General features: G+C 38.8%; 14 protein-coding genes and 1 pseudogene across 16 annotated transcripts; 5 read left to right on the top strand and 10 right to left on the bottom strand.

Annotated features, from left to right (window-relative positions):
* Positions 5,982–10,460, bottom strand: LOC18778305 (F-box protein SKIP19). The gene is given in 5 exon segments (XM_020561657.1): positions 5,982–6,724; positions 6,726–6,779; positions 7,845–8,179; positions 9,179–9,392; positions 9,480–10,460. Coding segments are annotated over 5 exon segments (1,428 nt in total). The 5' UTR covers positions 9,851–10,460; the 3' UTR covers positions 5,982–6,270.
* LOC18778451 (F-box protein SKIP19) lies at positions 10,953–13,228 on the bottom strand. Its single transcript, XM_007211442.2, has 2 exons — positions 12,276–13,228; positions 10,953–12,010 (listed from the first exon to the last, which is right to left on the bottom strand). Exons 1-2 carry the CDS (start codon positions 12,638–12,640, stop codon positions 11,320–11,322), a joined length of 1,056 nt encoding a protein of 351 aa, XP_007211504.1. The 5' UTR covers positions 12,641–13,228; the 3' UTR covers positions 10,953–11,319.
* Positions 14,138–15,833, top strand: LOC18780450 (apolipoprotein E). The gene is made up of 2 exons (XM_007211600.2): positions 14,138–14,494; positions 14,745–15,833. Exons 1-2 carry the CDS (start codon positions 14,398–14,400, stop codon positions 15,578–15,580), a joined length of 933 nt encoding a protein of 310 aa, XP_007211662.1. The 5' UTR covers positions 14,138–14,397; the 3' UTR covers positions 15,581–15,833.
* On the bottom strand, positions 16,553–21,821 carry LOC18779400 (protein BREAST CANCER SUSCEPTIBILITY 1 homolog). The gene is made up of 14 exons (XM_007213646.2): positions 21,581–21,821; positions 21,295–21,348; positions 21,113–21,183; positions 20,921–21,034; positions 20,376–20,845; positions 19,945–20,058; positions 18,779–19,828; positions 18,552–18,652; positions 17,941–18,127; positions 17,763–17,860; positions 17,543–17,669; positions 17,269–17,434; positions 17,001–17,119; positions 16,553–16,900 (listed from the first exon to the last, which is right to left on the bottom strand). The coding sequence occupies exons 1-14, from the start codon at positions 21,634–21,636 to the stop codon at positions 16,553–16,555; spliced, it is 3,075 nt and encodes a 1,024-aa protein (XP_007213708.1). The 5' UTR covers positions 21,637–21,821.
* LOC18778671 (pentatricopeptide repeat-containing protein At4g21065) lies at positions 22,430–24,759 on the bottom strand. Its single transcript, XM_007212588.2, has one exon. It carries the CDS (start codon positions 24,577–24,579, stop codon positions 22,708–22,710), a length of 1,872 nt encoding a protein of 623 aa, XP_007212650.2. The 5' UTR covers positions 24,580–24,759; the 3' UTR covers positions 22,430–22,707.
* On the bottom strand, positions 25,076–27,236 carry LOC18781459 (BAG family molecular chaperone regulator 2). The gene is made up of 4 exons (XM_007211827.2): positions 26,880–27,236; positions 26,317–26,573; positions 25,623–25,769; positions 25,076–25,403 (listed from the first exon to the last, which is right to left on the bottom strand). The coding sequence occupies exons 1-4, from the start codon at positions 27,103–27,105 to the stop codon at positions 25,263–25,265; spliced, it is 771 nt and encodes a 256-aa protein (XP_007211889.1). The 5' UTR covers positions 27,106–27,236; the 3' UTR covers positions 25,076–25,262.
* LOC18779424 (probable mediator of RNA polymerase II transcription subunit 19b) lies at positions 29,697–32,632 on the top strand. Of its 3 annotated transcripts, XM_020563275.1 has the most exons (6): positions 29,697–29,826; positions 30,249–30,279; positions 30,827–31,116; positions 31,241–31,444; positions 32,099–32,163; positions 32,340–32,632. In XM_020563275.1, exons 2-6 carry the CDS (start codon positions 30,249–30,251, stop codon positions 32,350–32,352), a joined length of 603 nt encoding a protein of 200 aa, XP_020418864.1. In that variant the 5' UTR covers positions 29,697–29,826; the 3' UTR covers positions 32,353–32,632. The 3 variants fall into 3 exon arrangements, with proteins under 3 accessions (XP_020418864.1, XP_020418865.1, XP_007214732.1); XM_020563276.1 differs by having other exon boundaries at positions 29,697–30,279; XM_007214670.2 differs by lacking the exon at positions 32,340–32,632 and having other exon boundaries at positions 32,099–32,167.
* Positions 34,487–36,298, top strand: LOC18779803 (tyrosine decarboxylase 1). The gene has a single exon (XM_020563274.1). It carries the CDS (start codon positions 34,539–34,541, stop codon positions 36,138–36,140), a length of 1,602 nt encoding a protein of 533 aa, XP_020418863.1. The 5' UTR covers positions 34,487–34,538; the 3' UTR covers positions 36,141–36,298.
* On the top strand, positions 40,879–43,183 carry LOC18779228 (annotated as a pseudogene).
* On the top strand, positions 44,958–45,755 carry LOC18779795 (LOB domain-containing protein 6). Its single transcript, XM_007212416.1, has one exon. The coding sequence runs from the start codon at positions 44,958–44,960 to the stop codon at positions 45,753–45,755; it is 798 nt and encodes a 265-aa protein (XP_007212478.1).
* Positions 47,066–48,598, bottom strand: LOC18781455 (tyrosine decarboxylase 1). The gene has a single exon (XM_007212983.2). It carries the CDS (start codon positions 48,596–48,598, stop codon positions 47,066–47,068), a length of 1,533 nt encoding a protein of 510 aa, XP_007213045.2.
* LOC18779575 (tyrosine decarboxylase 1) lies at positions 50,006–51,592 on the bottom strand. The gene is given in 4 exon segments (XM_020561655.1): positions 50,006–50,199; positions 50,251–50,404; positions 50,406–50,801; positions 50,804–51,592. Coding segments are annotated over 4 exon segments (1,533 nt in total).
* Positions 52,767–54,786, bottom strand: LOC18778220 (phospholipase A1-Igamma1, chloroplastic). The gene has a single exon (XM_007212763.2). The coding sequence runs from the start codon at positions 54,406–54,408 to the stop codon at positions 52,864–52,866; it is 1,545 nt and encodes a 514-aa protein (XP_007212825.2). The 5' UTR covers positions 54,409–54,786; the 3' UTR covers positions 52,767–52,863.
* Positions 55,136–60,115, bottom strand: LOC18778162. Its single transcript, XM_007211355.2, has 4 exons — positions 59,405–60,115; positions 58,389–58,613; positions 56,743–57,123; positions 55,136–56,144 (listed from the first exon to the last, which is right to left on the bottom strand). Exons 1-4 carry the CDS (start codon positions 59,966–59,968, stop codon positions 55,683–55,685), a joined length of 1,632 nt encoding a protein of 543 aa, XP_007211417.1. The 5' UTR covers positions 59,969–60,115; the 3' UTR covers positions 55,136–55,682.
* LOC18779227 (CSC1-like protein ERD4) lies at positions 60,379–64,748 on the bottom strand. The gene is made up of 6 exons (XM_007211296.2): positions 64,120–64,748; positions 63,324–63,472; positions 62,817–63,092; positions 61,635–62,479; positions 61,177–61,432; positions 60,379–61,041 (listed from the first exon to the last, which is right to left on the bottom strand). The coding sequence occupies exons 1-6, from the start codon at positions 64,388–64,390 to the stop codon at positions 60,664–60,666; spliced, it is 2,175 nt and encodes a 724-aa protein (XP_007211358.1). The 5' UTR covers positions 64,391–64,748; the 3' UTR covers positions 60,379–60,663.

The following is a 65,203-nucleotide window of genomic DNA, read 5'->3' as shown; positions in this document are numbered from 1 at the left end:
TTTTGTGAATGTATATTCAAATGTTTATTATTCTGTTTAAGCATCTGGCATTTGTTTCTCTGATGTCACGCATCTCACATTTATTTAATCAATTCATACACCAAATAAACCATAATCAAGCACCCTAAACCTACTACAAAGAGAGAGCATCCCGGACCTACTGTCATCTCAACTTAAATTATAAACATACCATATGCCATATAATAATTTCACTCTAGGATTAGACTTTCAAACCAACCACGACTTCCCACCACCTCCCACTCTAGATCCGGGTCAAGAAAAACTTACGTATCCGAGTGGTGGGACAATTGTGTTTATAGTGAAGAACCATAACTTCTTTTTGCCTTTTATTCTCGTTCACATCTTACATATCATCGAGAAAGTAGATTAGATATATATACAATTGTCCCATCACTCCATTATATGTAAAGTTTATCTCCTCCACAGTTTGAACATACATATGATAACATTATTCCGAATTGGTGGAAAATTTGGTTGAAGTTTACAAAAAGTTATTGTAAACAAGTTTCAATAAACGTTGTGATTGTCCTTAAAAACCAAAAAGAAAAAAGAAAAGGCATATGTGCAAATTAACTAACTAAAGAGAGGCAGCCAGATGCGCCGCGTCGACACTAGACAGCGGACAATAAGCGTGGTGTGGGGTCACAACTCGAAAATCAACGGCTCAGATTAGTCTACCCTTCCTTAAATTTTTATTCTTTTTTAATTTGGCTCAAACTTTAAATCAATGGACAAAAATAATTTAGTTGAAATCAATGCTCAAAAAGCGCAAGAGTCTTTGCATTTCCCGATGTTGTAATATTATCGAGGTATATACCAGCCGAGAAATCCACTTTACGGATCAATACACGTGTATTGAATCGGACGGTGTGGATTGCTGCATCAGTACGAACGTACCGATGGAATATTGGACAGAAGTTTTGGTGGGCCTGTGGGGGAGGGAAAGCCCAATAGGCCCAGTAGCCTATTGACAACACATGGGATTTGTCCATGTGACCCCCTGCCAACCAGGCAGCCCTACCAGCTATTAAAAGTTCCTGTCCCTTCCTTGTCCAAAACCAAAACAAACAAATTACTAACCCAAAAAGAAAAAAAAATAAAATAGAAAAGCCAAAACAAAACAAAATATACCCACAGATGCTTCACCTACCCAATGAAACTCTCCCACGTGGCTCGACAACATGCCTGCCACGTGACAAGTCCTCAAATCTCATGCAAGGTTTCTAGTGCATGAGCATGCATGACCCCTCAGTCACACTACGTACCTTTCATGTATCAAAACTCGAAACTAAAACCACATGGCACATAGAAAATGATTTTAAACTTGATTTAATAGAGATTAGGGTTACAATTGAACAAGATATTAAATTAAGTGATTTGGAAAAGTAACCCTAATTTAAAAAAAAAAAAAAAAAAGAGTGATTGGATGGTGATAGCTAGCTAGGTGTGTAGTTTTATGATTTGCTAGAAGATGGATTGTTATGGTTGTCTTTCCATCAAAGGTAATGGGAATTAGGAAGTGACCTCTAATTAACTAGTATTGGAAAGTTAAATTAGTTGGCAAAATAAACGCGCAGACATCTGAATTTTTTCTTTATGATTTTTTTCTCCATTTACAATGACATTAGCACAATAATAACATGCAGATACTCGAATAAGAGAATAACTATATATATAATTTAAATGAAACATCTTGTTTTTTTTTTTTTTTTTTTAAAAGGAGCCGACTGGGTAATGGTCTAGGAATATTAAATAGTTTGACTTATTGGCTTTTTTTTTTTTTAACGAGTAGTATAATCAAACTAATGTCAACATATTATTGTTGCTCATGCAATAATTTATAAATGAAGGGAATTTGTTGGGTTAAGAGCAAAATTTAGGTTTTGTCGACCACTTTAGAGAGAGAGAAGAGAGGGAGAAAATGCCAGTTGAGAGATGATGTTGCGAAAACAAAAATGGCAGCTACATCAGAGCATGTATTTAATGTTATGGGCCAGCTCTGAAGCCTTGAACATCTTCACCGAACATGCAACTAAATTATTGTGCTTATTTTTGGGGAAAAGATTGATGATTCTATTGATTTAAATTTTTTTTAGTACAAGTAATAGTCTAAATTACATGAGAGAGTGATTTTTCTCTCACACATGCTATCATAGTGTTATAAAGGTTCGAAGCTAAGACTACTAGTCTGCAAGTTAATGTCCCTTTCCACCGGACTAGACCCCTTTAGTTGTTGACTATTTCTTCAAAGCGATTATGATGGGATTAATTTCATCACATTATTTTGTCTTATATATAATGCCCTGCCCTTTTCATTTCTTTATGTTTGTAATGAGATGAACCATATGATCAAGGGCATAATTAGAGTACATGAGTCGGCTATCAATTTATTTTTGCCCTTGTTTATATGTAAGTCACTCATTGACGTTTTCTTGGATGCTGCTCGATGGAGTAAATTAATTTTTGCTAAGGTTAGATGGACTAATTTTCACTAATGACATGTTTATTAATTTGTAATTGGATTGAGGAGAATTAAATTCCGGATTCCTATTGAAGTTGTTTACTAAAACCATATGAATTAAGGCCCCGTTTGATTCGTGGGAAATGAGACTTGGGTTATGTGAGGATATATTAGGTAAAAAAAGATGAATTCCTAATGGGTTAGTTCTTTAGGAATTAGAATACCACCTTCCACCCAAGAATTCCTAATGTGAAGTAAACGCAGGAATCCTATATAGGTGAAATTCAATTCCTGATTAGTAGACACACCATAAGTAAAGTGAATTTCCAACAAATTAACCCTAAGTTTCACTATTTCATAAAATTGCATTGGATTGGGATACACCCTACCCTAATCTAAGGATGGTTTCGGCCTTGCATATTGATCACTAAATTTGTAGTAAAATTATTACTGTAAGAAAACTATTTTTAAACATTTTCGAAAGAATTATATTCTTTGTGTGTGGTTACACGTGACCGACATGAAGTACACGTGGAGGCTGGTGAATGGGCGTAAAGAACATGGAGTGTCATGTGAGATCTTTGCCGTACGAATCCAGGTCTAGTAAGTCAATAGGGGGGAGTGTGTATGCGTAAGAAATAGCGTAAGATGAATCAATCAATCAATCAGACGCTTGAGTCTGAGTGGAAGTGGGTCCCACGAACGACTGGTGCTGATATAGAGAAGGAAGAAAGGCAAGGCAACAAATCCCATTGGTGGCTCAGCCTCTGCCCGATACGGCGTCGATCGCTTCACCGCCTGCGTTTTTGAATTGTGGGGAAAGAAAAGAGGGTCACGTGAGGTGAGCATGCACCGTAACTAGTGCCCTCTACGCTCTATGTAAGAGACATTAGTGTTTAGGCTCTCAGCTTGAGCTAATTAAGGCTGTTAAACTCTGTCAGTGGGATACTTTTGATTTCCGAGCAAATTTGTAGGCCTGCCTCTGCGACACATGGTGCTTACGGCCTATGAGCTCTGCTCTCTCTGCTCTGCTGCCATTATTGATTTGAGGTCAAATTAATGAGATCGAGTTGATAGGTTTTTGACTTGGTTTGTGCTGCAGTTGGATTGGATTGGTTGAGGTTTTTTTTTTTCTTTTCGGATTTAACTTGGATTGGATTTGTTGAGAATGACACGTCACACGTACACGTAATGCCTTGGGTTTTGATTCCTTTGGCAAGCAGGTATTATATTTAATTTTCTTCAACAACTATACTTTCTAAAATCTATTTCCTTATTTTTTTTGGGTATTTCATTATTTAATTATTTATATACCTAGTCCACTTAGAAAAACTTTATTGAGTTTCCTGATCTATTTCCCTGTTTGCCTTTCACCCAAACCTTCCTAAGGCAACGAGGTTAACAAAACCACAAACTATATATGCACAGTTATTATTAATGGTTCGTCAGCTAAATATATTTTTTTGTTAACCTAAAGCACCTCTCTATAAGCACACTAACAAGATGAAGAGAAAAGCTTCAGAAGTAACAATGGAGCAGAAAGAAGCGAAGGTGTATAAAAACAGAAGGTATGTGAGCTTCTCAAAGAGGCGCAGCGGCATGTTTAGCAAGGGTAAAGACTTCTGCAAAAAGTTTGAAGCGGAAATTGGCATTGTTGTGCTCTCTGAAGCAGGCAGGCCTTACTGGTCCCCGGACAACCCTTCCCTCGACGCCGTCCTCGACCGCTTCATGCAATCAGACCAGGCACCTACTAACGCCATTGATTTCAAGGTTAGACTGCAGAAGAAGAGGAAGAGAGAGGAACCTGATAATGAGGTTCAGGGACAGCTTGCGGAGGAGGTGAAGTCATGTCGAACCGTTAAGGACATGTTTTCGTTAAGAGACAAATACTTGGTGCTTCTTCAGGACCATACTAACAAGAGGATGAAAGGTTCACATGTTTTGGAGAAGGGTAAGGCAAAATGTGTCTCGACATCTCCATCAAACCTAAGTTTTGAGGATAGTGTTTGGGTGGAACCAATTTCAAGGCATAAAGACATATGTTCTAGTTCAACCCTAAAGCTTGATAGTCAACATGATCACCGTCTTGGGAACAACAATTGTGTCCGAGGCGGCCACGATGACGGGTGGTTTTGGGATGAGATTTTGAAAGATGGTTACACACAAGGTGTTCTGAAACCAATATCAAAGTCCGAAGACGTTTTGTATGATTCAACCATAAATTTCGAGAGTGATCGTAATGTGTTTGATACTCATCATGGTAACATCAATGGGGGAGAGGGATCTTCTTGGTGCAAAGATTGGGAAGATGGTAAAGCGCAATGTGCCTTGATGCAACCAATTTCAAAATCCGAAGAGGTCTTGCATACTTCAACCCAAAATTTGGAGAGTAATCGTAATGTTTTTACTGATCAACGTGGCAACAACAATGGCGATGATGGAACTTTTTCGGATAGAATTTTGGAATATGGTAAGACTCATCAATTAGCAAATTCTGAAGACGTCTTGTTTACTTCAACCCCAAATTTTGAGTGTGATCGTCTTAACAAGAAAAACAACGGTGGCGACAACAACATATCTTTCTGGGACAAAATTTTGGAAGAGGGTAAATCGGAATGTGTCTCTTTCCAACCAATATCAGAATCCGAAGGCTTCTTGTATACTCCAAGCCTAAATTTCGAGAGTGATAATCGTGGGTTTGATCATTATCAAGGTGACAACAATAGTGGTGTGGAACTTTGTTGGAATGAAGAATGGGAACATGGTAAGGTAGAGTGTGTCAAGACACAACCGATATCAAAATCTGAGGACATCTGGGCTAACACAACCCCAAATTTTGAGAACAATCATGATCATGTGATGGATGATCATGTTCATGGTGGTAACAACATTAAGGACGACGAGGGATGTTTGTTGGATAATGATTTGGACAAAACAGGGGAAGTGATTAAGGAAACTAATCATCCTTCGCGGGATCCAATTGAGCACTACTTGGTCTGGCCGGGAGATGATAATACTAATAATTATAATTATGAGGTTGATGGTGTTTCTGCCTTGAGGGGTATGCTTGGGTCGACATTAGATTTCGCACAACAAAATCCCAATCCTAATCCCAACCCGAATCCCAATGACTATTACAGTTACTTAGAAAACCTTTGTAATGAAGATACAACTTTGGATTATTTATTATGAAGTTAGCACTATTTAAATTATTTAGAATTATAAGTTGCTTGTTTTTTTTGTAGTGTTTTTTCTTTTTTGGGGTCACTTTTGTTTTGTAGGATATGAGAAGTAACTTCTAATCGTTTTCCGGAAAGAAAAACTGAAGGAGAAACTTTTCATCACATGATCAATCAGAAAAAAGACAAAGCAAAAAATTGAATAAATTACGTAAATGCACTCCTAAGAACGGTAGATCCCTGATTTCTGCTAACATATATATATATGTATGTATATATACGTGAATCTAGTACAAAGAGAATTACACACAGGGATATACAGATAGGTCCATTAAAATTGATGGAGAGAATTAAAAGTGATGCAGATTTTCCATTAATGCATTTATTTAGAAGGAAAAATAAAAGGGAAGTATCGTTTGTTTCAGTGGGGGTTAAAAAGCACGATGTTTGCTTTATAAGAAAAAACACCCAAAACGTGCGTTTAAGTCACTCAGTTTCCAAAAATCACTTAAGTAAAACGACGTCGTTTCGTTAAAACAAAGCGGCTCTTCTCCGCGCCTCGCCACGCCTCGCTACGCTAAGCGTGCAACAAGCTAAACATCCATACGCCTAAGGAGATTTCCCTCCGCCTCGCTCCGACGCGCGATTAGGCATGCATTTGAAAACACTGTTATAAACCAATTCAGAGTTATCGATGGGATCATCAGGAAGCCGCAACTTTTTAATTCGTTCAGCACATCTTCTTCCCGACTTTCCTCCTAGTTTAAGATTGGAACACCGGCGCAGATCAAGCGACTCGAGATGAGGACAACGATCAAGAATGGCCTGCAATCCATCATTTGTCAGCTTATTCCCAAGCAGCTGGAGGTGGCGTAAATCATGCATCGTTCCTGCTATAGCAAGTGCATCGTCATTAGACTCTTCGTGTGGCCATCTATACCACCGCTTGTTAAATTTGAATGATTTCAAAAGAGGGCAAGAGGCCCCAACCACGTCTATAGGTTCATGTGAGAACGGACAATATGAAATTTCAAGGTCCTCCAGCAACGGAAGTTTCGAAGCTCAGTCCCTCATTTGTTATGTCATAGCAATGGGCAAGTCGGAGCCGTTTGATTCCCCTCAAAATATTGGAAGGTTAAAGATGAATATGTTAGCAGTTACACAGAGAAACAAAATTACACTTCAGGAAATTCTACATCAACATAATAATTCACTGGCATGCATAAATGGAAGTTCCAGCAATCATATGAATATGTACATATGCGTCTGCTTTTGTATTTGTAGTATGAATGAAGTCAGAGAGAACAAAAAGGAGGAAAAGAAGGCATTACTTAAACAAGAGGCAGGATGCCACTAATATGCAAACAAAGAAATACCATCACTTTTCTCGCAAATGATATGCACAACATAGCATGTCTAGTTAGAAAACAATTCAGCCAAGTTGCCAAATGACACCGTGAACAAGGTGATTGGTGTTAGGAAGGCCACAACAATTAGGCCCTATTTGGCTTCCTCTCTGGTAGCTTCCTACCTTACCCGAGAAAGGGCATCGGCGATGTTTCCTTCTATAAATTGTATCTTTTGGCTTAGGTAAATTAGAATTACACAAGAATTCATGTAAGATTGAATCCTAGAGCTCACCCTCTAACACAGTTCTTGAGGGGAACAAGGTGTGCCATTAGGGTCAAAGTGAATAGATGATATTAAATCATTGCCCTTTGGAAAGGGCTCAGGGGAGTTATAATCTCCATCGCCAGAAATCATTACACGAACGTGAAGAGAGTCCAGTCCAAGAGTGTCACCATGATGTAAAATACATCATAGAAAGTTGTGGCACAGAGGAGTCTATTCACCTCAGAATCACTTTCGAGTGGCAACGGTGACATATGGAACATATCTAAGAGTGCCTTACCTTCCTTTAATACTAAGGAAAAGGGAGTTTCTAAGCACTCTAAACTCCGGGCTATGCGGGATTAAAAGATACAAAAACAAGACACCATTTTTAATTGAAACTTCAAATCCCCAAAACCAAACATACATACACGACTAAAATTTGAACTCAACCAAAATATAAATGACAAGCAAATGAAGCAATTATCATTTTGTATGTGTATATATATATATATATATATATATATATATATAAACCAAAACATTTAACAAAAATAATTAAATTGAATTACCTGTCGGTGATGTACTTGAGGAGCTCGTCGGTGCCGAAGTGGTCGACATTGATATCGATCAAATTGCCGGAGCTCCGATCGATAGCGTGGCTGCACATCTTCTCAAAGTCGTAACCAATGTGCCTCTGATCATCAGGATCAACGCGCATGTCGATGGTGCGCCACGTCAGCGGGTCCCTGCAGATGTCGCGCCACATCACGCATACCATCTGAGCGCTCGTCAGGATTTCGATGGCTCCGAGCCGCAAGAGTATCGAGGCCGTGACGTCGTCTGGGAGTTCCGCCCATTTCCGACCCCGGCCTGGAGCGGTTTGGGTTTTTGTTGGAGGAGCTCTCTGTGAAAGAAACAGAGGAAGAAGCAGGGGAGCTGAGGCTGGATATCTAGGTTTCATCAGAGAATTCAGCTTGTATAATTGAGAGCGAATTCGTGCTGATAACGTGTTGTAAACTAAAGAGAATTTGCAGAGGAGAGAATTGAGAGGCAGAGAGTTTTTCTCTCTCAAGTATTATTGATCTGTATTTCTCATTCATATCCGATCGATTCAATTTCTATCTAAGGGAAGTCCAAATATATAGACATTAGGGGAGGGGCATTTTGGGGACTCCAGACTCTACTTTTACAACACTCCCCCTTGGAGACCACAAATGATACAGAATATGTCTTGTTAAAAACCTAATATAATTTATCAAATGGGATTTAAACTTGATTTTAAGGGCCTATTCACAGTCCTAACTTGTCACACCCTACCCAATTTTAATCATATATTTAATTTATTTAATTATGAAATTATAATTTTGTTTTTGGGAGTAGAGTCACTTTAGTCATTTTTTGTTCGGAAAAGAATTTGAGAGATTGAGTTACACCATTGTGTTGGGCTCGTCGAAACGAGTTCGTAGACACGCGGCACACTCAATTCTGAGTTGTAACGAACTTAAGAAAATAAAAGTAGATTTTGCAGTGGAGAATGGGGAAGTAGTGAGAAATAAAAATTTATTGAAGGAGTCATAATGAAGGGATTTAATTTAGTAGTTTATTTAATCGAAGTGCTATTAAAATTCCAATAAATGGGTAGAGGAGACAAGACTATTTTTGCCTTTTTATCTGTCTATTATCATTTTTTTCTTCTTCACCATATTATATTCTGTTTCAGCTCCTTTGTACCCAACAAAATATGAAAACAATACAAAGTTAATCATCATTATAATCCCTCACCACGAGAAACACTTACATGAAAAAAAAATAACATTATTTTATTATTTTTGGCCAATTATGTTATGTGTGATTGACCGCAAAACAATATTATCTCCATTTCATACAAATTTTTCTAAATCACCATGACCTCCGAACAACTTATGAAATATGAAGTTTTGGGCTGCACGAGGACTTCTGGGTCCGGTTGGTGTGGGCATACATTGGGCCATGGACTTGCTCTGTTAGAGAAGCTGTTAAGCTTCTCTAACAGAGCAAGTCTTGAAGCCACTTCATAAAACCTCCCCACTGACGTGAAATAGCAATACACTAACCGGAGCCGTCTGATTCCACTGCACCTATTTTTGACAAATTTATATTACAGACAAGTAGTCTTAGGTTCTAACCCTCATGTCGGTGATATACAAATTCGAAAAAAAAAATACCTGTCGGTGATATACTTAAGGAGATCATCGGTGCAGTTGTGCTCGTTATTGATATCGACCAGATTACCACAGCTACGATCCACTGCGTGGCGGCGCATCTTATCCAAGTCGTAGGCCCCAAAGTCGCAATCACCATTGCTCATGTCCACGGTGCGCCAGATGAGAGGATCTTTGCAGATGTTGCGCCAAACCATGCACACCTTCTGCGCGCTCTCCAAAACATCGATCGCTCTCAGTCGTGAAAGTATTGAAACGGTAACGTCCCGTGGAAGGTCCAGCCAGTTTCGCGTTTCGGTTTCGGTTTCGGGTGGTGCTGGTGGTGGGGTTCTGGATTTGGGTTTGCCCTTTGAGCGGGGGGTTTTCTTGCCCATCAAGTTTTGGTTGTCTGGATTAATTCTGGGATTATGCGGGAAAGTCTCCAAATGGCATGGCGATGAATTCTCTGCAAAATGGTTCTTGGCCTACCTTGATCGGACCGTCGACTTTTTTTGTTTTGTTACACAGGTCGTGGACTTTTTTTAATTGAAGGTTCTTCTCGTTGGTTTTGGCACCAAATAGAAGGTAAACGACAATTTCATCAAATGGTCTCATCACCATTTCATTTTGGTCCCCAGACTATCATATAAATGAATTTAGAAGCACAAATCCTATATATATTTTCCCATAATCTTTGTTATTCAAAACTGAACATCTAATATTCAAAGCAACTTTTTCATTAAAATACACCCCTTTTGAATCTTGTCAATGAAAATCTAGTTTCAACCTTCATCCACTATATTATTTCATAGGGTTTTTATCACAAAATGTCAATGAAGTTCACAAAATTATCAAATTGCTTCCTTTACGTTCTTTTGTGTTATTAGTGGTTCCTAAGATTAGCACCCCTACTCACAAATAGTCCATATCGTTAAATTCTGTCAAGAATTCTGTTAGTTCGCTGTCACGTATGTGGAGATTTTGGAGATGTTATTCAAAGGCTAAGGCTTGAATAGCATCTACTGTTGGGTGATGCTATAAATGCTGAAATTGCAGCTGCCTTTCCCTCCCCCCCCCACCCCCCTTTCTAAAGACTTTATATAATAAGGCTATATGACTTAATTAGATTTTTGGTAGAGCTCCTTCAAATGGGTCTTTGTAATTTTTCTGTATGGAGATGGACCTAATTTTCTACATGGAGCTATAGCCTTTGGAGAGGGAATGACTGAAATTGGTGGAATGGGTTTTTGGAGTTTTCCTCCTACATTTTTTATTTATCAATATTTCATTTTGGTCCCTAGACTTTCATAGCAATGAATTTTTAGAAGCACAAATCCTATATTCTCGCAGAATCGTTGTTATAGACAAACTTTCAAAACTGGATTCCTAACATTCAAAGCAACTTTTTCATTCAAATACACCCCTTTTTGAATGTTGTCAATGAAAATCCAGATTCAACCTTCATCTACTATATTTCATCTCAAGTTGTCTTTTTTGTTTCTTTAAAATTAAAATTAAAATAATTAAACAACAATGATCAGGGACATGATGATAAAAAGCTCTAAACCTAAATATATATAATCAACCAACCTTCCATGATCAAAATAGAAAACTTGACATTGTTCTCATAAAACAGCAGGTTGTAAAGTGTACAAGGACAATCCAAAAAGTTTCTGCGCTCACTCTCCCCTTGGGAGCAAAGTAGCCAGATTCCCTTGCAGATAAAGCAACTCTTTCCTTACACAAAACAGGCAATAACGTTGCAAACCCAGGAATACTCCTTTCTTAGAGACAGTCAAATTTCGGCTCCAAATTCATTACCACTCTCTGTTTCCCAGATTTCAGCTGCTAGACGGTCTCGAATTCAAAAAAGATCAGAGAATCGTATTTTGGTAAAATCATCATAGAAATCACTATCATCCGAGTAGTATCCATTAAAATCATAAGGATAATCATCATCACAGTCAAAGTCCTCAGAATCATTATAAAATCCATAGTCACATGGTGCAGTACAAAATTCATAGTCATCAATGGAATCATTGGGAAGGCGCAACTGTTTAATTCGTTCAGCACATCTTTTTTCCAAAGCTCCCTTCAGATCAAGATTGAAACAATGGCGCAGATCAAGTGACTCAAGATGAGGACAACAATCAAGAATCTTCCTCAAGCCATCATTGGTGAGCCGATTCCCGAAAAGTTGAAGGTGGTGTAAACCATTCATCGTTCCTGCTATAGCAAGTGCTTCATCATCTTTCCCGAAAGAATCAATCACTGAGCCACCATTCTCATCACCATTCTCATCATCAATCCAATCATCAAATCCATCATAGGCACCAAACCCACTGATCCCATAAACCGAAAATTCGGGCCTGTTCAATTTGAATGACTTCAAAAGAGGGCAAGAGCGCCCAACCATTTCTAGAGATGTACGTGAGAGATTGCATACATAGATCTCAAGCTCCTCTAACAGAGTAAGCTTCGACGCCACCTTACCCAACCCCACACGTGATATGCTATAGCAACTCACTAGCCGGAGACGTCTGATCCCACCGCAACTATAGCCATTACACAGAAACAGAAATGCAGCCAAACAAATTCTACATCAACATAATATCATTGGAATTTGGAAGGAGATTCCCAAAAGAACAAAACAAATGATCAAGCAAATCTACATGGGTTACTCTGTCCGTGTGCAATTTTTAATTTCGAATTGAATATAACATCACAAAAAGATTCATTTTTGGGAATCTATTGAGCAAAGTTTAAGAAATTAATAAAATCTTCATACCAAAACAATCTACAAAATAAAATTTTGAATACCTGTCAGTGATATACTTAAGCAGATCGTCGTCGCCGAAGTGCTCGATATTGACATCGACCAGACCGCCACAGCTACGATCCACTGCGTGGCGGCACATCGCATCCAAGTTGTAGAACATGTCGTCGTAATCGGCATCGTTGGTCATGTCGATGGTGCGCCACATGAGAGGGTCCTTGCAGATGATGCGCCAAGCCATGCATACCATCTGCGCGCTCTCCAGAATCTCGACCGCTCTGAGTCGAGAGAGTATCGAAACGGTGACGTCCCGTGGAAGGTCCAGCCAGTTTCGCATTTCGGCTGGGGGGGTTCTGGATTTGGGTTTGGGCCTCCAGACGAGGGTCTTCTTGTTTCTTTTCTTGCCCATGAGGTTTTGGTTGTTTGGATTCTGGGATTGTGCGGGAAAGTTTCGAAATGGGGATTCTCGGGAAAATGGAGGATTAGGGTTTGCCGCTGGAGAGTGGGAAAATCACTGATCAAATATGAAGTTTCGGAACAAATGCGATACAAGCGTTTTGGTTGGTTCTGGGACTACATTCGACCGTGGGTTTTTTTTTTTTAAAGGTTTATATCCGTGGACTTTTTTAAAGCTTGTTATTTTGTGCACCAAAGAATTTTTTTAAAACACCAAACGGGTCTAGTTCAATAAAAAAGAAAGACAAACTGTCAAAAAGACCAACCACATAGAGGGAGTGAACCGAAAAGCTCAAGTTTTGCTCGCAAGCTCCCTAAAATAAAGAGTCTTAATTTACGGACTAATGATCTCAGAATCAAATCTCCACGGCACCTTAGAAGAAAAAAAACTCTCTTATTGATAGTTGGGCCTGACCATGAGTTATAGGTTTGGTTGGTTGTACGCTTGTTCAGGCCCAAGAAGGCACGAAAGAAGAAACAAACCTAAAGGTAAATAGCCAAAAACAATATATTCACCTACCTAACCACAAAATTTGAAACACGTGAAGCTGAACAAAAAACAAAAAACAAAATATACCAGCATGTTGTAGAACATAATAATGTGTGTGCATGATGCTACAGAGGTTTTTTTTTTTTTTTTTTTCTTTTTCTAAATAAGTAATCAAGTGTCTTATAAAATATATATGTGATTAGGTACAAGTGTGTGTGTGTGTGTTTGTGGCAAAAGAAAAGGTACAACTGGGTAATGCTATAGAGCTTGTAATTGTGGCGTTAATGGTGGTCGCTACCACATGCATGGGATGGGATTGGATATATGATTCCATGTCTGGTCAACAAGGAATGACTAGGGAAGAGATATGGTAACATGCTTTTGGGTGAAGTCTTCTGTTTTTATTATTATTATTATTATTATTATTTTGTTTAAACAAAAATAAATATTAGGTAAGAAAAAAGGATCCAACAAAAGTTCTATGGAGCCATTAGTCCATATATATATAAGTTATATTGAAGAACTAGAGAATCTAACAAATGATTTCGTGTGCATAAAAACTCTTAACCGTTTCAATTACAAGTTCCTTACTTCTTTTATATGTTTTGTTCAATCTGTTCGGTTTCTATTTCAAACCAACAATTTTCTAGTTTTTTTAAAAATAAAAAAAAATTATCTGCGAGCAAATTAGGTTAGAGAGAGCTGATTCAGGTTTATGCAAGGGCAACAACTGGAACAAACATGACTGCATGGGAACCACTCCACCCATTTTTTTGGGTGTAAGAAAGTCAAAGCATCCAATGCCAAAGAAAACGTCAAACTGTCACCAATAATTGCGCATGATTGCAACCAAGAACCAACAATTCTCCCAACGAGCCAAAACCATCAAAACATATTCAATCAATATTACACAGCTTGAGGAGGTTTTTAACAACGACACCACCACCAACAAGAGAGAGGAGAGAGAGAGAGTGCAAAAGCAGTTTGCAGTCTCTCTTTTTGGATCTCTCAAATATTATATCGTAGTAAACTAGTGCATGATTTAGAACAAATTAATTATCTAAATTAAATAAGAAAGAAAAGAAAACTACCCTTTAATTACTTGTGTTCGATCTTGATCCACCATTGTATCATAAAATTCATACTTTCATCTTATATAGTCTATCAGCTCCTTTCCCCTGAAGACAGAAGATCCTTTCGATCGTGTTTTCGGGGTGAAAATGAACCGAATTCGAGCTTTTTCATCTCCTGCAGTGTTGCCATTGCCAGCTTCTTCCACAACTCCGAAAGAGCGCCCAGAAGATCATAGTTTTGATGGTAATTAATCTAATTATATGCATTCTGATCTTCATTTCTCAATGCCTGCATTTTTTTCAAGTCATGAAAGTCATTGCAAAATGACATCTCTGTGTGTGGTTTCTAATTGCAACAATTTTGCCTTCATTCAATAATGCCAACATGAATCAAAGGAAGTTTCCTTTCTTGTCAATCACAATAAATTTTGGCCAAAAAGAAACAGGGCATTGCATTACAATAAGTACTGATCTGTGTGAAATTCTTTGTTTAGGCATTGCCACCAATGTCAAGTTATTATTGAAGCTAATCCATGATCACAACGAGGCCTGCACAAAAGAGAATGATGACAGGAAGACGCAAAGGGTGGCTGGAATGATTACCATAATCGACGATGTTAAAACCAGGATTCAAAAATCTCAATCTATTGGCAGGAGGGCAGAGCTGAGGCGTTGCAACACAGATCTTAGGCCAAATGTTCCGAGGGACAAAAGGCCTACGGAGCCAATAATCGATGAGAAAGAGAGGTTGAGAAAGCAGCTTAGCGCGAGCTTGGCAGCGCGAAAGAGCCTAGAAATTATGTGTTCCAGTTTGGGAAAGGAGAAGGAGATTATTGCATCAGAGCTTGCAAGAAAGGTTCAAGAATTTAGTGGAATGGAGGAACACATCAATGATCTTAGAGCGCAAAATGAGAAGTTGTTGGCAAAAGTACAAGCTTGTGCAGCAGAGCACAAAGAGAAGAAGTGTGGTGGGGTAGAGATTCAAGGGAATGTGGCGCTCCAGGAGCGAAACAAGGCGCTTTCGGAGCAACTCCTTAAGTCCCTTGACGGGTGCAGATCCTTAAAGAGAAAGATTAAAGATGCACAGAAGGAAAACAATGGGATGCACTCGGCAATGGAGGAGATGGGGGTCGAAGTTCAAGAAGGCCTTGATCGAATACGAGCCCTCAGGGAAAAGATTACCACAAGTGATAATGAGCAAGCAACAGATGTTGAAGAGGAGATATCAGCATTGGAGCGTCTGTTTGAGTGCTTCAGCACGAGGGTCTCCAAGCACGACCCGAAGAAAGGCGAATTTGCAAAACACAACACTGAAATTGAAGCTACATAAATAGCATCCTGCCACTTGCATGAGAACAAAGGGTGACTAGAAACCAGAAATGCCTGGTCTCTCCACTTTTGCAATTTTGTTGGTTCTGTTTCTTTTTAGTTGCCAGGACAAGACGCAACTATTCCTTCTTGGAATTACATAAATAAAAGAGGGGAAGGCAGTTGTAATGTTTCAGAAGTAGAAGAGAGATTAGTGATGTTGCAAAATGTTGTTGTTCATGTTGCAATTGACTAGTTCAGGTTTCTAGGTTGCATCTACACTGTCCCAATAGGAGTTGTCTAATTCCAAGTTTTCTTCTCGTCCTGGATATCAAAGAGTTGACAAATGAAGAGATGTACAGCACATAAGTGTAGACTCATACGACAATGTGGTAATCGAACCCGTCTTCCTCCTTAGACAATAGTTGCAGGCATACAGTCCCAAGAACAGTGGCCTGACCTGCAATGGAACTCTTTGGAAATCTCAGTTGCTTCCTTACCAATCTCCATTCCGAGGCTCCAAGTTAAGCACAAGCAGATAACTAACACCAGTCTGGCTCTACACAATCAAAACCTCTTACCAGGGGGGAGCTCCCATTGAGAGCAAGCCTGTATTTATTGCCTAATGTCCTATAGGTACCACTTGTGAGTTGTATAACAAAGATTATTTTACATTGTCAAACTCTGACATACAGAAAGATACTGTTTGTCTACAAGATTATTCATCATTCACAAAGTGTCGTGCATCATAGGATTTAGGTTCAAAATTTAATGCCTTGTGCCCTAAGTTTTAACGTTTTTCCTTGTGCAACTCTGGTTCCTATTAGTATACGACTGGCACTTAGTAAAGGATTAGAAGTTACACATTATTGGAAGCCACCAAGGATGACATTATAATTTATGTTTACTGTTAAGAACCACAAAATAAATACATTAAATATGAAACTGGATTGTGGAGAAGTTTTACACATGTACAGGGCTTCTGTAATATATACTATTCAGAAAAACTTTGTAACTTGCAGGCAGCAATGGAGTTCAAAATCCATGAATTGCTTGCTGCCATGGCTCCCGCAGAACTGGCCAAAGCCTTTGCATCAGACTGCCTGCGGTCCAATATCGTACCCTTGCTAGGATGACCCTGCTCGGGTTGCTCAAGGCTGTAAATTATGAAGGTTTGACATTTTGGGGAACTGGCTGAAAAGGCTTTCTGGCCCTCTGGAACAGGCTTTCTATGCAGAATAGTTCCTCCAGCAGCTATTACTAGGTCTTGTAGATAACCCTTATATGACGGTACAAAGTCTCCCATAAAGTAAAACTTGAACCCATCAAAAAGCTTTGGTTGCTGCATGTAAAACAGTTTGTTAGAAAGAAAAAAAAAAAATTATTCCAATCACTGTAAAAGGTACTAAACTTTTGATTATGACACTAAAGGAAAAGCCAACCTTGTTCTGAAGTCTTAGTCTACCAAGTCGAGGACCATCCCTGATTCCATAAATGTCGACGTTAATTTCATAAGGCTCCTCATTAACTAGTTTCATGGCTTCTATGCAAGCATTAATCCCTGTACAAACAAAAAGACAGAAAGAGAGTAGATTATCAGTAACAATGCGCACATGTATACAAATCCCTGTACAAACAAAAAGACATAGAAAGAGAGTAGATTATCTGTTCTTGAGGGAGAACATTCAAAATAGAAACAATAATACTCACATTCCATACTCAGGATCCACCTCCCCTCCAAGATACCCATCAAAACTTTGAGGGTCCTTCTGCATGCTCCATTTTCATCTACTGACGCAATAACATGGGTGACACTAGAATCCCAATTCTTTAAAACTGTAAATCCAGATAATCTTTCAAATCCAGAAACAGATTCCTGCAGTCCAAGCCAACCAGGAATAATGGAATTCTTTAGACCATTTCAATTTCTTAAAGGAAAAGAAAGAAACAAGGAACAAAGCAAACACTCTAAGCAGCTCTTTACCCTCTCTGCATTTGTGAGAGATGAACAACAGAGAACTAATTTCTTGGATGATCCACAAAATTTCCGATCTGGAGGCATGGTGTTGTCTTGTTTAACAGCAGCTTTATAATGTTCAGCATTAGATTGTCTACAAGAGAGAGAGAAAGGCATAAATGAGAATCTTAGAATATCAGAATTTGTTGTGATACACATTAGATCTTCAGGGAAAAGTTGTACATACTTTCTAGGATTGCTCTTCCTCCTCCTTGCTTGAGATTCAGAGCTTTCATTTGGCAATTTAGAAGAGGCGTGAAGGGGGCATAACATAACAAAATTATCCTGATTCAAGACATTTAGAATTAAAATAGAATCGTGAAAAAACATTAAATGAAAATAAAACTTCTTTTCATTATACATACAATATCCCATCGACACTCAGGCATCAACTTTGCACAGGTGACATGAAAGCTCTTACGACAACTCCTCTCATAACACCCAAGAGCTGCACCTTTAATTTCACAGCAAGAACATTTAATTCTACGACTCCTAGTTAACTCAGCTTCAAGATTAACAGCAGTTTCATCTTCAAAATAGACATTGGGAGCCCTGCACGTATTTTTGAGCATTTATAAGTTGTATCTAAAGAATCTCGAGTGGACTTTCACAGTCCATCCAACCCTGTCTCATATTTCAAGGTCACAAATAATAATGTCTGAAATTGGCTAAGAAATTACATCACACCTTCTCCTCATTTGACTGAGGTTCAAAAATGTTAATTTGGAATGCAAATCAATAATCAAAACTAAAAAGAAACACAAAAACAAGAGCCTGAGCTTTTTGTACATACATACATAAACAGCAATGTCTGCATGCATTGACAGTTATGAAAACAAATAAAATTTGAAGGGCTAGAAAAGCAAAGATGCTTGTGTAAATAAATTTATTTCAATCATGAAAACTTGTTAAACAGCAATTTATTTATAAACATAATCTTGTTTTGGCTAAATTGCAGGATTTCTTTTCTTTATACCATTCAGTGCAGATCCTGTGTGCATGAATAACCTTGAGTCCTCCATTGTGATCCACAGCAACAGGCTTGCCATTATAATAGTGGACTATCTCTCCAGACGCCTGTCATTTTGGTTTTGATGGTAATGGATGTCAGCTTTGAATTCTAAAGATAAAATACGCAGATGAGGAAGGAATCTAAGTTATGAGTCACCCAAACAAATATATAGGGAAGGGAGTGAGGAAGACCTCTGATTCTTCTGATGAAAGACAGAAAGCACATTGGATTTTACTAGGAATGGCCTCACATCTCTGCAAGACCAAATTGTTTGTCAATGAAGGAAGCTTCTGCACTGGTGATCGATCAGTTGGGACATCACAATTGCCTTCGATCTTTTCAGTGGGTTGATTTCCATTTTCATTAACATTCCCATGACCCTCTCCAACCCTAACAAAAGTATCATCCTTTGAGTTGCCATCAGAGGAAACTGTCGCCTTTTTATTCTTCAATTCTCGATCACATAACTTGGCTCCCCTCTGAAGTTTTCTGGATTTGTTCCCAAACTCAGAGGCTTTCTTGTTATCAACTGTAGAGAGATTTATAAGAGACAAATCAGTTGTAGTATCCTTATTTGCCTGCTTCTGTACTTCTGATACCTCCTCAAGCATTTTGTTTGGCATAGAGACCATCTTTTGCTTTCTTGACCTTACTGGGCAGTGCATCTGGCTCTTGGCATTTACCTCGTTACAGATTTTTCCAGCCTTCTTACTGGGTGGTGCACTACCACCTTCACTCTTTCCTAATGAAGTTGGTGATTCAGTTATGCCCTTGTCATCACCATTATTTTGAGTTTCAGCTTCTGTTGAGAGGACATGAACATTTTCAGATGTTGGCTTCATTGCAACCACAGATGGATGTTCCTTCTTACTCCTTTTGGAAATCTTGGCCAAAGAACTAGAATTATTCTTACATACTGGTTCTTCATAAAATACTTTAGATCCTTTTGAATTAACATTAACACTAACATCAGCACCTGGATCCGTATGACTTGTAGCGCACTTTCTTTTACTTATATTCCTTGTCTGCCTACCTTGCTTGTTCAATTCATTACTAACAACTTGACTATTGTCTTTTGCTCCAGCAGGGGGAATATCTGGCAGAAAATACATATTTCCACTACTTTGTCTAGAATTTCTAGACCTTGCATTTTTAGCAGAATGTGCATCTAATTTCTTGTTTTGTGAGATTTCTTTCAGTTCCTTCTCTTGAACTCTATCAATATCATCGCTGTCGGGAACCTACATTTCAATATTATTTTAACGAAAGCCATGATTTGCCCGTGCAAAATTGGAGGACTTGACATATTAGAATTTGTAGAAGAGAGAAATTACATGAGGTAAAAATGAGCTGATACCTGCATCTTAGAAGGACTTTGGAAGAGCTCAGGGGAGCATTCTCTTTGTGTCCATTCAAACATCTCACTATCAAATAAATCTGCAACATTTGAAGATTTTCCATGCACTTCGCCCTACATGAGATTATCAATGCTTAAGATAACTTTATGGCATCGCCAAGATGTTTCGATGAAATGTAAAACTTCATAATTGTTCATAGCTTGATCGAGTTAATTTTTTCATTCACAAACTACAGAATTCAATTACATAAACAGAAATGAGCAGTAAGTGGGAAGGGTCAACTAGCTAAAATAAAAAAATCAGATTCATTTCCATTGCAGCACCTAGCTAAAATAAAAAAACCAGCCCAATAATTTTGCATAACTGCCAGGTCAACTAAACAATATTACAAACATTTTCAAAGCTAGTATAAAGCAGGTTATACACTCACCGGTGGGGTCAATCTAGCAGAGTATTCATCTTCTGAGTCTTTGATATCACTGAAAGTAGGAACATTTGGAGGACTATCAGTGAGTTGATCACCATCAGTATGCTGACTCAAATTTTCTTCATCCTTGTCTCTCAACCAAAAGAAAGGTGAAAGCATCGGTTCTCCCACTTCATTTAGAACTGGCCTCCCCTTTAAAGTTGTTGAACTGTGCTTAGACCTTTCATCCATTAGTTTACCAACTGTCTTTTCAGGGCGTGTAGGAGTTTCTGAAAGAGGACACTGTGGAACCTGAACCCTTTTCTTGGTTGGAAATGAAGGTTTAACTGAAAGAGAACCCGAATTTTTCAGGTTGGATTTAGTTTTCCTTGATCCTTTTCCTCTTAAGGATTTCTGTTTCTCATCTCTATCCTGACAATGTTTAGGGATATCTTGCTCATCATGACCATCATCTTGGGCTTGCAGTTTTCCGTCTGTAATAAAGGAATTCGCATGTTAGACTACACTTCATACATAATAACATCTCAAATACATGTACAGGAAGATACCTGATGATTTAGTTGAGGGTGCATTCTGAGTGACAAATATATTAATTCCTGAAGCAACCTCCATGCTTTTGTAAATACTAACCAAATTATCCATGTGTGGAGCAGGACGAATCTCTGCAACAACAAAAGTTACTGATAAGAACAATAGACTGTACAAGAACCTGTTTTAGTCACAAAATAGAAGGATCCTACCTCTGCGCCGATATGGAATTTTACAAACGGGACAATTGGAACCCGATTTCATTGATTTCACAATACAAGAGCTGTAAACAAGAAGCAAACAACAGTGATGGGTTCAAGTATATTCCAAGTTTTCATACAGCTGAAATTAAACCTAAAATTTATATGCAAATAACAAGGAAGGAGGAGATTACTTGCAGAAGACATGATTGCAATTAAGTGAAACCGCAGAATTCAGCAGACTCAAACTGTAAAACAGATAGAGGAAATTGAACCCATTAGCCAAATCAAAATAAATGTCAAAACTTACATACGAATTCTATGCAAAATCAAGTTACGGATCTGTTTGGCTGCCAAGAAAGTTATTATAGCTCCGAACACTAATAGATTTGTAATACAACAACAAAACAAAGCTAATTTGATATACAAAATAATCAGAAATCAGAAATAGTCGGAGTATTTTGGTACAGATAGAGTTACCAAATGGGGCACTTGAGCTCTCTGCCCATTTTCTCGAGGTGGGCCGGAGTCTCCATTTTCTTTTGATCCGAGAGAAAGATTGAACAGAAGGACAGATCGAGAAGAAGAAGAAGAAGACGACGGAGTGTTTTAATTTATCATCTTTTTATTTTTTATATTTTCAAGATGAAGCTTCCTTTCGAAGCCCCAGTTTGAACTTTAGCCCGCCAAAATTTCACGCGTCTCGCTTTCGCCTCTTCGCGGCTTTCGAATTTTTAACTTTGGGGCTTGTTTGGCAATTAACGGGTTGGAATTTGGAATGTGCTATTTCTCATTTCTTTTTTAAGATCATTGCAATTTAATATTATGTTAGAACAAAAAATAATAATAATAATTCGATTTTCTAATAGGTCATTGCATTTTAATATTCTTTGATACTTTTTTAGATCATTGCAATTTACTATTTCAATTAAATATCTTATTTTTATCATATAAATTGTTGTGTCATTATCTAATAGGTTTTTCAATAAATGGGCAATGAAAATTTTAAAAAGCTTAATTGAAACAAAGGTGACAAAATAGGAATAAGAGGGATTAACCCACTAATATCATTCTCCTTTCCAATTTTCGTAAGAAAATAAGGATTCGTACATAATTGATGAAATGCATAAGATGCGCCAACGTTCATCTTGAGCCATTTGGTAAGCTGGTAACCCTCTCTCTCGCACATTTTTGTTAAACCATCTTTGTTCAACTTCTGATTTTGTGCCTCTTCAGTTTTCTAAATATGTCAAATTAGTGGGATGAGTAATGGTGGTATCAAATATCCGCAGAAAGTAATGACCGTTGATATGAGGCAACCCATGCAAATACTTCAAAGCTTTTCAGAAATTGTCCTATTAAGAACTTGGAACACAAAAATGTTTAGAAGATAATGATATGACATTTGGAGATTAATATTTTGTCAAGGATTGCTATCAAAAAGCATAGAAGAGGCCGTAGATTGGCAACAAATGACTGGCCGGTCAAGGCAAAAAATGGCCAAACTTTGCATGTCATATGCAGATCTTCAATGGCAGCTTCATCCCTGCCATGTCATACCTCTTTATCATTTGAGCTCAACTCATAGAAGCAAAGCGCTCCAGATGTTACCAGTAATCTCTACAAGAACAAGAACCATCTCTGAAATGGTGAAATCGACTACGATCCCTCACAACAATCTCCCGGTCATAAACCTTGGATATGAGTTTAATTGCAAGATGACAGTCTGCACAAACTCTCAAATTCTTCCAAATCCTAATTGGGATCCCTGGTGCAGTATTTAGGATCATAAAGGCAATTGCAATTTTTTCACTATGGTAGGACAATGCATATTCTTTTTCCTCCTCCTCTATGTCTGCAAGAACATTTTCTGTATGAGGCACGTACCCTTTCGGTTTCAACAGATTTGTGATCTCTGCTAGCATTGTGTATATCTTTTCACTTTGGGGATGAGATCTATCACCCATCGTAAACTCATAAATACAATTCCTCAACTCAACAATGCTATACCCTGGAGTTTTCCTCACCCCATCACTAAGCATTGTCCTCCTCACCTTTTGCACATCTGACCAACGACGCTCAGATGCATAGAGATTGGAGAGGAGCACATAATCTCCACTATGTCCAGGCTCTAATTCTCGGATGTGGGCTCTTGCAGTCTCTCCGAGAGCCAAGTGCCCGTGTATTGTGCATGCTCCTAACAAGGTCCTCCATATAACAGCATTGGGCTGCATGGGCATGTTGTTAATGTATTCATATGCTTCTTTCACTAAGCCAGCCCTACCTAACAAATCAATCATGCAACCATAATGTTCTATTCTGGGGACAATTCCATACTCCTCTTTCATCATTCTAAAGTAATTGAATCCTTCATCAACCATCCCGCAATGACTACAGGCATACAAGACCCCAACAAAAGTGATCTCAGTAGGCACCAATCCCTCTCTCCTCAATTCCTGGAAATGCTCAAGTGCTTCATTACCAAACCCGTTAACAGCCAACCCAACAACTAAAGCAGTCCACGAAACCACACTCCTTTCGTCCATCGTTTTGAACACCTTTTGTGCCTCTCTGATGTTCCCACACTTTGCATAAAGGTCCAGAAGGGCATTAGTAGCATGTGAATTCCCGGTCAAGCCCACCTTCAGCATATACACATGGATCCTCCTACCCAAAGCCAAAGTTCCAAGCTCAGCACAAGCAGACAACAAGCTAACCATGGTGAACCCATCTGGCTGAACACCCTCCAAACTCATATCCCTGAAAACAGTCAAAGCCTCATTGGGCCTCCCGTTCAAAGCAAACCCATTAATCACAGAATTCCAAGCAACAAGGTCTCTCTCAGAGATTGACTCAAACACCCTGTGTGCACTCTCAACATGGCCACAACATGCATACATGTGAAGCAAAGTGTTCTTAACAAAGACCAATGACTCAAACCCATTTCTCAGAGCAATGGAATGTATCTTCTCACCCTCTCTAACATTCGTCAACTTAGCCACAGCCTTTAGAAGAAAAGGGTAAGTGTGTGTATCAGGTTCCACAGAATTCACATGCATTTGGTGGTAAAGTTGAAGAACAGGAGTTGGGTTCTCACTCTCAGCATATCCTCTAATCATGGTGTTCCATGTGAAGACATTAGGGCTTCTGATTTGGGAAAATATCTGGTGGGCATAGGGCATAGGGGCTTTGAGAGACACAGTGGTGAAAATGAGGTGTTTGCCCATGTCTGGGCTGCTGAGTGGAACACCATGCCTTACAGAGAAGGCATGGATTTGCTGCATCTTCAACTTGGAGGATGCACAGCATTGCAAGAGAGCAATGCACTTTTGGAGAATGTAGTGTATTGGGTTTTGTGGGAAAGTTGGTGAGGGGGCTGAAAGTGAAGAGAAGAGGGTTTTGGGGTTGTGAGTAAAGGTTTTTGCTGAGAATGTATGTGGAAAAGATGGGTGGAGGAGTGAGGGCTGTTTTGGGAGCATCGGATCATGTTTATGTGAGAGAGGGGTTCCAATTGTTAGCTGCAAATATGTATATGTAAGAGTTAATTTGGGCTTTGGGTTTGTTGAGTGGGGCTACTTCAATGTATTTAACATTTTATTTTATTCTTATTATAAAACATTTTATTTTACTTAAAGAATAGATTCTAACCAATTTTAGTTGAAATGTTACAAATATTAAATGTTTAGGTGAAGTTTTTAATTAGAATGTGAATTGAAATTGTTGATTATGGAACATTGTATTAAAATGTGAGTAACATGAAAAGATTTCTAATTTTTTCTTTTTATTTGAAAGTTGAACCGAGAATCTATAATCCCACCCGATGCGTTCCATGTCACTTAAACTGGTCACGTGTCCAAAAAGATCAGTACTTTGAACTTTGATCTTTATAAGTTATAATAGAGCCACATTATCTTCTCTCTGCTTATGGATTAAACAGCATGGCTTCATGAGGAAAGTGTCCACAGAATTCTGTTAAAATAGTAGCAAAGCGCTATGGTAAAACTGCACTGGTCTAACTATATATTATAACCAACATTTATTGGCAAAGTTCATGGAGGAGGAAGAGCTATAAGTACAGGTAGTTCACTGTGCTCCTCTCCAGCTAATTACATAACACGAATGAGCAAAGAAAACCAAAAAAGGCGACCGTGATCATAAAAGATCAATCAAAAAATTCCCAATGGGGTGTGGTTGGAGGGGGGTCAAATGTCTCCCACTTGGTCGTCACAACAACAGGCTTTACATTTGCATTTGATATCTTCAGCACATCCAGACTTTCAACACATTTCTGCACCCTCTTGCCCTGGAAAAAAACCAACTTCCAAAATTAGCCTTCTTATTGCACTAAAATTAGCTCAAAACCTCAATATATATATATACAAAGAAATTCTCCTATACGAACGTCCGGACATTATTACTGCGCGTACCCACTACCCCTCTCTCAATTCCTCTATGTTTGCAATGGGTACGTCTAAATGAGATAATAACTATATATATATATATATATATATATATATATTACCTGCAAAGTTTTTGAAGCAACAGCATCTCCTTCTGCAGAAATGTTGTCCAGCTTGATGGCTTGCCTCATGAGCATCTCAATGAGTGTTGTGATCTGAACTTCTGCTACCTTGACTCCATTTGAGATGGATTTTTCAATTGCAGAGACCTATGAAAAAAAGAGGAAATTAGTAAATAAGTATTATGTGACCAAAAAGAATCAAAAGACAGATAAGTGATGGCTGAAAAAGGACAATGCATCCATATTATTGTTCTAGGCTTGGAATATCTACCAAACATCTCTTTTAATATAGAAAAAAAAATTGAAGAATCAACAACCAATGATTCACTGACAAATTTCAACGGGCTCTCGCAAATTTTTTATTTTTTATTTTTGAAAATAAACTGGGCTTTCATGAAATCACTATGTTGGCCCCCAGGAAGCCCCCAGGTCATGATTAAGTTTTACAGGAAGATGATCCATTGTGCAAAACAAAGTCCTGAGTCAATTCAATCCAAAAGGACCCCACTAAAACCCAGCTTAATGGTCAAGATTCAACATCCCAAGCCCAGCTGTCTCACCCACTTTGGATGCAATCATCACACTCCCAATCCAACGGCTGACCTCACTCCAAATTTTTTTATCCAACTAAAAAACAAGCCAACATAAAATAAACATTGACCCAGTGACAGAGTGAGTTCTGGGGTTTGCTTACCTGCTCCGCGAGCTTATCGACCTCCACGGACACGTCCGATATGGCGCGATGTGCGCTCTGGATCTTAGCATTTCGACGCATCTCATCGGCCCTTCTCTCGATGCTCGCTGGGTCCTGGATCAGTATGACTTTTGACCGGTCTTTGACCCCCCACATGTCCAAATACTCACCGTTTTCTCGCTCTTTTCCTCTGAATAATAGCCTCTGCTCGCCAGGCTGTAACCCAGTCTCTGCCGTCAGAACCTTCTTCAACTCCCCTGTACAGTACATTTTGGTTCCAGTCCAGTCAACTCCCCATTGTAATTTACCATTTTACCATCACATTTCACCACCACTCACTCACTCAACATTGCACTCTCTAATTGGATGACAACATAGACAATTCAATTTTAAAGCAAAAACAGTAATCTAATCTTTTTTCCCCTCCAAATTACTGACAATTACTGGTTTGTTTGGTTACCGAGAAAATGTGATTAATATATTTTCTCGGGAGCCAAACAGAAAGCAAAGAATGACGTGTCAAAATACAGAATGCGAAAGGTTAAATCAAGCAAATTAATTACCGAAGGTGGATTGAGAGGCTGCCGAGATCTCGTACCGCAGAGCACCGAAAGCAATCCGAAGCCGTAAATTCGGAGCCGGAACGTCCGATTTCTCACCTCTTTTCTGAACCAGCATTCCTCCGGGTCTCATTTCCCACGCAACTTCCTCGTCCCTTGACGTCGAAGACGGCGCCGTATTGGAGCTATCCCTGGCTCTGCCGTACGAATTGGACCTTCGCTTCAACATTTTCTTGTTTTTGAATTTCGGCGGAATTTTCCGGGAAAATATCCTGGGGTTTTATGTTTGAATCTGTTTTCTCGGGAAAATATCTCTCGGCGGCATGAATCAATGCGCTGTTTTCTGCCGACACAAACAGGGTGTCATTTTGGGGGGTTTTTATAGTGCGGGTTTGGTTTCGAATACATGAGGGAACTAACAGGGGATATGTTTTGACCACTGGCAGAGTGACACGTGTCGGGGTGCGTCAGGGTTGTGTGGAGTGACAGCTAAGCGGAGAGAGATCGCCGACAGTCGAAGGAAGGAAACATTCAAGCATCCAAAGAGTAATTGGGTTGACACGTGGACAACAGTAATTGGGTTTTACTGTGTGGGGTCCTGCTTGGTTTCGTTTTCATTGGACGAAAATGTTTGCACGTGAAGTTATGTGGCACCTACGAATTGACGCGCGTAGCTTTCAGATGGATAATAAATTGTGGGTGAGGAAAGGGAGGTATTTGGCGTGATGATATCATCAGAGTCGTAGGATGGAGTTTTAGTCATTTGATCCAAGGGTGGAGAGTGATGTATGGATTAATTTCAATATGCCAGAGATTTTTGCTTAGAGTTTTACTAATTTTGTTGTTAAGGGATAATTAAGGCGTAACAACTTATGGTTAGTGTGTGATATAATCAAAAGTGATTAAGCCCTTGACCAAACCTAATGTCTGTTTTTTTGTGATTAGCAATTCGACTACGGTTCAAAAGCATATGATGATGTAGTAGCTGTGTTGTTTGAATTATATGATCAAAACATAATTATTATCATATTATGTTTAATTCTTAATCAAAGTGTCGAGTGTTATTGATTACTCACTTTTAAGTTTATTTCATAGGCCTCGTTAGATGGACTAGTCATGATCGGATTGTGACCGGTGCTAATCCTAATAATTGTCCACTATAGCACTAGTAAGAAAAATCCCACTTTTATTAGTAACACCGAAACATAACAATAGTCTATTTTAATTGAAATAGTCTTTTACAATCGAAACTTACCAAGCCACCCTTATAGACCATGTAACTTCAAAACCCTTCCACCAACAAATGTAACCTTTAAACCCTGTATTCATATAGATCAATAGTGTGGTAAATGATAAATGAATGATTTTTTTGGGGGTTAAATTAAATGAAAGCTGTATTTTTATTAGCAAGAAATGCTTAGGCAGCCGAATGATTGAAATTGCCAGACACTGATGGGTCTATGGGTGGGCATCAATCCAGCCGAATTGATGAAACTGGCTGATTTAAATTGTAATTTGATTAAGAAAAAGTCAAACGGTTTAAAAATCAAACCGGAACGTATATGATTTGATTTTGAGCTTTTATAAATCGACCCAAACTAAACCAAATCAAATTGTTTATGTGTATATTTATTTATTTATATTATAGTTTACATGTATAATACTCTAATTAGGTGAAAACTATATATGAATATTTGAATTGAGTTATATAAGTAATTGAAATTTGAAGTTTTATGGCATGTTGAGCTTTAGGATGGTTTCATACTCTAGAAAATAATTTAAGTATGGAGCAAGTGTGAATTTGTTGGTTGTAATTAGGCTAGCAATGTCAAAAAAATGCAAAAGGGAAGAGAATTATACTTAGGCTCAAACTGGCCGAACCAATTTATTTTAAATTGGTTTGGTTTTGGTTTCTTTTATGACTTTCGTTAAAATTAAACCAAATCAAATTGTTATATTGTAATTTGTTCAACCGTAATTTTGAAGTAAAATCAATCTAATCCGGACCTTATTCACCCCTATATGCGTCACCTTTTCTAGATGAAAAAGACAAACCGGCACCAACTGTTTGAGTTGCTAGAAGTGACATATCGTACCAAACCTCATCAAAGACTTATCTGATCAAACACTGTTGGTGTTGTTGGGGTGGGTTGGAGGAATTGTCTAGACTTTTTTCTTAACTTTTCAATTGGCAAAATTACATATAGACTGTTAATGGTCCCCAAAGACTTCACACTTTCGTAACATTGGTTTTACTTTCTAATTTTTTTTTTACTATAATAATATTATAATTTGAAGACCAAACCAAAAAAGATTTGAAGTTCAAAGACCAGAGTGCCAAGGTCAAATTCATCTTTACAATATTTTAATTTTTGGGCCAGATGAGTTTTGAGCATCCCTTTATGAGACTCAAAAGTAAAGATGAAAGAAAGAAATAAGTTTATATTTGATGGTCATATTATCATATAGCTAAATTCCTTTGTGTATTTAGCATAAGGAAATGCAAGCAAAATGAGTTATCACTTCATCTAAATAATTTTCCATTTTATACCATGAAAAAAACAAGAACGAGCGGTTCTCCCTACACATGAGATTTCGAGTCCCCCTATTTCAATATCGCTTGTATTAAAATTTAAAAAAAAACTATAATTAGAACGGCTCCAATAGCAATTTATTTATTCCATCTATCTAAGCCCAACAAAAGATGATTTGGGGGAAAATTTCATGAACCAAAAGCCCATGTATACCCTGTAGCCCAATATAACTAAAAGCCCATTACAGTCGGTGACTTCTAGTTTTAGGTTCTCCTTGGAACTAAAAACTCAAACCTAAAGTTTCCCTCTATATCCAAAATTAACGATTACCGGCGATTCTGCCGCCAACCGCCAATCTCCGACGTTCAATTATCAATCTACCTCTTCCTATTTTCTCTACGGCGTGTCGTTTTCAGGTCTCTCTCTCTTCTTCTCTCTGCTGGAAAGCTTCGATTTTGGATTGGCGTGGTATTTCACTAGAATATATTCAACTCGAAGCATATTAGATGAACATGGAACGTGGTTTTTTGTTTTGAAGCTTTGATGCATTTGATCCTAGAAATTTTATTCTGTTTTGTTTATCTGTGTTTTTTAATGGGTCTCTGATAATATATGTAATGAGTCATTGGGATGGTGCTCTGGTTGTGCTCTAGTTTCATCTGAGATACTAGGTTTCGGATGTTATTTGGCTTGGCTTTATCTAGTGCATTGGTTTCATGTTTCCTCTAGGCTGAAAAGGCTGCTAAATTTATTATTTGTTATTTAAAATTTATAAAAATTTATTTGAATTCAAATGATAGAGGAAGTTGACTGGGAACTTTAATGTGTCACTAAACAGATGGATCTTGAAGCCAAAAGGTTTGGAAGGGGTAAGTAAGAAGCTTTAGATGATGAGAGGCTTGTTTTGTTTTTTTGCTTTCTCATGTGTTTGATTGCTATTAAAAGTTCATGTAATTGAGGCATGGTATCTCATTTTCAAACAAAGATTCTAGTTTTCTATGCGTATTTTGTAATTCCTTGTAGATAAGTGTTTCTGGATTCACTGTTTATTAGAGCTTCACGTCTGGAGTAGTACGTGAGGATTAAACGCAGTGATATATCAATTAGAGCTTTACTCAACCCTTTTGATCATGAAATGGTCTCTTGGAAGAGTCCTGAGAAGGTTACCACTCAAACATATGAAAACTATATGCTAAATTTTTTCGGAGACTTCTATTTGAGAATTTGTATGCATAGATTTTCTCTCCCGAGCAGGTGAGATATGGATAGGAAATTCAGTAATAAGAAATGACAGTTAACCTTGTTTCGCCTTGTTAATTTTCGTGTGCTGTTATTAATCTATTCTTAGTCTCTCCTTATGCAAAGTGAATCACTGTAACAGTTAAGGTGCTTTCTTGAACCTTAAATTATTATCAGGTCCGAGGGAACTTGGTGGTGCTACTGATCTTATAAATCTATATAAGCTTTGGCCTCACCATGAGTTCTTCTGCAAGAGATCACTGCCTTTGTCAATATCAGAGACTCATTATTTACATAATGTGGTGGGAGATACATTAATCAGGAAAGGGGAAGGGATGGAATTGGATCAGCTCTTTCAAGGCAACCTTTATATGAGAGAAAAAAATGCACACATACATCCCTTTGATTTGGATGTACTTTGTGAAGCTTTTCTAATAAGGGAAACAACTCCTGTTAAACTGCCTTCTGTAAGACATTTTCTACACCTTTGCTTGCTTAGTTTGGTCGGTCCTCCTTTTCGGGGGTGGGTGGAGGGTTTTCTTTGTCTTGTGAATTCTGTGACATAAAGTCATTCTTGTATGGTGTTAACAGGCAGAGAAGGGGATCCGTACCTCAGTGGTGAAGTCAAAGAGTGAATTAGAAAACAAGGAGAGGAAGCATAAGAAGCACAAAGACAAGGATAAAGATCATAAGAAGCACAAAAACCGTCACAAGGACAACAGTGGTGATGCTGTTAAGAATATAAATGTTGATTACGGCTTGAAAACTGAGCAGTTGAAGGAACGACAAGATATGGTAAGAACATGACTCTTTTTATTGCCCATGTAGGGATTGCATGGTTCAATTGTTTACCCTTCTTTAATATGAACATAACTAGGCATAGCAGAATAATAGATTACAGCACCTGATATGGGTGGCCATCTACCAGTACTTTGTGTGTCTCCATTGTTTGAGTGTAGGATGTTTCAGAAACAGTTGACAAATGCTGTGCCACTTGTATTTTTCTGGCTTTGAAAGTACCCTTTAGTTAGTGCTGCTGTAATCAGTCAATTATTGGTAGTGATAAGTGGTAAATGGTGTCACAGTTGATTTAATTTAAATCAAGAGATAGGGAGGGATTGAGTGATCTTCATCTACTCACTCTTGTGATGGCGATGTTTGTCTCAAATGTAAAGGGTTTCTATGGTGTGGGACTCTATGAGAGTGCATTATAACATGACTTTATGCATACTCCAAAGTAAAATAAATTCCTGCCTTTAGGGTTCCGACCTTGTATGAGCTGTGTTAATTTGCCATTTTGAATTTGAGTGGAGTACCCGATTCTGTTTATGTAACATGAAATTGTGCCAATAAAAAAGAAAAAAAAAGAAGGAAAAAATGTAAGATATCGAATTTTACATCTCCTCTGGATCATCATGTGTGATCCCTTTTCTTTTTATCTCTTTACAGTTCATTCAGAAGAGGAGGCTCGATGGTTTTGAAGATCCTTCTGTCTTTGGACATAAAAAAGCCAGGTAATGGAGGCAGAAGTTAGAATGGTCTTTGAGAAGGATATTCTGGGTTTTCATTGTTTTGTTATTTGCTTTTCTACTTTTCTTTTAGCAAGTTTGTGTTTGTGTTTTTTTTTGTTTCTTTTCCTTTCCATTTGCTTAATTCTGACTAGTGTTCCTGCCAATTTTGTCATTATCAGAATCCAAAGATAACTGAGACTGACAGCTAGAGGTGATCGGTTTAAAACACATTGCCTCGGTTTCTCTGGATTTTGTAACTCCCAAAAGTCCTCAGTTAAGCTAGCAGTCAATGCATCAAAAGAAAAGGGACAAGGCAAACTATGAAGTATTTTAGACCATATAAACCTAGGATCCTGTTTATCATTGAACACATGTCACATGGTTTATATGTTAAAATGACAGAAATGTAAAACAATCAGCTTTTGTTTTATTGTTCCAATCTATCTTCTTCCATCTTGCTTTGTGTAATTTCTCATCCATGTTTCTTGATGAATACCTGTTTTTCTTAACGTAGATTGAGGACAGGAGAAATTTGAGGTGGACGGATGAAAATGCCGGTATATGTATCTCTAGAAATATCAGTGTTAGGACTTATGAAATATTGATAGCGTTTTATTAGTAAAAATTATGAAAAGGATAGAAAATCTTCTTGACAACGTAGACACTTTGGATGAAATTTTAAGAGTGCTTCTCTTCTCACCTCTATATTTCAGATCCCATTCTCAGTAAATTTAGGTTTTACCCATAAAAAAACTTTCACTTTTGGAAAAAGCCAAAGCTTTTTGAAAAAAGACAGAATAACCTCTCAACTTTCAAACCAAAGACATGCAAATGTAAAGGATTTCTTAAGAAATCAAAAAATAAATAAGGGCAATTTTGTCCATTTTTGCTTGTTTTAAAAATTTTCTCTCTCCTTGGGGCTTTTCCAAAGTCTCCCCCCATTCTCGCTTCATGAAATTATTAATTACAAATTTCCCCTTTACGAAATTGTTAAATTTAACACGAATGAGTAATTAAAAAAGAAAAGAAAAAGAAGGTGATTGCAGTCGTCAGTGTCCTGCAATCATTGACAACGACACTGATCTTAGGATTGACTATTTAACAAATTGGATTCGAGATATGACCAGCAATGGAAGTTTATAATCCATTTTTCTAAAAGCCTCGGTCTAAAAAATCTAAAATCTTAAAAGTTTAGGACAAAGGAATTTGAACATATGGGTAAAGGGATTTGAACATTGGCCTTTTAAGGTAAATGCAAATGCTTCCTCTCCTAGTAGCTGCATGCCTATGGAATTTTGGCCTTTTAGCATTAGTTTGCCTGAAATCAAGCCCGAGTCTTGTAATTTGGGCACTATGTGGAGGAATTCGTGTGTGTGTCAACGAGAGATATGTGAAGAGAGATAAGAAGGGAGAGACAATGAAATAAATGTCCGATGTGGAGAGTTAGATTTTCCCTAAGAAAATTGGACATCTCAACAACCTAGAAAGCTTAGAGTTAAATACCATTACCAGTTGTGACGGTGGATTTAACTACTGCTTAAGCACATTAGTTGCTGGTCATAATCTTGGTATTTAACTTATCAAACTTCTGAGTTAAATATAGAGTAATGAGCCATCAACGTTTGCATCAATCGTGCAGTTACTGGTTGGTATCCAATTTAATATGACAAAGGACAGAACAAGAAAACAACTGATGATTGGTACGATCCTGTATAAAAAGTGGAATTTGAAGCAAATCCTCAACGTACATCACCATATCGGATCGATTGAAATTTTTAGAGTAGTTGTAAATTTACATCCCTGTTCGAATCTTGCATCAACAGCGAAAAAGGTCATAGACGACCAATTTTCACCGTCCTTTGGATTGAAAATTGAAGGATTCACTATTATGCCAAGACATGGGCTGAAATTATTAAAAAAACTACATGAAATGGACTTTAAAAACATGTCCAAAGCTCATTTACAACATAACAAAGAGGCTTCGAACTTCTTATAAATTATAAAACTGCCATCGATTTCTTAAAATGAGCCCAACTCCAAAACATCATAAAAAAACCCAAAACACTCAACATGTCATCAAAGTAATTTAATAATCAAAATTAAATTCAACAGGACCGGTTGTCAATTTTTAAATTTTTTATATAGAAATTAAATGATATATGATTTATTTATATCGCTAATGTCAAAAAAGAGTATATAACTAAATATATATTGAAGAGTTATGCTACGGACGTAGGCAACCAAACCACCACAGGAATTCCACACAACACTCGTATATAAAACCTCAATTCCAAGTGGAAAACTCAACTCATCAACAACCATTTTGAATTTCAGTACTCTTTTAGTTCCTCTCCTACTTGACTAGTTTCTTCATCCACATGATGGGTAGCGTCGAATTCGAGCATCCACAAGAAAACAATTCTGCCCACATGACCACTAGCCCTCTAGACCCTGAGGAATTCAGAAGGCAAGGCCACATGGTCATAGACTTCATTGCAGATTATTACAAAACAATTGAAAAATACCCAGTTCTTAGCCAAGTCCAACCGGGCTATCTCAAAAAACGCTTGCCAGAATCTGCCCCATACGACCCTGAACCCATTGAAACCATCCTCCAAGATGTGCAGGATCACCTTGTCCCTGGCCTAACACATTGGCTAAGCCCTAACCACTTTGGCTACTTCCCTGCAGCTATCAGCACCGCAGCGTTCCTCGGCGAAATGCTCACCACTGGTTTCAATGTTGTGGGGTTCAATTGGATGGCATCCCCAGCTGCAACTGAGCTTGAAAACATTGTCATGGATTGGCTTGGAGATATGCTCAAACTTCCCAAGTCTTTCCTTTTCTCTGGCAACGGCGGAGGTGTATTGCAAGGCACTACTTGTGAGGCCATTGTTTGTACCATGGCAGCCGCCAGGGATCAAATGCTAAGGCAAATTGGTAGAGAGAATATTGGGAAGCTAGTTGTGTATGGATCAGACCAAACACACAGCGCGCTTCAAAAAGCTTCTCAAATTGTTGGGATTCACCCAAAGAATTTCAGGGCCATAGAGACCACAACATCAACATCATTTGCACTATCACCTGAGGTGCTAAAATCGACTATTTGTTCAGACATAGAAGCTGGGCTTGTCCCATTGTTTCTATGTGCCACAGTGGGAACAACCGCAATAACAGCCGTTGATCCATTGGGGCCACTCTGCGAGGTGGCAAAAGAACATGACATGTGGGTTCATGTGGACGCTGCATATGCTGGAAGTGCTTTCATTTGTCCAGAGTTTCAATACTTTATCGATGGCGTTGAGGGTGCAGATTCATTCAGTCTCAATGCACACAAATGGTTCTTCACAACCCTCGACTGTTGTTGCCTCTGGGTTAAGAATCCAAGTGCTTTGGTGAGCTCACTTTCGACGAATCCGGAGTTTCTGAGGAACAAGGCCACGGATTCGAAGCAAGTGGTGGACTACAAGGACTGGCAAATAGCCTTGAGCAGGAGGTTCAAGGCCATCAAATTATGGCTTGTGCTTAGAAGCTATGGTGTGGGCAACCTTAGGAACTTTCTTAGGAGCCATGTGAAAATGGCCAAGATTTTTGAAGGGCTAGTGGGGATGGACAAAAGGTTTGAGATTGTGGCCCCTAGGCATTTCTCTTTGGTCTGTTTTAGGGTTTCTCCATCAGCAATTAGCAAGGCTAATCCAAGCCTAAGTGATCATGATAATGGTAAGCTTAAGGCACATAATTATGAATTGTTAAATGGTGTAAAATGTGTAGTTAACGAGGTGAATAGCAAGTTGCTGGAGGCGATTAACGGGTCGGGTCTGGTGTACATGAGCCATGCTGTGGTTGGAGGGATGTATGTGTTACGTTGCGCCATTGGAGCAAGTCTCACTGAGGAAAAGCACGTAGCCATGGCTTGGAAGGTGGTGCAAGAGCATGCAGATGCGATCCTTGGAACTAAGATTATTGTGGATCAAACTTAGATAATTTGTCTAGTTTTTAATTGTTTATATATCAGTGCAATTGTCATTTGTGGTTTTTGTTTTCCGAAATATATTGTCCTGGTGTTATGTATTAACTTTGCAGAAGAAATAAATAAATAAAAATCACTACTAAAAAAAAGGACAATATATTGACTACACGTAGAGCCAAGTTCATATCAGACTCTTTCTCCCATCTAACCACATAACAAATCTACATCGGTGTTAATAACTTGGGTTTGTATTCAGCGGAGTTAGTCAGGTCGATGACAAGGTTTGGCTAATCAGTCGGGTCGGTGGCCGTACCTAATCAAGGTGTGGCTGGTTTGGGTTTGGTTCGGGGTCTCGTTATGATACTATGGTAAATTTAGAGAGACGGGTCAGCGGCCCACTACTAGCAACACCGATATTATCCTTAACTTAACCACTTACAAAGCCCAATAGGTGTGAGGTTTTATCACAAAAAGCCTCAGTGATATTACGAGTATAACCACTTATTATAAATTTTAATTTATTTAATCAAGTTTCCGATGTGGGACTTTATATTCTTCAACATGACCCACCGTAAATTTGGCCACAAATTGGTTATGCTGTGGAAAAACACATTGGCAACACCATGTAAGGGACACCATGACAGGATTTGTGGCCAATCCGTGGCCAAAACCCTTTTGGCCACGAGTTGTCTGTGGCTTGCACTAGTATTGGCCATGGTGTATCCGTGGCTAAAGTTGAGCTTTTTCTAGTATTGCAAAGGAAAATGGAAGAAAAAGGGTAGAAACGATATTATCTATTTTACACTATTCTTAGATTGAACTCGAGGTCTGTTGTCGTATATGTTTATATTTGCCATTTGGTTGGGGCCCGAAGCTTGTTGCAGCTTAGGATGATGATGTTTTGGTACGTGGCAGCATACCCATGGTCGAATAGCATGTTGGAAATTTTTTCATGTTCTGGGTATATCAGAAAAGGTTACCACTCAAACATATGAAAACTATATGCTAAATTTTTTCCGGAGACTTCTATTTGAGAATTTGTATGCATAGATTTTCTCTCCCGAGAAGGTGAGATATGGATAGGAAATTCAGTAATAAGAAATGTCAGTTAACCTTGTTTCGCCTTGTTAATTTTCGTGTGCTGTTATTAATCTATTCTTAGTCTCTCCTTATGCAAAGTGAATCACTGTAACAGTTAAGGTGCTTTCTCGAACCTTAAATTATTATCAGGTCCGAGGGAACTTGGTGGTGCTACTGATCTCATAAATCTATATAAGCTTTGGCCTCACCATGAGTTCTTCTGCAAGAGATCACTGCCTTTGTCAATATCAGAGACTCATTATTTACATAATGTGGTGGGAGATACATTAATCAGGAAAGGGGAAGGGATGGAATTGGATCAGCTCTTTCAAAGCAACCTTTATATGAGAGAAAAAAATGCACACATACATCCCTTTGATTTGGATGTACTTTGTGAAGCTTTTCTAATAAGGGAAACAACTCCTGTTAAACTGCCTTCTGTAAGACATTTTCTACACCTTTGCTTGCTTAGTTTGGTCAGTCCTCCTTTTCGGGGGTGGGTGGAGGGTTTTCTTTGTCTTGTGAATTTTGTGACATAAGATAGAACACAAAAATCCTATGAGCACGGTAGTAGATAAGACAGAAGCAAAGGCGAAGGGCAAGGCCACAACAACAATAATGATAATGACCACATCAACGGAAAGCGAAGCAAGCAAAGGCAACGTTAACTGCGGCAGTAGCGGCCATGACAACAACAGTAGCAGAAAACGACAATGACAAATTCTTTCATATCAACTTTAGCTAATTCACACAGACACAACTTCTCTTCACTCTCCGTCTCCCCTTGAAGAGAATGGGTCGTCAGAGCCAAGAAATAAACAATTTCTTCATGGGAATACGTCAAGGTAATGGGGCAAGCAACACATTTGAGAGAGATAAGGTATAGGAAAGAGAAACATATCCTTTTTCACTCTCCCTCCCCCCCTTGAAGAGGAGGGGAGGAGAGCACTTAAATTGCAAGCAGACTGCAAGCACAGGTGACAAGAGAACCTAGGCTCTTATACCATGTCAAACAAAGTATGGCAAATATTCAATTATGCTTATATTTTTGTTCTTCCCCAATTTGAAGGTATTTATACAAGTACAAAGATGTGTGAACCCGAAATAAAATAGGAAATATATCTAAATTATAATAGAAAATAAATCTAATTCCAACAGAAAATAAATCTCTATTATAATGGGACTAGACAAATAGGTAAGTAACTAAAATCTTAACATGGTAAGGAACCAAAATCCTAACTAAATAAGGACTTGCCAACATCTACTACCGTGCTCACAGGATTTCTGTGTTCTATCTTATCTACTGTCCTGCTCATAGGGTTTCTGTGTTATGCTTTTATGTGTTCTGCTATGTGCCTTATTTGTTAGGGTTTTCTCTTGTGTTTCCGCTGCGATCTTTGCTTTGGTTTGCCAGTTGTTCCACTTGTGGTTGACGAAAATACCTTCTCTACAATTTGTTTGTCTCAAGTATGGTGTTCTATGACTTGCTTGTCAAGTTGGGTATGCGAAATATCTTTGCTCCAACTTGAGGGGGAGTGTTGGTGAGTCTTTATTTAGTTAGGATTTTGGTTCCTTACCATGTTAGGATTTTGGTTCCTTACCTATTTGTCTAGTCGTATTATAATAGAGATTTATTTTCTATTGTAATTTAGATTTATTTTCTATTTTAATTTAAATCTATTTCCTATTTTATTTAGGGTTCACACATCTTTCTACTTGTATAAATACCTCCAAATTGGGGAAGAATAAAAATATGAGCATAATTGAATTTTTTGCCATACTTTGTTTGACATTGTGCACTATGTGGAGGAATTCGCGTGCATGTCAACAAGAGACACGTGAGAAGAGAGATAGAAAGGAAGAGACAATGAAATCAGGAGATGAAAGTTATTTCATGTCCGACACAAATAGTTAGGTTTTCTCAAAGAAAATTGGACATCTCAACTCTATAAATCTATGAAAGCTTGGAGTTAAATACCATGAGGACTTGTGATGGTTTATTTAACTACTGCTTAAGCACATTAGTTGCTGGTTATGATCTTGGTATTTAAGTTAAATGATCGAACTTCTGAGTTGAGTGTAGAGTAATGAGCCATCAACGTTTGTAAAAATCATGCATTTACCGGTCGGTATCCATTGGTACGATTTTGCATAATGGCTAGCAGCGAAGCAAAATAATTAGTGCAATTCCATATATTTATGGCTTGTGATATTCAAAAGCAACAGTGAAAAAGTTACAACAAGAAAAGAAAAGGAAAAAGCTGAATCCTTAAAATTGAGGACGAACTTCTATTTTGACATGTGACAAATTTTTGTTGTTGTTGAAACTTTGTCAATGTTCATGGAATTTTACAAGTGTCAAAATTTCATTGGTTATAAAGAGGAGTTCCTCCTTAATTTTAAGGAGCCAAGCATGCTCTTTTAAATAGTCCATGCCAAATCAGTAAGGAAAAAAGCTTGGCTCCTTAAAATTGAGGAGGAGCTCATCCTCAAAACAAATGGAGTTTTGAAACTTATCAATTCCTTAAAATTGGTGCAACAAGCAATGAATGGATGTTTATAACAAATTTTTATCAAAAATAGCCAAAATCCACCTAAATGGACTTAAATGCCCTAAAACCCAAAACCCGCATAAAACTGCTACTATTTGATTTTAGATATTTTTTTCAGGATGAATTCGGTAAACATTAGGAAAAGGAAATCGCACGAGTGGGTTCGATCTTCTAACTTTCCATTCCATTCCTCCCGTCCTCAGTCCCAGATGCAGTCCCCTCCTCCATTTCCATATAGAGCACTAATCACATACAATTAATACACACTTTTATATTCAAGTCAAAGTAGCCAACAGAACAAAACACGTCAAAGTAACTTTTTTGGATCCCACGTCAATCTTTCTAAGTCCAATGAATAATATAAGGGTTGGTTTAGTTTGGAAATGCCTCTCTCACAACAAATTTTTCAAGTCTGTTTAAGTCCAATTGAATAATAAGACTTGCTTGATGTGTCGTACTCCTTTCTACAAGCGTTATAGAGTAGTCAAAATATTTACATATTGCTTTCTTGTCGCTTACTCTGCTAGTTTGGCCAAAAAAAGAGGAGGTTCTTGCGGTGCCTTATCAAGGTGTCATTCATGAGGTATTATGACTTCATATTTGCGTTATGATTTCCCAAGTCCATCTTAGTTGTGGTTTATAGGTTTACGTGGGTTTTAGTTTTAAGGGTATTTAAGTTTTTTTAGATGTATTTTTTGACTATTTATGAAAATATGGGGTAAATTTTGACTATTTTTTTTATTTATAAAAACTCGTTTATAATCCATTTTCAAAAAACCCTTAGCCTTAAAAAAAACTCAAATTTTAAAGTGAAAAAATAATTTTTTGAATACATAGCACAAAAGGAATGGAGAAGGCAGAGGGAAAGATGCCGTAGCTACCATTTCTTTTGTGCCACAGATATTCAAATGCACCAACTAGAGAATTCGTGTACCAGAAACACCAGATTCATTGGAATATATAGTGTCATTTCCAAATATAGAGATTAGAAATTACTCCATCATAACACATACGTTACTCTCAATCAATATAAACATTTCTGCCCAGAACTGCCGCAGCCCATCAACAAACCATTTTCAATTTCAGTACTCTTCCCAGTTAACTAGTTTCATCCAAATGGGAAGCCTCAAATTCGAGCCTCCACAAGAAAACAATTCTGCCGACATGTCTGGCCCTCTGGACCTTGTGGAGTTCAGAAGACAAGGACACATGATGGTAGATTTCATTGCTGATTATTACCAAAAGATAGAGAAACACCCAGTTCTAAGCCAAGTCCAACCTGGCTATCTCAAAGAACGCTTGCCAGAATCTGCTCCATACAACCCTGAACCCATTGAAACCATCCTCCAAGATGTTCAAGATCACATTGTCCCTGGCCTTACACACTGGCAAAGCCCTAACCACTTTGCCTACTTCCCTGCAACTATCAGCACCGCAGGGTTCCTCGGCGAAATGCTCACCACTGGTTTCAATGTTGTGGGGTTCAATTGGATTGCATCCCCTGCTGCAACTGAGCTCGAAACCATTGTCATGGATTGGCTTGGAGATATGCTCAAACTTCCCACCTCTTTCCTCTTCTCTGGCAACGGGGGCGGTGTGTTGCAAGGCACTGCTTGTGAGGCCATTGTTTGTACCATGGCAGCCGCCAGGGATCAAATGCTAAGCCAAATTGGTAGAGAGAATATTGGGAAGCTAGTTGTGTATGGATCAGATCAAACACATAGCACGCTTCAAAAAGCCTCCCAAATTGTTGGGATTCACCCGAAGAATTTCAGGGCCATAGAGACCACAAAATCAACATCATTTGCACTTTCACCTGAGGTGCTAAAGTCGACTGTTTGTTCAGACATAGAAGCTGGGCTTTGTTAGAATTTGGCATAGATATTGTTTCTGGTTTTTACAGTTTTCTCAGTAAAAAACCTTTTCTCTAGCAACGTATGCTGTATTGAATAGAATCCAAAAAGAGAGAGTGTGAATGAAATGTTATCAGTCTGCTGCTATATTGCAGCAGAGCCAACAACAGACACACAAGGCATGACACAAGCTGCCAAAAAACATATCCTAAAAACTAGGACACAAGGACTTATCTCCAGCCAATCACAGGTCATTGGAGGCTCAAATTCTTACCCTAGATAAGAATTTGTTACAACAGAAAATCTAGGACAGCTAAGGGACTTTCCTAAAATAGTAAGAAAACTAGCCGTTAACATAATCTGTAACGGCTATTACTAAAAAAAGGAAAGTTCTTCAGCTCCTTCGATTCCTCATCCTCTTCACTGTCAATCTGCAGGATTAACTTCTGCAGCTTAATTCCAGACTAGTAAGCAGCTTAACTCTCAACAGGCTTGTCCCATTGTTTCTTTGTGCCACAATTGGAACAACTGCAGTAACAGCGTTTGATCCATTGGGGCCACTCTGCGACGTGGCAAAAGAACACGGCATGTGGGTTCATGTCGACGCGGCATATGCTGGAAGTGCCTGCATTTGTCCTGAGTTTCGACCTTTTATCGATGGCGTTGAGGGTGCAGATTCATTCAGCCTCAATCCGCACAAATTGTTGAAGTTTCTATAGAATAGTAGAGGTTCATGCACAGAAAGTGTATGAGACAAAGTTTTAGAGAGAGAGAGAGGGAGAGAATCTGTTTGGCAGATTGTAATCATATACACACGCTGAATTCATTTCTAACAGAACATTCCTTTTGTACAACAGAGAATATGATCTCAGCCATACAATTTAGTGTCAGCAATATGAGCTGCACACTTGGCATGAGCTAGGACCTATGAGACCTACACTCTAGAAACAAATCTAAGCCTTACACCTGTCAACTAACAAACTTAAACCAGTAACAGAATTTACATTTCAACACAAATGGCTCTTCGCAAACCTCGACTGTTGTTGCCTCTGGGTTAAGAATCCAAGTGCTTTGGTAAGCTCACTTTCGACAAATCCGGAGTATCTGAGGAACAAGGCCACGGATTCGAAGCAAGTGGTGGACTACAAGGACTGGCAAATAGCTTTGAGCAGGAGGTTCAGGGCCATCAAACTATGGCTTGTGCTTAGAAGCTATGGGGTGAACAACCTTAGGAACTTCATTAGCTTGTGGAAATGGACAAAAGGTTTGAGGTTGTGGTGCCTAGAAAGTTCTCTTTGGTGTGTTTTCGGGTTTCGCCATCAGCAATTAGTAAGGCTAATTATCCAACTACAAATTATGAAAAATGTGTAAACGAAGTGAATTGCAAGCTGCTAGAGGCGATCAATGGGTCGGGTCGGGTGTTCATGACCCATGCTGTGGTTGGAGGCATCTATGTGTTGCGGTGTGCAATTGGAACAACTCTGACTGAGGAAAAGCACGTATCCATGGCTTGGAAGGTGGTGCAAGAGCATGCAGATGCCGTTCTCCATCCACCATGTATTAATTAATTGATGCCAATTCCATGTCAAGTAATGTCTTTGGCGACAAAATTGGGTTGCAGTTTTGGTTGAAGAGGTTGTTGGAAATGCTCTAACTCTATTTCCAGTTCCATATAGTAACTTTTTAAATAGGAGCATCCTGAACGAGATTGTGGTTCAAACTCAGATTATTTATTAGTTTTTAATTTTTTATGAGTACTATATATTGTCATTTTTCTTGTGGTGGTTTTGATTTTCTGAAATAAATTTTCCTGCTGTTATGTATGAAACAAAATATTCTAGAAATTGAGATTTATTAATTATCTATAGAGGGTTGGTAAAGGTTTCTTTACCCTTATCACGCCGTGCTTGAGAGAAAGGAGAAGGGAGGGTCTGAGATGAGAGAGAAACGAAGGGTTTCTTTAGGGTTTAGAGGGCTTTTCTTTACTTTGACGTATTTAATTTTGTTTAATTAGCCAAGATCATAAATGGATTCGAAATCAAATTACAAATGAATGACAATGATCGAGTTGTTAAGAGTGGTTAAAGTTTTGTTTAATATGTTGTTACGACTGATTAAATTTGTTAATATTTCTGTTAGAGTTTGTTGATTTACGTGTGTGATTTAATAATGAATAGAAGAACACATATCTGACTTATGTGCATTGCGATTATCCGTTAGTATTAATATGCTAAATGCCACTATGTTCCTGTTTGTAAATTGTAATATTCATCCAACAACTTAGAATAATGATAAGTATAAGTACCTTCGGAAACATCCAATAAAATACCAACTGATAATTGTATTCAAATTCATTTCTATCTCTGTGTATATATAATTTATGGAATTTTACATGCTTTAAGTTGCTATTCTTTTTATTGAAATAGTTTCTTATATAGTTATCTCTTTTTCTAGCGAGACATGTAACCTATTCTTGTACTCCAAAACGCATTTTATGAATCGAAAAGAAGAGCGTCCTTTTCATTTATATTCTCCCCACTTTTGAAGTTTTAATAACGCAAACATACTATATAATCTAAGTACTTTTTTCATTAGTGCAATTTTAATCTAAATACTTGAATAAATTCAAAGGGAGAGACGATTTAAACTTAGACTTTCGGTTACCTTATTAAGTATGCTATGAGATTGACTACTTCTCGTCGACTTCGGAATATATGGTATATACGCCTCATATATTAATATACCATACATTGCACACCTACATACTTCCTATATATATATAGACTGAGATAATTAGCCATGTTTATTTTCACAGTGTACAGCATAAAGTAAATAATTAAGTAAATAAAAAACACACACACACTCTCTCTCTCTCTCTCTCTCTCTCTCTCTCTCTCTCGCCTCTCTTCCCCTCTTCACTCTCTTTAAACACTCCCTTCTAATATAATTTCCTGTTATTTTCCTCTCATCCAAAGACCAACCAGACCAACACGGCAAAGCGAGTTTCAAATGGTGGACACACTGACCTTCTGATCGCTTCGCCCATCTATCTATTAGGGTATTTATTAATTCCTCTCTGCTGCTTCATAGCTAGGGTTAGGGTTTTCTCAAATTAACGCTCAGAATTTCTCTTTAGGGCTCTACACTATTTTCATCATTCGGTAAAGAATGACGGATCAAGAAATGGATCAAATTCAGGGTTAATTAGGTTTTGATTAATTCTCTTGCAATTTCCATTTTATCTTATCTGTGGTAAATTCTTGAACAGCGATAACTCATTTTTGTTCCTGTTTTAATTTCTCATGGCAGTTTATCGTGAAAAATTAAGGACCAACAAAAAAAATGTCATCAAACACTCACTCACCTTGTGCTGCGTGCAAGTTTCTACGGCGAAAATGCACGCAAGAATGCGTGTTCGCGCCCTATTTCCCACCCGACCAGCCTCAGAAATTCGCAAACGTCCACCGGGTTTATGGTGCGAGCAACGTCGCCAAGATCCTGAATGAACTCAACGCAGCCCACCGAGAAGACGCGGTGACTTCACTGGCCTATGAGGCAGAGGCCCGCCTCAGGGACCCAGTGTACGGCTGTGTGGGTTTCATCTCAATTCTCCAGGGCAAGCTCAAGCAAATCCAGACTGACCTCTACAATGCCAAGAAGGACTTATCTGCCTACATTGGCCCTCAGGCATTGATGATACCAGTTTTTCACCCTTCCCAACAAACAGACCTAAATGCATCTGTGCCCATGTTGGGGATTTCCAATTGTCCTCCGCCCCAACATGGTTGCGGCGGAGGACAGCTGATGCAACAACAACAACAATTGTTCGAGGCTCATCAGCAAGAGCTTGTGAGGTATAATGTGAATGGGATGGATGCGGCGGCAGCGAATTCAGTTACTGGAAATGGGTTTAATCAGATGCATGCAGCTGCTGGTACTAATGGTGTGGTGTCAGCTGGTTCTTTGGGTTTGGGTGGCGGCTTTGACAACAACCCTTATAACCACCAGATGCAATCACAGCAAGCTGCTGCTGCTGCACATCATCAGCATTCTCTTGACTATCAGCTTCAAGCTCAACTCATGCTCCAGCCACACCAGGCCCAGCAATCACAGCTGAAATCGGAAGGGGAGGAGAGTTGAGCATCTCCTGCCTGCCTTCTTCAATAAAAGAGTTCCCATCCTTGGTATGTAGAACACTAGTTTCTAACTTATTTTATTAATTGAATGTGTGTTTATATTTTCCCTTTTTGATGTTTCTCTTCTGGTTTTGCTAATTGTATTAAGTGATTTGGATTCATGCAGCATTTCTGTATGGATTTTATTGATTGCATGTGTGAAATAAGTTCTTTAAATACCGCTTCTATTTACTTTTCTGAGAGAAGAGTCTCTCTTTCTTGTTATTATTGTGGTCTACAGTTAGTTTCTGAACTCACAAAGTATATTGCTGAATTCTGTGTGTTTGAATTTGTCAATGAATAAAGTTGTAATTGGGTTTTTTCATTTTGTGAATATATAAATTAGCAGTCTCTGATATATGTTATGAACAGGAACACAAAACCAATCATGATAACTTATCAGATCTAATTTGTGTCATGATCTAGATGCTCTCTCAACTTTCTCTCAAACATTCATAATCGGAAAGCCGATACCTCTTGGCCAAGTTTCTCAAACATTCACCACTATTTTGATGTCTATTTATGCTCTTGAACCCTTTTGATGCTGGCCCCCCTTCTTCGACATTAATTAACAGTCTCACTTGTTACTTTTGGTGCATCTAGTTTTATTCTTATGGCATACGCGATTAAAGGAATAATTAAAGAGGAAAAAAAGATGGCCTGTGGGAAAATTGGAGCTCTATGTAACTGATTACATGAGACTATATGAATTTTCTATACAGAACTTAACGCTATCGCAACCAATTTAACGAATTTTTCCTATGTTTCCTCCTTTCTTTGCAGTTTAATTTGTATGTCCAGTACACGGATGAAGATACATAATGAAAGAGAGAAATCCATGTATGAGATTTAATGAAGATGTGAGAGTGTAGGCTTTCGAGTTAAAAAGAAAGACTACTCTATCTCTGGTGATGTGATTGAAAAGTAAAGTTTATGCTAATCGTTGAGCAAACACTTTTCTATTCCTTTTGTATCCTCTTTCATTTTCGTACAGCCTTATTTAAGATTACTCGAGACCTGGGAACTCTTTAGAGCCTTATGTGTCTCAATCGGCTCTTTTTTTCTTTTTCCAAATTATATATTTTCGTTGTTGTTCTAATTTATTTGAATATATTGTGATAGAGCTTTGGCCATCTTCAAACAAAATGTTACAAGGAACGTTATCGCCTGCGAATAATTTGAACCCCATAATTCAAAATCCTTGAAAAGTTTTGAAGGATTTTGAACGTTATCTCCCTCACTATGTACAAATTTCATCCTCTCCCTCAGCATGTATTAATACATGGTAAGGGGGAGGATGGCATCTACATGTTCTTGCACCACCTTCCAAGCCATGGCTACGTGCTTTTCCTTAGTGAGACTTGCTCCAATGGCGCAACGCAACACATACATCCCTCCAACCACAGCATGGGTCATGTACACCCAACCCGACCCATTGATCGCCTCCAGCAACTTGCAATTTACTTCGTTTACACATTTCTCATCACTTGGAGTTGGATTAGCTTTACTAATTGCGGATGGTGAAATCCTAAAACACACCAAAGCAAAAATCCTAGGCACCACAACCTCAAACCTTTCGTCCGTCCTCACAAGCCCTTCAAAACGCTTCGCCATTTTCACATGGCTTCTGAGGAAGTTCCTAAGATTAGCCACCCCGTAGCTCCTGAGCACAAGCCACAGCTTGATGGCCCGGAACCTCCGGGTTAGGGCTATTTGCCAGTCTTTGAAGTCCACCACTCGCTTCGACTCACTGGCCTTGTTCCTCAACACCTCAAGATCCGTTGACATTGATTTTGTCAACGCACTCGGATTCTTAACCCAAAGGCAACAACAGTCGAGAGCTGTAAAGAACCATTTCTGCGCATTGAAGCTGAACGAATTTGCACCCTCAATGCCATCGATATACTGCCGAAACTCGGGGCAAATGCAAGCACTTCCGGCATATGCAGCGTCCACATGTACCCACATGCCGTAATCTTTTGCCACGTCGCAGAGTGGCCCCAGCGGATCGACGGCTGTGGTTGCGGTTGTTCCCACGGTGGCGCATAGATAGAATGGAACCAACCCAGCTTCCATGTCTGAACAAACAGTCAACCGTAGGGTTTCAGGGGACAGTGTAAAGGATGATGATATTGTGGTCTCGATGGCCCGGAAGTTCTTTGATGGGATCCCAACAATTTGGGACACTTTTTGAATCACGCTATGTGTTTGATCAGAGCCGTACACCACAAGTTTCCCTATATTCTCTTCACCAATTCGGCTCAGGATTTGGTCCCTGGCAGCTGCCATGGTGCAAACGACAGACTCATGAGTACTTCCATGCAACACACCGCCGCCGGTGCCGGAGAAGAGGAAAGAGTTGGGAAGTTTGAGCATATCTCCAAGCCAATCCATGACAATGGTTTCGAGTTCAGTTGCAGCTGGGGATGCCATCCAGTTGAACCCCACAACATTGAAGCAAGTGGTGAGCATTTCGCCGAGAAACCCTGCGGTGCTGATAGTTGCAGGGAAGTAGGCAAAGTGGTTAGGGCTTTGCCAATGTGTTAGGCCAGGGACAATATGATCCTGCACGTCTCGGAGGATGGTTTCAATGGGTTCAGGGTTGTATGGGGCAGATTCTGGCAAGCGTTGTTTGAGATAGCCTGGTTGGACTTGGCTAAGAACTGGGTGTTTCTCTATGTTTTGGTAATAATCAGTAATGAAATCTATTATCATGTGGCCTTGTCTTCTCAACTCCACAAGGTCCAGAGGGCCAGACATGTGGGCAGAGTTGTTTTCTTGCGGATGGTCGAAATTTAGGCTACCCATTTGGATGTAATATTGGAAATGAGAAACACACAGCAAGGGCTGGGATTGGAATTTGGAAGAGTGAAATAAGAGTACTATTGAGTTCCTTCCACTTAGTGAAATCAGAATGGTGTTATATATATATATATATATATATATATATAGGGGTTTTGTAGAACATAAAATCCCAGGTGGAGGCTTCTAAGCCTTATATTTAGATTAAAGGAGATCTGCAAGTTTAGGTTGAATGCCCTAACTTTAGCATGGTATCATAACGAACAATTTATCCGCGTGTAGAACCCAGTTTGGCTAAATCCCTTATTGCTAATTGGTTTTGAGTTGAATGTTAGGAGTATCGGGTTTGTCCTTTTGTCTTAGGGTTGGGGTATTTTTCCCAAATTAGTTGTTATGTAGGCCAATTCTCTGAAGGGTCTTAGTGGACATTTGTTTGTTTATAGCACAATTCCCATCCATTCCTTTTAATTGATGCGATCTCACAACAATAATAATCCCACACGAAACAACATTTTAGTTCTTGTATGGCTGCATTAATTTATATATGCCTGCTCTCTATGTTGTGGTTTTGTTGCTTTTGTCCTATTAATTTGGTTTGAAATTGGCAGTTAGGTGATCTTTATCTATTTTAAATTTTAAGTCTAAATAGGTTTTAATTGAGTCTCTTTCTTATGCATTGAATTTTTATTTTTATGCTTGGGGTGGAATCATGAAACAAAAAATTGAAACTCTTTGATTTCATGCATCGATCTTTGCTTTTGCACTGTTATAGTTTTTTTGAGTATCTTTCTATATGAATTTGCAGAGGGTCCAAAAGACCTTCCCAATCATTTAAGCCATGAAAACTATATGAATTTTCTGTACAGAAAGTTTACAACTATGTGTATTGTAATTGAAAATGAAAGAGATTTGATGAAGATGTGAGAGCGTGCGTAGGCTTTCGAGTTAAAGAAAGACTACTCTAAACTCTGGAAATCTGATTGAAAACTAAATTAATCGTCGAGCAAACACTTTTCTATTTGCTTGTATCCTCTTTCATTTTCTTACAGTATCTAAGATTACAAAAGACAAGACCTGGGAACAATTTAGAGCCTTGTGTGTCTCAATAGGTTCCTTTTCCAATTTATTTTCGTTGTTCTTGCGGGGGTTGGCCTTGATATTTATACCTACAGACTACAGTTGTTATTGGTTACTCCCTGGTCCATGTTTATTATTGTAAAATTTAAGAACATGTTCTAATATATTGGAAATATATTGTGGATAGAGCTTTGGCCATCTGCAAAACAAATTGTTCCAAGGAACGTTATTGCCTACTATCTATATGTGTATACTATATAGTTTGAACCCCATGATTCAAATTGCTTTGCCTACAAGTATTCTCATGACCTCAGGCTTGGGGTTTTGTTTGCATCATCAATCCATGGTGGCGAGGATGGCATCTGCATGTTCTTGCACCACATTCCAAGCCATGGCTCTATGCTTTTCCTCAGTGAGACTTGCTCCAATTGCGCAACTTAACACATACATCCCTCCAACCACAGCATGGCCCATGTACACCAGACCCGACCCATTAATCGCCTCCAGCAACTTGCTATTCACCTCGTTAACTACACATTTTACACCATTTAACTACTCATAATTATGTGCCTTAAGCTTACCATTATCATGATCACTTAGGCTTGGATTAGCCTTGCTAATTGCTGATGGAGAAACCCTAAAACAGACCAAAGAGAAATGCCTAGGGGCCACAATCTCAAACCTTTTGTCCATCCCCACAAGCCCTTCAAAAATCTTGGCCATTTTCACATGGCTCCCTAAGAAAGTTCCTAAGGTTACCCACACCATAGCTTCTAAGCACAAGCCATAATTTGATGGCCCTGAACCTCCTGCTCAAGGCTATTTGCCAGTCCTTGTAGTCCACCACTTGCTTCGAATCCGTGGCCTTGTTCCTCAGAAACTCCGGATTCGTCGAAAGTGAGCTCACCGAAGCACTTGGATTCTTAACCCAGAGGCAACAACAGTCGAGGGTTGTGAAGAACCATTTGTGCGCATTGAGACTGAATGAATCTGCACCCTCAACGCCATCGATAAAGTATTGAAACTCTGGACAAATGCAAGCACTTCCAGCATATGCAGCGTCCACATGAACCCACATGCCATGTTCTTTTGCCACCTCGCAGAGTGGCCCCAATGGATCAACGGCTGTTATTGTGCGGTTGTTCCCACTGTGGCACATAGAAACAATGGGACAAGCCCAGCTTCTATGTCTGAACAAATAGTCGATTTTAGCACCTCAGGTGATAGTGCAAATGATGTTGATGTTATGGTCTCTATGGCCCTGAAATTCTTTGGGTGAATCCCAACAATTTGAGAAGCTTTTTGAAGCGTGCTATGTGTTTGGTCTGATCCATACACAACTAGCTTCCCAATATTCTCTCTACCAATTTGGCTTAGCATTTGATCCCTGGCAGCTGCCATGGTACAAACAATGGCCTCACAAGTAGTGCCTTGCAATACACCGCCGCCGTTGCCAGAGAAAAGGAAAGACTTGGGAAGTTTGAGCATGTCTCCAAGCCAATCCATGACAATGGTTTCGAGCTCAGTTGCAGCTGGGGATGCAATCCAATTGAACCCCACAACATTGAAACCAGTGGAGAGCATTTCGCCGAGGAACCCTGCGGTGCTGATAGTTGCAGGGAAGTAGGCAAAGTGGTTAGGGCTTTGCCAATGTGTTAGGCCAGGGATAATGTGGTCCTGAACGTCTTGGAGGATGGTTTCAATAGGTTCAGGGTCGTATGGGGCAGATTCTGGCAAGCGTTTTTTGAGATAGCCCGGTTGGACTTGGGTAAGAACTGGGTATTTTTCAATTGTTTTGTAATAATCTGCAATGAAGTCTATGACCATGTGGCCTTGCCTTCTGAATTCCTCAGGGTCTAGAGGGCTAGTGGTCATGTGGGCAGTACTGTTTTCTTGTGGATGCTCGAATACGAGGCTGGCCATTTGGATGTAATATTGGAAATGAGAAACACACAACGAGGGCTGGGATTGGAAGAGTGAAATAAGAATTGTTATTGAGTACTTGAGTTCCACTTAGTGAAACAGTATGGTTATATATATAAGGGTTTTGGAGAATATAAAATCCCAGGTGGAGAATTCTAAGCCTTATATTTCGATTACAGGAGAGATTCTTCAACTTCTCTATGTATTGCTGACTAATAAGTTTAGGTTGAATGCCCTAATATTAGCGTGGCCGGTATCATAGGGGACAATTTATCCGCGTGTAGAACACAGTTTGGTTAAATGCGTTAGGGTTCGGGTACTTCGCATAAATTAGTGTCTGCCATAACAGTTAATCCCAACTCATATCCAGTTGTTATGTAGTCAAATTCTCTCCGGGGTCAGGTTGAAGGCAGATACATAGTACGTAGGCAAATCTATAGAAGGTGTGTGATCTCACAATAATCGATCCCACACAAAACAACAGTTTAATTCCGGTCGCCCCAATTCTTGTATGGCTGCATTTATGCTTAGTTGCACAATGTGCTATGTGTCGTGGTTTTGTTGTTTTTGTCCTATTTCGTTATCGACCAGATGCGTATCTACTTCTTTGGTGGCTGGAAGGTGGTATTTATTTTTTTTCAATTTTAAGTCTAAATAGGTTTTAATTGAGTCTTTCTTATACATTGAATTAATTTTTTATATCCCCATTTTTCTCCTTGAGGCGAATCATTGAAAACGAATTGAAACTCTTTGACTTCATGTATCTTTTTCCCTATTAGTTATGAATGCTATTTGAAAATCTTCATTATTTCTTTATCAAACAGCAAATCTCAACAACAAACTGCGCCTAACTTGGTTTGACAAGGTAGGTCCGCACAAATTAATTTCACTGGGGTATTTCATCAAACACCATGGTGCCACTTTTGCCCAACTAAATTACAACCGACCCACAAGTTGCAATAAGGACATACAATAGTTTTTACTCTAAGACTCTAGGACTGCACCCATTAGTTGATGTATAATTGTGGTTTTAAATTATATGAAACTATGTCTATTTAAAAAATGATCAATTTTGCAAAGATTGCTTTTGGCAGATGTTCTAATTGGCATCAGCAACTTGTGTTTTGGGTGTTTGTTGATGCTCCATGATAAACTTTATAATAAGTTCATCATATTTCTTAAACCTTGTGAGAGATCCATTATGACAGAGCCAAGAAATGGTAACAAAATGTGGAGACATTTCAAGTTTTTAACTGTCAAAGTTTACAATTTTAAAAACTAAGTGCATAGTCTGATTCCATCATCTCTACTTGAAGAGCATGTGCTTGTGCTTGTGCTTCTCTTGTAGGTGAAGGTATGTCTTCAGGGTCTCTTTTGGGCTTTACCCATCTCCCATGAGCATTACAAACTAGCCCTTTATGTGGCAATTGGTACCAACATTGTGGGATTCTAAGATCATCCACCAACATGTCACATCCCTTGTTCACCAAGGCAAAGTCCCTCCTAGCATTTGACCTAAAAGTAGTTTCTGTGCTTAGAAAACCATCCACAAGATGAAGGTAGGTCTCAAGGCTGTGAAACCCTGGCAAATTGAACCCGCCATGCTTGAGGTAAGGCGACGAACCAACCTCGAGCTTCATCTCAGCTCCAACATGTGTGTAGACCCAGTCCAATGTGCCTGTTATGTCATCAAATTTCTGCAGACCCTCATTCAAAACAAGCCCTGGCATTTTAGGCACCATGTCCTGCTTAACCACAACCCTCAAGGTCTTAACCCCCATTTGGTTGAGCTCATCTTTGAAGGCAATATTGCCAACTCTAGGTGCACCAAAGGAAACCACACTGATGGGAAGGCCAGGAATTGTTTCTGCAGCTTCATAAGCATTGAGCAAAGCCAAGGCACCACCCAAGCTGTGCCCTGTAATTGTAAGGCTCACTTCTTCACCTTGTGCTCTATAAAATTCCATCAGCCTTGTCACTTCTTTCATGACTTGCTCTGAGGCACTGGACTTGTTGTACCTTGTAGTCTCACACTTGGCAGTGTAAATCCCATGGAACCCATGTTCAACTTTGGCCTCTCCATGCCCAATTGGCTCCAGTTTCCTCTGAAAATCCTCATACCACTCAGATGGCGCCACCGTCCCTCGCCAAGCCACCACAATATCCCTCCTTCCAATCCTTCTTGTCTCCAAATCATCACTGACAGCAACAAATCCCATCCAGTTTGAGTGTTTGCTCCAAGTGTCAGCCAAATGAGACCTCTCCAGCCAACTCGGCATGTCGATGTGAGACATTGCATAAATGTATTTGCTCACTGTGTAGCCATTTTTGCTTAGACCCAACACATCAAAAAGCTTGTTGTGGTTGTACCTGCAGCTCCCACAGTACTCTGAGAATGAATCAAAATCAAAAGCATCATATGTTGCTTGTGCAAATTCACCATATTTGACAATCTCCCTTCTTAGCCAAGGATGCAGAGGGTCCAAAAGACCCTCCCAATCATTTGAGCCATGAATTTCACGCCATTTTTCTGATATGCTGTCCTTCGGGGAAGTTGTGGGAGTTGAAATTTTCTCTTCAGTAAACAAATTCCAATTAGTTGAGTGAGTGTTGGTTCTTGGAGGGGTATCGATATGAAGGTGAAGGAGATGGGCTAGTGATTCAGCTAGACGATTGGCTTTGTTTGATGTCTTTGTTTGCTGGTGATCAAGAACAGCTTCTTGATGATGACTAGAACGGATTAAGGAAAACCGGGTTGCGCCGGAGGCAGCTTGAGTGACTGGAAGATGGGTGTACATCATACTTGAAAGTGCCATGGTTGACTTTGTTGATGCTGCTCAAATTTCAAAGCACACAGGCCGGATGATTAGGACTCGAACTCTTGTGGTGAATGTGGAGATTAAGTGCTCTACCACTGGAGTTACGAGCTCCTATGGATTGAAAATTAAGCTTAGAAGATGAAGGAATTGAGGTTGGAAATGTGGGGAAGGGAAAAAAGTGATCAATTTATATACAAAGGGAAGGATAGAAGACTCAACAATCATGTCAAGAAAATGGGAATTAAATAATGAATGTGTCACGCGTGGGTTGAAAGACTCAAGATATAGAAATATTTGCACGTTGATTGACCATTTGTATTTAATTTAGACTTGTTCTGGTGGTTGTAGACATGGTCACAAGTGGAAATCCCAATCTACCCAGCCTAACAACCCAAGCTCTAAAAGTTTGACCCTGATCATAGAGGAAATTACCAAGACTGCCACTTAGAAAAGCTATATAATGGCATTGATAATATTTTGAAACAATGAGGGCAATGCATAGGCACACAGACCATGGCAACTTCAAGGCAAAGGGGCAACATATATAACAAAGAAAAGATATCACGCAAGAGAAAAAGTACCTACCAAATGACTTTGACTTTCAACACGTAGTCATGGAATCCATTCCCTTCTTTTCACACCATACTCATTTAATCACGTTCTTCCATGTATAATTACAGTTTAATTAGAAACATAAGCATCGAATTGCGACTTATAAGTGCAATTTTATACTCATAAACAATAACTATAATAAAATGAAGGTCACTAATAATATACTTAATCAAAGTTGACACACAAAAAGCCTCAATCCATGGCAACAGAGGCAACTGGGAAGCTCTCGGCTCATACCTAACCTAGCCTAACCTTTTTGTTCTGGTTCTTCCACCCATACATATATCACCAAAAACAAGCAACCAAAACAAGAAATGAAAAAAAGTCTTTCAATTGACAATACTTCGTTCAGTTGTTAACCATAGTTTGAGTAAAGCAAAATTAATTTGAACCCGGCTATAACACAAAGAAAACAGGGTGGGAAAAACCTTTGATTTCGGTATAACAGTTGATGCAAGTGCCTTCTATCAACCATACAGCTTAATTCATAGGATCCATTTGGTTTTACTTTGTAATAAATATGATGTTATCTCCTTCAGCTTTCCACCCACCACTCACTTAGGTTAAGAAACAAAACCAGCTCTTCACATGTATGCCGCCCCAAGTCCAATGATTCAATAGGCAAGAAGAGGTTTGAATCCCAGCAAATTGACAAGCAATTAGCTAGCTCGAAAGTCCAGGAAAAGATGCAATTTCTGCACGAGAAGCTCGCGTGTTCCAAAAGGAGGCTTGTCACTGATGATCCAATCCTTCTCAAGAAGACCCTTCTTAGCACTGCTTGCCATCTGATCATGGAAAGTAGACACAATATGGTAGATTGAGTTCCTCAGAACATCAGCAATGGCATATGCTTTTGAATGAAGGGGGCCAGCTCTCTTTTTACCCATGCCAATATTCCCCACACTCGAGGTTCTCAATTTAAAACCAGTCGACCCCATAAAATGCTGTGCAGATTGCAAACTGGTCTTCTTCCCCATGTATGATTCAACAGCAAGAAGACAAGAAATCAGTGTTGATATCACAGAGGCATTACTGCCAGAAAGCTGGGCAACCCCAAATCTGTCCTCTCTGTGTGAGCATGTAGTCAGTGAGGCAGCCGTCCAGGCACACCATGCATATAGCTGCATAAGAGGAAAAATATATATATAACTATTAGACTTTTTAGTTGATGAGAAATCAAAGATATTGTCTGTTTAGTTTACCCATTTCTTTTCCCACTTTTCTTGTAGAAAATCATCAACATATCATCAAGAATCTCTATGCATATTCATTTCAGTAATTTTGTGCCTAAAGGCTCATATATCTCCACACATCTCCATACATGGACCAACTAATACCTAGCAAAAACAATTGACGATATTTTTAATATTCAATAACACTATTTAAAGCCTCATGATAAAGAATGCTGAAGATTGGAGCATTGTTCTTCACACGCATTAACTCCAAGTTGTTGCGACCAGCCAGTGAGCATAATGACTATCCTTTTGTGAGGAATTGGCTCCTACAAATAATAATTAACAATGCCCAGAAGGAAAGGAGGCAAAGTACCTGTACCATGTTGTTTTATCATAAAGTATGTATGGATAACTCCATGCATGATGTTAGTTCACAGTTTGAGTAAATGAAGTATGACATACACTGGAAAAAACATTAAAAAAAATAATGCACACACACTTGTAGGCATGTATCCACAAGTGTTTGTTAGAAGTATCTGTTTACCTGGAAGTTGTTCAATGGCTCAGAGTATTTTGGGTCTAGGCGCTGGTCAGTTGGCGACAGTAACTGATTCGATATTTGGGAGCTTTTTTCAACAGAACTTTCCAAGCCTTCGCCCAACTTTGATGCAAGCTGCTCCAGAGGCCGCAAGCATACATATATAACTCTTTTGTAAGTTTCACCACTTTCTTCAAAAAATGCAGCTCGTCGCCAAGTATCAACATTATTCTCACAAACCATATAGAGATCAAGATATGCAAGATACTGGAGAAGAGAATTAGGACTGCTTTCTTCCAGAGCTGAAAGGAGATGCTCACTTGGATTTGTTTCTGCTGCTGCTGATCCTTTAGGTGGTGCAAATACAAACCTCTTTGTATGAAGCACCTAGATTCCAACACAATTTCAAAAAATATAGATTGATATTAGAAGACAGCCATGGTTTACTATCAAAGGAAGGGTGGTATACAATATGAAGATGAAAACTGCTGATTCAATTAATCCAGACCATTTGTAATAGCAGACATAATAGCACCCATGCACACAAATTCTTTAACCAAAAAAGAATAAAAAGTACAAGAGATCAAGCTGTATGATTTATAAAGTTTCCCATATAGCAAGTTTTCTAGTGTCACTGGGCAGCTAAGTTCACATCCTAGAAAAGTTGCTAAGTTCATATAAAAATTCCATCTAAAGCTACTGACACTAAACACTTGATTTAGCTTAGGTTCAAATTATAAATGAAGTTTCTTTGACGGGTTCTTACATTAGGAAGAAACAAGGATATACGTATTAAACTGAATTATACAGGGCATACAAGAACATTTCTTAAATTTGCACCAAAGGAAATTTTACACAAGTAACATAGCTGTGAAGCATGGACATAGGGCACAGGCATTTAGGAGTTAAGAGCATTACGAAGTATTAGTGAATGAAAGAAGAAATATCTCAGAATTGTCAAATAAACATCCAAGAAGAATGAAGTCTAGAGGTTCAAGGCCAACACCATACCCATAAGGACCCTATTGCAATCATATGAGATGCAGTCATATTAAAGTAGCACAGCATTGAGATAATTCTCGATAGCACTTAATTTAAGAATCCAAATTGACACCCAGAAAAGGCTGAAAATATTGTTTATCCACCAATATGAAAAGCCATAAAAAGGCATAGAAGAAGAAACCAGTCAATTATTTACTTGACAATAGCTTAATTCCATAATATGACATCAGAAAGAAAAAATTGAAAAATAAAATATACGAAAGAAACAAAAATAGAAAACCAATTGAACAGGTCTACGCGGCATGAAGCTCTAGTTTATTGCACTCATGACTTCTGTTAATATTATGTCACATCCATTTTTATAATTGTATGGGGATGGGAACTAATGAAGCATTGGAAGGGGGTAATACAACACGCAAGAAATTTTCATATACCCTGGTACTTCTATATTCAAAGAATCATATACCTAATCTAATACAAACCAAAGAAGTGAGTATTTGAAAAAAAAAATTATATACAAGAACTTCCAGCAGAACAAACATCAAAATATTTTAGTTGATCTGCTACAGCAATGTTTTTGTCAACCATGTGCAGTAGTATTGACATTAATGAAAATTAGCAACCATGTTAATATGTTTGAAGAACCAAACCTGATGTAAATGGTGACTTATTTCCCAGCAGAGAAACACTAAGAAACTCCCAATGTAAAATATAATCTGCTCAGCAATGACCTTTCCGATTGTAGCTTGGTTCTGAAGCTGGTGGGGCAGAAACACCACCAGAAAAGCTGAAAACAGGGATGCCAGGCAGGATAGCTTCAAGGATCGTGTGATAGCCGAAGGGAGTCCCATCTTGAAGCTGAAAAAAGGAGGACGCTGTTGACATAAGCAATTAGAGTAAGAGCCACGACTTGTGTGAGGAGAACGCAAAAGGCAACATGAGGATATTTAAACAGGCTAACAATTAATTAAGACTGAAAACTTAGTAAATCTGAGTGCAACTCAAAGAGTCTCAACTCTCAACCGGTAAATTTAACATGCTTCTACATCCAATGCGTATTGCAGCTCATAAACAAGAAAAGTAAAAATATCTAAAAAGAGAGGAATTCCGTACTCCAACATAGACACTATAAATGGGAAAACCCTTAATTACTCAGAGAACCCAATGACAGATAGCATCTCATCATATTTAACATGATTTGGCAATTTATAGCAAAACTTGGATTGTTTCTTTCTTTTGCTCCCCACTCCCTTTGAGCTCTACATCTCAAAACATGAAACTACTGTAATCATCCTAGATATCTAAGGTATGAACGCAATTTGTCGAAATATGATTAGTTGTGTGTGGAACTAGAAACTCACTTTCAATCAATTGACTAGGGTATTTGAGCATCTAATCATAGTAATCTACCATTTTATCCAAACCCAGGTGCTCGTTACTCCACTAAAACAAACACAGAATGAAACATTATTTTACACAGCCTGCACACTTTGAACCAGCCATGCATTTTACTTCTGCTACTTCCAGGTTTCCCAGCAACCAAAGCTATAGCACCAAAAACTATAACACAGTATAGCAGCAAAGAGTATAACATAATTTTTCTTTTAGGACAAAGAAGAAAACAGAGACAGATTCAAAAGATGTACATAAGTAGCTGAAAGCTGACCTGAATAATGGGAAACTCGAAGACCCATCTGCGGTAATAGACATAATACAAGCCATAAAGCAAACCCATCACAAAACCCCTAAACCCCACTGCCCCAATCACCCCAACCCCATCACCAAATTTCACACACACCGAAACCATAGCAACGAACCCCGAAACCGCCACCGCTGCCAAAAACAGCAGGAACCCGATCGATAACTTAGCCCGAACCCGAGACTCGGGAGACTCCGATAACTCGGAGCCACCGGGAACGAAAAGGAAGCGAATGAGGCCGAGAGCGAGCTGAAGAGGAGAGGCTAGGCGGTGGGGGTGGGGTGAGGAGATGAGGGATAGTGAGAAGGAGAAGAGAAGCTGTGAAAGGTGGAAGGTCAAGAATGTAATAAAGGCAAAAACAGACGGGGCAAATGGGAATGGGGGTTTGACGGTGGAGTGAGAAGTGGAAGAGATGGTTGATGAGAGGGTTTTGAAGATGAAGAAGATGACAGTGGAGGGGATAGATTGCCATATGAGGAACCCTAACAAGCGGTTGTGGACCACCGTGCCTGGTGGCGAAGATGAAGCCATTGGTTTTCAAAGGGTTTTGTGTGGGTTTTTGGAGGTTCAGACAAATGGGTTTTGTGTTGTGGCTTTGAAATCTTTCATGGAGAGTTTTATGGTGGCGTTTGAGGCTTTTGGCCCTGCTGAGAGGCGCCAACTATGAGTCGAGCTTGGTCTAATTGATGGTTTTATTTTTTATATAAAAAATAAAAATAAAAAAAAAAAGTTGTATTTATTACTATTTCTTTTTTAATTATATAAATTATTTTAAATTAATCTAATCTAGGAAACAGAATTCGAAATCGAGTGCAAGGAAGAACGCTGCCTTAATCAATTAGCCTAATCCTGCTTTTTTCTTTCTTTTTAAATAAGAATCAAGATTGCTTTAATCAACAGGAACATAATTTGCAAATTGTAAACCAGAGGAAACAACAAAGTAACAAACTAAATCATGAAATCTAAAGGACGAGATGAATCATCTGTAACAGAGACATAATTCCTGGTGCAAAACAGAAGAGACCCATATTCACATCAAACATGACTCTAAAAGAAATTCCACCAGGCAAACATTACAAGGAATATATCCAAGATGCTACAAACAACGCAATGCTGAGGGGTTCCTAATCACATGTTATAAACAACTGACAAATCATCCAAATCCAAACTAGTTTCAGTAAAATAAAACCAAATCTCTTCTAAACTACAATACTGACTATTATACACTAGGCAAATGATCCTGCTCTCGAAACATGAGATTGAGCGTCTTCAAATTGATCATCATCCATCTTCTCAGATCCCAGGCTTGGTGGGATGAAAGCTCTGTAAACTTGCTCCATGTTGGGAAGTTCCTTTAGTTCATGAGCAGCAACTTCAAGAGCAGTGTCTTGGAAAGCCCGGTAGAATTTCTTGCGGCAGATGAAACCAAAGAGCAAGGACAGGATGGGAAGTACGATTAGGAATGGTGCAAAGACGAATTTTTTCACACCAAAGTAACCAAACATGGTAACTTGGTACAATATCAGAGCTGCAAGAACTCGAACGTGCATGTGAGGCCACATCCTTCCATAGCTTTCGTATGCAGGAACATAAACTTTGAGTGCCTGCTCAATCAAAGAATAAGCTTTAGTTTTCGATATAGCATATATCATGGGCTGTGCCTAAACTAATAGGCAAATGATAAAGAGTTTTTCAACTGAAAACTGGAAACTGGCAATTCATAGAAGACAGAAGTATACCTGATTCCGAAGGACAAGCCATCCAATGCCAAAGTACAGAACACCGAATGGAACGATCAGTGGGGCAATCACAGAGTAGCAGAGGACAATTGTAATGATGAGCATATCACCAGGCACTCTAGTCCCATAACCAAGATCACTGGGAAGCCACGCTGCTTTCAACTCGGCTTCGGTCTTACAAAGATACTTCCTCTTTATATGGAAAATGATTAGAGGAACTATTCGGGACAGTTCAAGACCATAGCCAACGAAAAACCTGTCATCAATGGAAGTTATGAAAATCAGTTCACTATTAAAGGCATGATTGTTGTGGACAAAGTATGAATGAAAGCTCCTTTATATTCACCCCAAACAGCAGTTAAAAGAAGCGTTAGTGTCCAACAATAAGATACTTTGCAATCTTGTTTCAGTTTCTAATACTGAAAAAGAATAGCTAGAAGGTGTAAACTGTTACTTACTTCAGAGCCACAAAGGTGAGGAAGTAAGTTGCATTGCCGGGTAGGCTAGTTGCTAGTAAGGTGATAATAGAGTTAGGATCATTCTCAATGGTCTTGAATGTACTGAATAAGGTTCCCCCTATTGTAACTCCAAGAAAAACATTGAAGATGGTGAAATAAAAATATTTCCCAGAAGCAGCCCTTATAGCATGGCTCTGAGAAGGGATTCCCTCAGCCTTAGACAAAAAGTAAAGGAACTTTGGCAACAAAGCTAGAAAGATTATAAGTGCAATTTGAGGTAGATAAGCCTCTAGCAGTGTCTTAATCGCAGCTTGATTCACAACTGGCTTTAGAAATGGGAGAAGTTTCTTCAGATTGTCCAATGTTGTGAATGCAGAGATAAATGCAATTGGAATCATATAAAACACAACGGTCAGGGCCACGAAGATGTACACAACATACTGCCGTACTTGCCTCTGGAAAAACTTAATTTTAAGATTAGGCCAAAGGACTTGACGAGGCTCAGGAGCCTCAGTGACTGTCCATGTGTTAACAATTTGGGCATGTAGAGTCTGAGCTGCAGAAGCTGCAGTCACCCTATTGGTGAAAAAAACTAGAGCAGCATTTTCCTGCTTCTCTCGGAGAGTAGCTTTTTGTTCAGTCTCCAGTTTTGGGATTAATTCATTGATCTTCTCAGTGTAGTAATCTATACTGTCCACCTTATTCCCACAAAGACCAAGGAAGCCAGTTTTGTTAGTGGGTCTTTTTCCGTCTGCATTGCCAGTATTTTTAGATGCTGCATAAATTGATTCAGCGCGTGCAAGCTTCTTCTTATACTTTTCCAACTCTTCCCAGATTTTGTTCACCTATATAAGAATAAAATTAGCATGAATGGAACTAAAATAGGAAGCACACCATCAACAGTCATATTGAAAAAACATAATCATCTGATCTACTGTACTTTCTCTAGGCATCTTGAATTTTTACATGCTCCAAATAAAAGTGGAATTTATCTGACCCAAAAAAAGATTCCAGACGCCCAAATAGATAATAAATTTTAATGTTAAGGAAGAACGATCAATTGTGATAAAAGTCCTATCCTAACAGGAAAATGGAATAGCCAAACCCAATCAGAGATGTTCACACCCATAACAGAGAACAAAGGCACAAAATGCTTAGGAAATGGCAAATCGAGAACCATACCTTTTTATTATTTGTGACCACCAATGATCTGTAAAATGTATCGGGGTAGAGAGTCTTAAAATAAGAATCGACCTGCTCCTTTCTAAGTTGACCTGCAGGAGCCGCAGGTATGTCTCTAACAAGAATTGCAAATTGTTCAGGCTTCATTTGAGGAGACATTAAAGCATTGGCTCTAAGGGCGGAGACATGTTTATATGCCTTCCACAACAAGAAATACGTAACAAAAGAAACCCAGTAGACGCCTATCAGAAATGCCCACAACCTAGGACTCTTCTCCTGTACACCCAAAAAGACATACATAAACGAAGTTAGTATGAGTTCATGTTCATCATGTTAGCACTAACATGAACAGCTATAAAACTAAAAGCTCCCAACTCAGGAACGCGAATGATATCATTCAAAAAGATTATAAGAAAACCCAGAGCTACCACAATTAAAAATGGTTGTTTGATCCCATGGGAAAAGAAGAAAAAGACCGAGACATTCATGAAAATTTGTATAGCTTACCTGGAGATGTCCCATCGATAACTTGTCAAGGTCATTAAAAGTGCCATTGCTTGTGGCATTGATGGATAACTTGTCTCCAACGTCAGTGGCAGCAACTGGCAGAAGGACTGGTAGCAGAATAAGGCTGGATAAAACCAATATTCCCAACACTGGCGCATCAATAGGAAAGTTAGAACTTCAAAATTTTGCACTTTATAAACAAACAAAAATTAACATGTTTAGGTCAAGCATTGCATACAGTTTTTACCCAAACACGGAAACAAAATAACCACGTTGCATACAGCTTCTCCTGTAACAACTACTGTGTTCAAGTTCACCCATGACATATATATCTTGTTCACCTTGCAAGGCACAGTATCCTAACATAAAATTCCGTTCATTTTTACACAAATCCATAGTTTTAAAAGTAAAGGCCAACTGGAAACACGCTACTCGTGCATTAATGCAAAGGAGGTGAACAGAGCTACAAGAAATAGACTGAACCTTTAAAATAAGTAGGGTTTTGGGTATAAACAAGCTGGTAGAACACTACTCATTGATGAGCTAGTTTATGAAATGCAGAAAAGAGGAGAAGAGGGCTACAAGAAACAGGCTTAACCCTTAACTATTCACATAAATAGCAACAATAGGAATCTGAGAGTTGCCTTCAAATTAGTCCATCCTACCAAATCAACAACAAAGCTCTAATAATTTCAGGCTTTCAGCAAATGAACAAAACCCAGAAAGTGTCAGGTACAAACAAAAGAGAAAACAGTAATTTTTAAACTTGTCAAACAGACAAGAGGCAGAGACAAACCAGTGGTCAAGAACACAAAGTACACAGCAGTGTCAACCCCTGACATGGAGATAACTTCCTGTTCTGTGGAAGTTAGAGCCTCTTTGATCCAAGCAAACGGGTTTCGGGTCTTGGACCCGCCCTCCCATGGATCCAAGCCTCTTAAGATCCGATTGGGATAGTAAATCACAGTGTTCCCAGGCTTCCTTGAAAGCCATGTGAAGAGAAACATCAAAATGACGAAAATGGCAAAAGACGTCCCTAAGGACGTCAAGAACGAAGTGAGATCCATCCGGGTTTCTCTCTAAACACCAAAAGACTCAAACTCTCTCTTCCCCTACGCACTTTTGGAATGACAGTTCAGGTGACCGTATATGTATATGCACAAAAACACTTGAAAATAAGATAAGAAAGGAAATGAAATAAGAGAAAGAGAGAGAAATAGAGCCGTTATAGGGGCATTGAATTGAAGGAAGGGAAAGTAACCGTTGTGAAAGAAGAGGAAAGGCTGAGGAGGTTGATAGCTTTAGGTGGTTGTGATGTTACAGTCCATAAAAGGCAATGCCATAGCCAAAATGAATGAGCAAACGAAAATATCTCGAGTGTGATTTGCTTGTTGTGGCCCCTGTTGGGTTGGCAATTTTATTTTTGGGGGACAAGAAGTTGGAGTGCTTAGTTAAAAGGACAAAAATAGGCTGCCCTCCCTCCTCACAGTCACTGTGTAAAAAATCCCAAAAAACAAACGAAAAATAAAGTTTGTTGGCAACGGAGTCCAACCTAGTGGAAAAAGATTTCATCTTGCAAACTAGTGACTTCATGTTCGAACTCCTATGACACTTTAGTCTCATATTCTAATATTTGTATTTAAAAAGAATTTATAATCTGTTGTGGCTCAATCCCCAATATGAATGTCGAAAAATGTCAATTTTAATGTTTTTTTTAAGGTATAAAATAATGTTTACCGTTATTCCCAAAGATGAAAAGTTTGCTTGCAGAAAACATAAATGTGTAAAAATAAAAAATTTCCCATGTGATCCCTTCAAATATAATAAGGTTTACAGTTATGCGTTTATTTATATGGACGTTTTGTAACGTTGGGGAGATT

This window comes from Prunus persica, chromosome G4, assembly GCF_000346465.2.
Source record: "Prunus persica cultivar Lovell chromosome G4, Prunus_persica_NCBIv2, whole genome shotgun sequence".
NCBI lineage: Eukaryota > Viridiplantae > Streptophyta > Magnoliopsida > Rosales > Rosaceae > Prunus > Prunus persica.
This window is presented reverse-complemented; position numbering and strand designations above follow the sequence as displayed.

What these genes read in the sequence shown, in the direction of transcription:
- LOC18779424 (XM_020563275.1), top strand. Translation starts at nt 30,249, where the DNA reads ATGGATCTTGAAGCCAAAAGGTTTGGAAGGG. An exon ending in CTCCTGTTAAACTGCCTTCT is followed by an intron (nt 31,117 to 31,240) that starts GTAAGACATTTT and finishes TGGTGTTAACAG; the next exon opens with GCAGAGAAGGGGATCCGTAC. An exon ending in TGAAGGAACGACAAGATATG is followed by an intron (nt 31,445 to 32,098) that starts GTAAGAACATGA and finishes ATCTCTTTACAG; the next exon opens with TTCATTCAGAAGAGGAGGCT.
- LOC18778162 (XM_007211355.2), bottom strand. Translation starts at nt 59,968, where the DNA reads ATGGCTTCATCTTCGCCACCAGGCACGGTGGTCCACAACCGCTTGTTA. An exon ending in TCGAGTTTCCCATTATTCAG is followed by an intron (nt 58,614 to 59,404) that starts GTCAGCTTTCAG and finishes TTATGTCAACAG; the next exon opens with CGTCCTCCTTTTTTCAGCTT. An exon ending in AGCCATTGAACAACTTCCAG is followed by an intron (nt 56,145 to 56,742) that starts GTAAACAGATAC and finishes CCTCTTATGCAG; the next exon opens with CTATATGCATGGTGTGCCTG.
- LOC18781459 (XM_007211827.2), bottom strand. Translation starts at nt 27,105, where the DNA reads ATGTTGAAGCGAAGGTCCAATTCGTACGGCAGAGCCAGGGATAGCTCC. An exon ending in TCGATAAGCTCGCGGAGCAG is followed by an intron (nt 25,770 to 26,316) that starts GTAAGCAAACCC and finishes TTTTTTTCATAG; the next exon opens with GTCTCTGCAATTGAAAAATC. An exon ending in TTGCTTCAAAAACTTTGCAG is followed by an intron (nt 25,404 to 25,622) that starts GTAATATATATA and finishes GTTTTTTTCCAG; the next exon opens with GGCAAGAGGGTGCAGAAATG.
- LOC18778220 (XM_007212763.2), bottom strand. Translation starts at nt 54,408, where the DNA reads ATGGCACTTTCAAGTATGATGTACACCCATCTTCCAGTCACTCAAGCT.
- LOC18781455 (XM_007212983.2), bottom strand. Translation starts at nt 48,598, where the DNA reads ATGGGTAGCCTAAATTTCGACCATCCGCAAGAAAACAACTCTGCCCAC.
- LOC18779803 (XM_020563274.1), top strand. Translation starts at nt 34,539, where the DNA reads ATGATGGGTAGCGTCGAATTCGAGCATCCACAAGAAAACAATTCTGCC.
- LOC18779795 (XM_007212416.1), top strand. Translation starts at nt 44,958, where the DNA reads ATGTCATCAAACACTCACTCACCTTGTGCTGCGTGCAAGTTTCTACGG.
- LOC18779400 (XM_007213646.2), bottom strand. Translation starts at nt 21,636, where the DNA reads ATGGAGACTCCGGCCCACCTCGAGAAAATGGGCAGAGAGCTCAAGTGC. An exon ending in ACCCTCAACTAAATCATCAG is followed by an intron (nt 20,846 to 20,920) that starts GTATCTTCCTGT and finishes CCTTTATTACAG; the next exon opens with ACGGAAAACTGCAAGCCCAA. An exon ending in GTGGATCCTGAGTATGGAAT is followed by an intron (nt 17,120 to 17,268) that starts GTGAGTATTATT and finishes TTGTTTGTACAG; the next exon opens with GGATTAATGCTTGCATAGAA.
- LOC18780450 (XM_007211600.2), top strand. Translation starts at nt 14,398, where the DNA reads ATGAACCGAATTCGAGCTTTTTCATCTCCTGCAGTGTTGCCATTGCCA. An exon ending in AGAAGATCATAGTTTTGATG is followed by an intron (nt 14,495 to 14,744) that starts GTAATTAATCTA and finishes TTCTTTGTTTAG; the next exon opens with GCATTGCCACCAATGTCAAG.
- LOC18778671 (XM_007212588.2), bottom strand. Translation starts at nt 24,579, where the DNA reads ATGCTCCCAAAACAGCCCTCACTCCTCCACCCATCTTTTCCACATACA.
- LOC18779227 (XM_007211296.2), bottom strand. Translation starts at nt 64,390, where the DNA reads ATGGATCTCACTTCGTTCTTGACGTCCTTAGGGACGTCTTTTGCCATT. An exon ending in TATCGATGGGACATCTCCAG is followed by an intron (nt 63,093 to 63,323) that starts GTAAGCTATACA and finishes TTGGGTGTACAG; the next exon opens with GAGAAGAGTCCTAGGTTGTG. An exon ending in TGGTCACAAATAATAAAAAG is followed by an intron (nt 62,480 to 62,816) that starts GTATGGTTCTCG and finishes ATTCTTATATAG; the next exon opens with GTGAACAAAATCTGGGAAGA.
- LOC18778451 (XM_007211442.2), bottom strand. Translation starts at nt 12,640, where the DNA reads ATGGGCAAGAAAAGAAACAAGAAGACCCTCGTCTGGAGGCCCAAACCC. An exon ending in CTTAAGTATATCACTGACAG is followed by an intron (nt 12,011 to 12,275) that starts GTATTCAAAATT and finishes TAATGGCTATAG; the next exon opens with TTGCGGTGGGATCAGACGTC.